This window comes from Sturnus vulgaris, chromosome 10 (genome assembly GCF_052056855.1).
Source record: "Sturnus vulgaris isolate bStuVul1 chromosome 10, bStuVul1.hap1, whole genome shotgun sequence".
In the NCBI taxonomy this organism is placed as follows: Eukaryota; Metazoa; Chordata; class Aves; order Passeriformes; family Sturnidae; genus Sturnus; species Sturnus vulgaris.
This window is the reverse complement of record NC_142252.1, coordinates 7,598,623-7,670,711: the sequence shown is the minus strand read 5'-3', so window position 1 is coordinate 7,670,711 and position 72,089 is coordinate 7,598,623. Positions and strand designations below refer to the sequence as shown.

The following is a 72,089-nucleotide window of genomic DNA, read 5'->3' as shown; positions in this document are numbered from 1 at the left end:
ACACTGGCTTTTGCCATGTCTCTTCTCCCATTACTGTCCAGCGAGTATCCCAGCAAAAAGCATTCCTTGACTCGATAACACTTCTTGCCTTCTCTGCCAACTCCAAATTTTCTCCAAGGTGTTGTGGTCTAGCACAGCTTTGGGGATGGCCAGAGGAGCAGCTGTGAGCTGGGCTCTGGATGTTTCTGTGTGTTTGTGCAGCTTCAGCCTCCCTCAGTTTCTCTGACCTGGCTTCAGTGCAAGTGAGACACATACAGTGGAGCAAAAGGTAAAGAAATGGAATTAATTGAAAAAGGGAATTAATGCAAACAGAAGAAGAATTGACAGAATTGCCTGCTTGCAATTCTGAGCGAGAGGTCTCCTTCTATCAGCAGAGAGAGCATCCAGGTCAAAGTTAAAAATAGTAAGATAAATGTTTACTTTGAGTGAGTGTGAATAGCAAGGAAAAGGAATTAGTGGAGATTCTCTGCGAGAGCCTTTCAAGGTAGATCCAGTTCTGAACTTCTGTATATACTGTAGAGTTAGATGATACAGGCTCAACAGGATGTCTTTTGAATCATTAATTGAGGTATATGCTTAAAGTTGATTAGGCAGTTAAAGCTCAGTGAGAGAAAGGTGATTCTTTGCCTCTTGTTTGCTGTTTTCAGGGATTGTGTTGATTACATCATGCAGGCAGGGAAGGGTGAAGCACAGTGGTTAGATCACCTTAACGAGGGCAAATAAAATGTGTTTCTTCCAAAGAGGTGGAGAATCTTTTTAATTAGACATTTGTGGAACCCTATTATTTTTTTATATGTTATTTTTATGGTGGTTGTTTTCCCAGGAATCTCCATTTAACAGGGGGATGTTTTATGTGGTGTGTTCTGGTTTCATGCATTCAGGGAGACATTTTTATTTTTTTATTTTTCTTCCCAGGAGCAAGGAGTATATAACATATATAGTATTTGTATCTGCTCTTTTAGTCACACCATTTCTGTGACTCAAAAATAACAGAAATAGCAGCTCTTCATACACACCAGTTCCCACAAAGTACATGAAACATGACTTCTGGGGGGATCTGTTTGGTTGTGCTTTGTAGTTTCATATGTCTGCACTCTGCAGTAAAAAGGTCTATAAAAATTCCTTTATCATTATTTTAATAGATGAACCTTTCCCACAGAAAAATGTCTAAAACAAAAAGTCTCTGAGTGGCAGCCTGCTGTCTCCATGTATCCACTGTATTTTGAAAGTAAATTAGAAAATTTAGGAATTTTGTAAAGGTTTTGAAAATTTTTCACATTCTTGAATTTTCAATGTGAAACAATCTAGAATAGAGTTGGAAAGAAACCTGAAGGGGTTGAAACCTGAAGAACAAATGCTTGATCACTACAGATATCTGTCCATTTTCTGCAAGGAGCAGCTTCCCAAAGAGGCTCCCTGAGGGATGTACATGGATGTTTGAAAAGAGAGGAATTAAAACAAAACAAGCAAGAAGGCAGCTACCTCTGCATTTGATGATTTAACAAGAGCAAATGTGTGTGTTAAATGTTCTGCTTCATCAGGGCTTCATGTTCAGATGCTCTGAGGGCATCTGGAGGAGGCAGTTGGAGTTTCCATTCCAGTTTCTGGAGCTGGTTTTCTAAACCTTTTCTTTCAAAGCAGAACTGCCATGGAGGAGCTAATGCCCTTATTCAATATAATAACGCTGTGATTAATATATCCTGTCAGTGTGTGGGAAACCTGAATTCAATTTCCTCATCTGCCTGAGGGATTTGAACTCCAGACCACACAAAGTGACCTGATCAGCAAGCTACGTTATTTTTGTGGGTGAAGAAGACTCTTTTCATATTTTCTAAGTCACCCAAGCAACATGCTAAGCCAAGTCTGGAGGAGGCTGATTGCTTGATATCTGTAGCTGGTGTTCAGGAAACACAGGGCTTTGAACACAGCTTCTGTTCTGAGCAATGCCTCTATCAGGAGCTGGATATCCAGGCTGCCTGTTCTAGCCCTGTGCTCATGGACTGTGGATATTGGCTGAGGATTTGTGTCTGGGCTCTGCAGATCCAGCATATGAATGTGCTCCCAGTCACTAATCCCACACAAGTGTGTCAGAAAATGGCCAGAAGCTTTAGGGAACAAGACATCCCAAAAATCCAAAAGGATGAGGCAACCATGGGCTGCAAATTTGGTGTAGGCACAGGAATCCACCCAGAGCTTTTTGTAGGTTCAAGGCAGGAGCCTCACTCAGCCAAAGGAAAGGCTGGAATCTCTTGACCAGGTTAGTGAGTTTGCAGGGCAATACCATGCTTGGCTGATTGCATTGGGTATGGTTGCCTACTATTCCAACTCACAGTTATAACTGTTACATTTTATTGGCTTCTTAGTTATTTTCATTCCCAGTGCCACTACAGCTCTGAAACCAATTGTGGACGTGTGTAGGTCAAGGGGAAGGAAAATTAAGGGTCATCTTAAGTTTATACAGTGGTGCTTTTTCATTTTCTCTAAAACTAACTACATTTAGGCTCCCTGTCGGGTAAGCCTTTTTTCCCTTGTCTGTTATTTTCAAAGAAGAGAGTGCATATGACAGTCTGAGAATAGCACCAGCCTGAACACAGATGGTAGGGATTACACCACACTGAGCCTTGACCTTCAAAAGCTCGCCGTTCCTTTTCAAGGTTTCTCTTCTTTGACAGGTGTACTGGCTTTTGTCAATTACTTTCATTAATGCGTTTTTTTCATTATGATCAATTACCTGTGGTTTAGGCCGTGTCTCAAAATTACAGCAAAACAGGTTCCAAACTTAAAAGCTGAAATTGTTTTCCATACTTTTCCCCTTTCTGTTGCCCCAAAGTATTCTGAAGCTCCAAAGATTTAACTCATAATGGAGAAATATCACCCGGTTTCTGCTCATTTCCATTAAGCACTTGGTCTGTGAGATTCTGGCTGGAGCACAAGGCTAAGCCTCACAGATCAGGTTTGCAGGGGACTGTGTTTAAAAGATACTATTTTCTGAGATGTTGAAAATTATTTAAAAAGTAAATATGGGAACAGAAGTTAAGCATAGACTTTATAATAATAATAATAATATAATATTATAATAATAATGTGGAAGGAAACTTTTCACAGGCCAGATAGAGCCATTCCTGTAATATATTGATACAAGAGTGTAAATATCAAATGGAAATCGGCTCTTTCAGGCCAAAGCAATTGAAGCAAATGGTATGCTCTGATAGAGATGAAACAGGATTCAGCCTTTTCTTCCTCAGAGATACTGGCAAGCAGGTCAGAAATCCAAATGCTTCTTGCCAGCCTCATGCCTTGAACAGCCAAACCCAGGCAGGACTCTGCAGGACTGGGCTGCTGATGTAAGAACAGATGCTCTAGGGAGTTTGGTTTTCCTCTGCTCTTCTGGGGCTAGCTGAAAATGCCATAAATGGTTCTCCTTGACATCACAAAGTGATTTATCTGACTGTAAGAATGGTGGGAGCCAATGAGCAGTCAGTAGGACAGTGCAAGTTTCTCCCACTGTTCAGCATCTCATAAGAAGTGTGGGGGTTTTTGTTTATATCCGACAGATGTTCAAATTTCTCTGATAATCTATTTGTTCCAAACCTCAAGCTATCTTTTCAGGATGTAGATAATGAGAAATCAGACCTTACCTGCCAGTTTATGACATTAAAGCAAAATGAGTCTCCATCCCCTCAGGTGCCTCAGGTGGTCTCCTGGCTCTGCAGCTGGAACGAGGGGCAGAAAGGTTGGGCTGGGTTTCACCTGCTCTGCATTTTGTCCTTTATTCCCCCAGGAGAGCATCAGAGCTGCTAAAAGATTGCTCATGGCTTGGCCTGGCCTCTCACCCAAATGCCTGCCAGTGGATGTGTTCTCAAGGGCAGGAGAGATGAAGGGAAGAAGGGTTGAAATATTTTTCTGGCTCAGTGCCTCCTTTCACACAGTGCTGAAACTGGAGGGACGATCCAGTCCCAAATCAAACCTTAAAAGGTGCTAACATACAGGACAGCCAGAGGGATAGAAACTCCTCATGGTACCCAGGGGAGAGAAGCAATTAATGCTCATTAATGTTAATAAGAGTTAGTGTGTGAATCCTCTGTTTCCTGGACCAAGAAAGTCTAAAACCATAATAAATCTGTCTCAAATTTAGTAATATTTATTCCAACTACAGTATAATCACTAGAATAACATTGTGGTGCTGTAAAACATGTTGAAATATAGTGTTACATCATCGCTGCTATTTGTTACTATAATTTTATCCAATAAATTATGGTGCAATCCATGGTTTGGGATTAAAATGACAGATTTAATATAGCATTTTTAGTCTGCATAATGCTTGTGGTTCAGGACAATAAGAGTTTTGATCTAAAGTAAATAGGTGATAAAAAAAGCCACATGAGATTGGCTTTCATTTTAAAACTTCATTAAAAAGGGATTTGTCATCATCACTAAATATGAGAGGAAAAAATCAAAATCTGAAATGCTCCATAAATTGACTCCATTTTTACCATGACTTCTAATTTGAAAGTTACTTAACAAACAAATGGTACTAATTTCCTGTAAAAATCTCAATCACATTCAAAATGAGCTATTCACTTTGAAAGCCATGAGCTACCTAAAAGCTAAAGACAATTACAGAGTAGGGGTTTGTTTTTGTTTCAACACTGAAATGGAAATGATTTTCAGACTCCTCAGATTCTAGTAAATGTAACTTAGATCTCTCATGAGTACTCTGCAGTGAAAAATGGAGGAACTAAGCCAAATATGTGCAGGATTTTGGGGTTGGTTGGTTAATTGATTTTTTTTTTGTATTGTTTTTTGTTTTGTTTGGGTTTTTGTTTGTTTGTTTGTTTTTTGTTTTTTGTTTTTTTTTTAATAATAATACACGAGTAGGAACATATAATGCATTCCAGAAATTGAGGTATCTAGAAATAATTTGCTCAGGTGGAATCTTCCTAAAATTGAAAACAGCACCTACACTTATGTGTCTTATCTTCAGGCTTAGCAGATGCTTTAGCAGTAACAAAAAATATTTATTTTAAATAAAATGTTTTGGAAAAGAGGGGATTACATTAATTTCTTCAATATATACCTCCCCTTTTAATAGATGCTGGAACATTTTACAGAGTAAAACCCTGGAAATTATTTCACCACTGAAGTGATGCATCTGAGGATGCACAAACCCTAAATTTGTATCTTTCCTTTGCCTGACAATGACTCATGAAAGAGCCAGCCTTTATTTGTATGAGGTGCTTGCAGACACTCAGGAAAACCTGACCAATAGGCAGAGAATACAACAAAATATTCTCATCCACAGGGTCTCTGAGGAATGGTCAGGGAATAGCCAGTGAGAGTTCCTGCCATGGATTCTGGGTTTTTCTGGGTTATTGTTCCATTCCTCAGCAGAAGAGCCTCTGTTAAAATACTCTAGCAAGAAATTGCAATAATATGAGGATACAAATGAAAGTAGTTCCTTAATAATAATTTAGGGTATATTTTCACACTTCTTATCAGTGAATTCTCATAAAGCTAGTGCTATTATAGGTGATAAACAATTATCTGAGATAGCTAATCTTTCTGTTGTTGTTACTCTTTCTGTTTCGCTTATCAGAAATATTAATATTCACTGCTGAAAGTGTACCTAATTTGAAAATGTGTATCAAAAACTGCCCCACTCAAAAAAAGTTCATGAAAAGCTTTCAGCAAAATATTTTTCCTTTGTGATATGTAGTTTAATTTTCTTAAAAACCTGTGGCTTTTTTTTTGTTTGTTTGGTTTTTTTTTCCCAAAGAGGAACATTCTTTATCACTAGTTAATATTTTATGATTATAGTCTGAAATCACCTTTTTTCCTTGCTGATTTGAACTGAAATTTGGAATATCCCTTCCTCATTTATTTATTGTCACCATGAAAAATATGGGAAAAAGAGGAAGACAGAACAGACACCAGTGGACTTCACCAAATGTTTGGTTATTAATAAGTTTGTGCTTATGCTGAAATCTTAAGAAATTAATTTCAGCAGAAAACTAAAAAAACACCAATTACAAATGTGAATAAATTTTGTTGTTCATCAGGTCACTCTTACTGAGATGAGCACGAGTGTCTCTGAAAGGTACATTCCACAAGAATTTGTAGGAGTAAAATTGGTACAAGAGTTTAGAACTACTCTACTTAATTGGAGAGCAATTAATTCAGGTCCGAAGAGGAAGTTTATTGAAAACTTAGATTCAGGTCATATTTATAAGCACTCAACAAAAATGTAAATGTACAGATCTTAAGATCTGTCCAAACATGCTATTGCTGAGAAATTCTCCCAAAACTTGGTGCACACTTTGTTCTTTAACTCAATTCTTTGTTCTTTAATTGGAAAGCTCTTAAACACATAATATGTCAAATTAAAACTAAATAATCTGTTATTTTTCATATTAATGACATAATTACATTGCACCACTGTAAGATTGCTTCCAGTCTAATTATGTCTATGCAGAGATTATAGGTAATTAATATAACAAATAATTTTGACTACAACTACCAATAATTGCTTTCTTGAAGACTTTCCTAAAACCTTTGAGTAATTTTGTTACTTCTACATACAGTACTGCAACAATTCTTTAGCACTTAGCAATTAATCACTTAAAGAAATAAGTAATTAATTGATACATGGAATTGCATGTTTGAAACAGAGTAAGAACAGTGGATACATTTGTTTTTAGAAGTGTTGGTCAATGGCTCCACACTGGTGGGTGTGAGGCTCAGGGCAAACAAGCACTGACAGTGGGAGCAGGAATGTCATCCAAAGGGAAAGTGGCCCAAGAAATTTCTGTTTCACTTAAAAGATGATCAGTGCTGTGAAATAATCTGGGGACCTCTGATATAATGTATTATCTGAGGGCATGGCACATTAAAATACAAGCCTGTGAGTGTCTGTCATTTAAAAGCCCATCTACTACCATGTTTTATACCCATCTTATCAGTAAATCTCTTTTTAAAAAGATACATGATCTAAAATTTAAAAGTAAAATTTAATTTCCTCTCCTTACCAAGTACTATGCCTCAGTACCAGGCTCATGTTTCAAGATCCATTTCACTAAGGAATCATTTTCATCTTCAGTACTCTGTGAGGCCTCTTTATGTCAGATATTTATCCATGCTTTATGTTTTTGCCTGACCTTACCTTCCCACTAAGGCTGAGATACCAATTGCTGCTACTGCTGCCACTCATGTCTATCCATTCCCTAAAGTCTTTGTGACCTATTAATCAAGATGGGAGAAATTTCACAACACTGGGAAAGAAGAAACCCTTAAAGTAAGGGAAAACAAGGTAAAATAAATTAATTTTAGAAATCATTAATTTCTCTCTGAAATGAAATTTCTGGTGCTCTGTAATAGATGTATCATACAGTAGCATGAGTTAATACATCTATAACAAAGCACCACAAGCTTCTTTCTCCAGCATGTCATCTGAGAATCATCCAGAGATGTTTATACAGTGAACTAAAACTTTTTTTTTTTCTTTTTCTCTAAAATTTAAGTTCTGTAGTTTTGTAACACCACTGACTTTATTGGACATGGGAATATTTCAAAAAAGCTTTATTTTGGAACCTTTGGATCTTGGTCTCCTAAACTTAAGCCATTACATTGATTGCTATTGTTAATATTATTACTAAGCTAAACAAAATCTAAAATGGACCCCAAGTTTCTCCACAAGCACTAGAATCAGAAAATCAAAATGTTCTTTTCCAAACATCCTACAAATTTTGAGCAAAATACCCAGGATTTACAAGAGTAAAACTCATAATCATCTTTCACTATGTTGTCTTAATGCAATAAGCCAAAAATATCTTCTACATACTAAAAAGAATAAGCATATTCTGAATCCCAGCCTAAAGGTTTAGTGTGGAGATACTCTCTCAGATCTTATTCCTGTGGAAACTGGGTCCAAGTTATAATGAGTATGATTCCAGAAAGCATTCCTCAAGCTGTTACTTGCAGACTTGGCTTTAAGAAAAAACCTTCTTTGGGAATTTATTATTGCATTGCTCATAAAACAACATCCTATAGTTTTATTTCACTGGCTTGTGACATACAAAAATCAGACAAGGATTAGCTGACTGTAATTCCAAATATATGAGAACAATCCCTTTGTACCTGACAGCAAATTGCAAACAGCAGCTCTGATTCCATGAGTTCATATTTCACAAGTGTTGAAATATTCAGCAGCTTATTAAGGCTTGATACTTATTGTTTCCTCTGATAGAAAATGCAGTGCTCCTCCAAATATTTGAAGCAGCATCAAGAGGCCTGTGTCCTGAAAAGAGAAATCTTGGGAATTTCAAAGTAGCCTGGTTAAATTAATAAGCATCAGTAATGAACTAATGAAAGCCCTACAGTTCTGAAAGACATGCACATACTGAAATTCATCCACCCACCACCTTCGTGTAATCTATATTTCAGCACTCAGTACATGAATATTTGGTGTTTGGAACTCACAGCAATGTTTGAAAGAGGCTTTTAAAAACTTTACAGCATCTTTTACATTGTGACTTGTGCAAAAGTGTTTTGCACAGGGTGAAAAATACTATACAGTTTAAGAAAAGGTAATACAATTAAATCAGTTGCAATGATTTACAGGATAATCTAATAATCTAGAGGTCATATATCTTATATGTAAAGGTAATGAATGGTAAAATTGTGATGAGAAGCAGCTTCAATTCTAGCATTAGCTCATACTCAGAGCTGAAGAAAAGTAATGTCTTTTCCCCCATAAAGGAAAGATTTCAGAAAGAGAGAAATTATTAATTTTGATTTTTCTTCTTCTTTCATTTTTAAGAAAATGAGTGCTCCTGTAGTGGACAAAGAACAGGAAAGAGGGGGCTCTTTTGTGAATACCAGCACAAGGTATGTAAAAAATGTATCAAATATGCAAGATTTGACAGAGAATTATGCAAGGATTCTACTCCTTTTTTGGAGACTTCATTTGGCTGCCCATGCTGCAGGCCCACAGGGAGCCCTTGCAGAAAACATGCAGAGGCAGAAACACTTTATTTCTGCTCACACTATCAGAATTTAGTGTTGAACCCCCAGGACAGAGCCCTACAGCTTCCAGGAGCACAGTCCAAGCAGGGCAGTACTGTGGGCACAGCTGATAAGCCACATCAGAAACCTCCCTGGCAATATTGCTGCTCGGTGGAGATTCTCTTCGTGTGCATTTGCTATCTTACAACACCTGCACCTCGTGCTGCGATGCTGCCATTTGTGCTCAGGTGAACAGAGGGAATTTGTTTTCCAGGGAGAAAAGATGTACACTGTGTTTTCAGTCAGAGACTGGGCTATAAATCTTTCCACGAGTACAGATGCTTTTTGCCTCAGAGTGAATATAAAAAGCTATGAAATGCTCATGTAATGGGATGCACAAACAATGTAATATGGGATTTTTTCTTAATTGGGCATCCATTTACTCATAAATTCAACTGAACAGGACTGCAGAAACATTTGAACGATTTTTTAATGAAGCAATGTATTATTAAAGTACTTTTTTTTTTCTTCATGTAGTTTAAGCTAAAAACTGTATGACTGCTCTAGAAAGAGAAATTTAAAGTGCTTACAGAACCCACTGTCACAGGAAGAGTACGACACACCTGTTGCCACGAGCTGTTTGTATTCATTGTGTTTATTTTGGTTTTAATACCAGAGCCAAAAGTGCTGCTTCGTTTTATACTAAATCAGAAAATTTGTTCACACAGTTTAAATGTGGGTATTGCAACTGCTGTGTTCTTCCCAACTGCCAGATGCTTACTTTCATGGATAGGTGGGTATTTCTTCCTCCTATGATGGAAGAGGAGAATTACATAAGAAATCCATCCCCCATTTTAAGGAGTTGGTTAAGGTTCCTAACTTTCAGGAGAGGAAGGAGCTCTCCCTGCCCCCTCCCCAAAATAACACTGGAGAGAATATTGTGTTCTTCTCATCCTGCTAGATCCATTATCATTAGTTAGAGCAGGTAAGCAGATGTGCAGGTTGCATAAATTCAGGATAACATTTGTAAAGGGAAATGCAGACCAGAATATCCCATTCTTATTAATTTGCACACATGTTAGCCTTGTCCAAACACATTAGATGTAATTGTCTCCCTTCCCAAAGACCTCTGAAGCATGGTGGGGTACACCATAAGGTCAGGAGAAGAGGGAATTGCCACAGCAGCTGCCATGGAGCAAAGGACTCGGCTGAAAAGTTTGCAAAGGTCTCCTGCCCTCCCTAAGAACCCTCTGCAAAGAGCAGTCCCCACTCCAAGCTAAGGCTGCTGGTCCTGGCTGAGCTACAAACATTGCTGGGGTGTGACTGAATCTGCATCGAGCAGTGCCTGAACACAAGGCCAGGCTCCTTGGCTGCTGCATTTCTGTTCAGCAGGTCCATATTTTGAAAGGCTGCTGAGCTGACAGCAGGCAGTGCACAGCACAGTGCAAAGAATCATTCTTTGGGGCAAATCCAGAACAGTTATAATGCAGCTTTTGGGCTCAATCTGACTGTGGACTTGTGTCAAAGCAATTAAATTTAGGCCAGTTGTGGTGTTTAGAAAAGGATCACATCTGGGTAACCACAATAAATTAAATAGGAAGGCAATTTGCAATCAAGCCTCAGGTATAGAGAAAAGGTTCTTATGTTCCTTTAGGTACTAATTTGAAAATGGAGCAATCAATATAAATCTTGAGAATGGATTGTCAGAAACACCATGTAACTATACAATAAGGGAATTATTTAGCCAGATGAGACTGGTTTGACATTAGAAATTTGACTGATTTCTTGAATTCCAGTTTTTCCACATTCAGGACGACCTGTTTCTGCTGATCTATAAGCATTTCCTTTGGGTATCCTGGCACTGTTGTCCCTTGATCCATATTAGTCATTTGGATTAGATCTATTTCAGCTGTTTTATAGGCCATCATTTCAGTGTTCTAAAGGTCTTGAAATGAACTTGTGGACAAGTGAAGCCCTCTAGTCTACAGAGAGGCTGGAGAATGCCTGGGAATGAAAATCTCTGAGGTCAATAATCACAGACCAGGGAGGGTAGGTTCAGTTCACCAAACAACTGGGAAAAGGGATTGCTTAAGGAAATCAGAAAATCTCAGCACAAAGCAGCAACATTGGCTCTCATTAATTTGTATTAACGTTACCAACTTCAGCAGCAGCAATCGTTATCTAAGATGATAAGTAATTAAGAGAGGAGTCCTGAATACATGTAATTACTAGACAGGATTATTTTTTCAGCAAGATGCACTAAGCCTGGGTGGTTAGATGTTGACAGCACCATAGTTAGATTTGTAATTTTTTCATTTAAATTTTCCCTACCAGTCCCCAGTCTTTGCTTGCTTTGCTTCTGTTTCCCTTTCTTTTGGAAATCTAGAGGTTGAGTAATGTCCATTTGTTTTCTCTCTGAGGACTAACAAGACACAGATGATTCCTTCTACTTGTTTGTTTCTCATCAAAACTCCCCACAATTATCTCTCTGATCACAGACTAATTGTTTCTTGTAACATCTCTGTATTAGGAGTATCTGAAACTTTTTAGACATGGCACCTGTTTGATTTCATAAACATAGAGCTGGGAAAAGGCTTGTTTTCAGTCTGGCGACCTTCTGTTGTCCCAAAATCAGCAAGGACTTCTGTTTTAAAACACACTTAGCTTACTACTATTTTGTAGTTTCTTGCTTCCATGCTTTTATCAAATGTTTCACAATGTTTGGTATTTCTCCTCAAGTCCCATTTCCTAGGGTAATGTGATTATGTGAGACTCTTGGGTGTCATTAAAGAAAAATTAATTTCTTTTTCTTTTAGCTTAACGGAAAAGTGTAAAAACATGACCCAAGTGCATTCTAAAAGCTGTAAAACCAAAAGCAATTAAAAAGAACACACCGTTTATTATTTAAAAAATAAGACTCTTTAAAAGCAATATTCATGATTTTGGGAAGGACAAGGCCATTTTTTTTTTAGCACCTGGGACAATCAGTTTGACGAGGCTGCTACATGATCTTGGCTATGGAGTCTTGCAAGTGTATAAAAGTAGAAATAGATTTTGAATTAACAGATGGTGGCCTTTCATGTTTGTCTGTTTTCTTAGCTTCCTGTATGAGAAATCAGTTGTTTCTGTTTGTTGAGGGAAGTGATGCAATTTCTTTGCAACTGTAAAATTAAAATCCCTAAAAGCAATGCTAAGCTTTTTACACTAGTAGCAAATTCTTTCTAAATCCTGAGATACTAAGCTGGCAGGCAATAAATCAAAATTAGCAATTAAATTAACATAATTTTTTAAAGTTTCTTTAAATTCATTGGGGAAATAATAATGAGTATTCACTAATAACTTTTCATATTCCTGCTTTATCTGTCCTTGAAAGGACATCTGCCTTTTCAAGGCAGATAAGGCTTACCTACAGACTTTCTCTATGCATAATAAATATGATGAAAGTAGGATGAAAATAGCCCTCTCCTGAGTCCTCTGGACTACTTTAGTAACAGATATTTTGGATTGAATCTGGAGGCAGTGTCCTCCACTAAGTACAGATATCAGATTGAGATAACCAGAATGTAATAATTAATTTCTAAAAAAAAAAAAAAACAAGCTCATCTCAATTCCTTTGTAAGGTGCCAAAGCATCAACTCAAATTCTCAAATTATTTGTGGTTAAGGTTGTTATCTTTATTTCAGTAATATATGAAGGTAGCCAAATATTGAATTTCATAAGCATGTCAAAGTGCAGACTTCAGTCCTAACTTAAACCATCATGGCCATCTGCAATAAAAATCATTCTCGCTTTGCTTTGCAGAACCATTGTTAGGCTTGTAGACTAAACATTCAACCACTGCAAGCATTCAGCAGCTTTATTACTTCTCCTGCCCCTGCAGAGGCATCCTGGATTCAATTTGCCTAAATGCATCAAAGTATTTTAATTTTGAAGTACCCCAAGCATTTTGAAAAGTTTAAAGGCTATTTGTCTTCTGAAACGTTTGAATGTAAACTCAAATGAAAATCGTCTTGATGATTTTTTTCCAGCTTAAATGACTGTCACATTCCTGTTCTGAAAAGCCCCTCAAGCTCCAATATACAGTTTCCCCTGCCTTTTTTTTTCCCCTCCAAGTAATTATGAATGAGCCAGTTTTAAGTTACGTGGTCAGATTGGCTTCCTTCATTCTGAAACTCCTCTATTTCTGTAGACTTCAATGAATTAAACACTTACTAAGCCATCAATTTGTCTCAACTTCTCTTCAAGCTTTTTTTTTCCCCCCTTTTCTTTAACACTAGATTGCAAATAAATACATGGTCAAATAATCTATCAGGATAAGACTGCATGTTCTGAGCTAAAAATGACAGGAACGTCTGAACTGGCTAAACAGTATTCAGCAAGCACAAAACTAGATGACATATGGGTATCTGGCAAAAATAGTACCAAAATAATTTTGTTTGAAAATACATTTAGTACTTTGAAACATTTGAAAAATCATACCAATTTGGTAAAATATTTGGTATTATGGCTGTTAATTCACTGACATTTTTACTTGCTTTTTTTTTTTTAATTTCAAAACTTATGTGAAATACATACATATACATAACCAAAAGTTTGATTTGGTCATTATATGGAGTATTAAGTCAATGTCTGGACAGACTTCCTGATAGCACCTTTATCCATTCAAAACTCTTCTAGAGCCATAGAACTGTCACGATTACAGCCATAAGTTTTTGCAACCAAGTGTGCTGTCTGGATATTAGAAATATGTATGCATTCATCTTGTAAAATCATCAGGCTGAAAAGGCATTGTGAGTTCAGCTCAGTCCATTCCTCGTGCCCAGGACAAAATCACCTGAGCCCATGTCATTCCTACCAACGTCACCCCTACCAGATATTTGTCAAAAAAGAGACATTGGCAGGATCTAGACATCCCCACTAAAATTGTCTGTCCCAGTGAGTCCCTCTAGCTAAACTGAAATTTTTTTCTCCTAACCTTTCTTCTAAAATGTAAGCTCTGTTATTTTTAGTTCTATTAATTAACAATACAAATAACAAGTTATAAGCTCCTTTTTTTCAATCTCTTTCTTTGTACCTAAACCCCACTGCTGCATTCCCTGTCATCTCTTTGCCACATATTGCCCTGCTTGAGCAGTCATTATTTGCAGATCACAGGTAAGAGTGCTTGGTTTGAAGTCACTGCTCTCCTCTGGATGCCAGTTTTTAGGCTCTCTCTACCCTGTCTCTCTTGGATGTATCACCCAGAGCTGAAGCTGCAGGGGAAGGACAGATATCTCCGCAGATTGCACAGACTGACTTGTCCTTGGTGCTCTTTGTATTATAGGGATGCCAGAGCAGTTTGGATAATTCTGCAGCCTACAGTCATTTAAACAAATGGAAATTCTTAAATATATCAATCCTAATTAGAGACAAAGGACCAGATTCATTGGGAAATCCACACTTCTGTCCCGTGTGCCCTAGAATGGAAACTTCTATAAACACGAAGTCCCACTTAGGTAAATTTTGTTATTATTATTGTTGTTTTTTAAGAAGAAAAGAACAGGCTATTTTAAATTGCTGTGCCATTTTCCCTCCCAGGCTGGTAACCTGTATGGCTGCATACTCTTTCAGTCCCACAGTATTAGTTACCACAAAATTACAGAGTTGTGAGAAGAAAAATGTAGCAGAATAAGTTAAAGGATATTTAAATATAGTCCTTATTTTACAACTTGGGCACTATATTCCCATTTTCAAACTACCAATGAACCACTGGGAATTTTCTTTTTCTTGCTGATTCTCCTTAAGACCTCTATGAATAGCAGAGAAAACAACTTCACTGTAATAAAACCAGGGGGTTGTTTTCCTTTTTTAAAATTGAGGCATTGGGTAAAATAAAGGTCATTGCAGCAACCTTTGAAAGAACAGAAAGAGTAATTTCCCGCCCCCTTTGCTTCTTTACTGGTTTTCAATGCAATGTGAAAAATCATTTTTAAGTTTCCCCATCTGTTTTACATAAAACCTTAGCTGACCTTACACAAAGTGAAACAAATGCACAAAAAGCTTTGCTGTTGGGCTCTTGCCAGTAGGACGGAGCAAAAAGAAAAGAATATGCAAAGTTAGATCCTGCTCTGGTGTAAATTAGCCCAGTTCCAGTGGGGACTTAGGTTGATTTATACCAGCAGAGGCCGAGGCTTGTATTTCTTATAAAAGCCAGACTTGTTAGACCCAGCCCTGCTACCACTGGAATCACTGGAGCTTTGGAATTGATTTTTGGGAGGAGGACTCCCAGTGAAGGAGACACATTTGGTGCAGATAAACAGGACACATCCAGCCATGCAGGGGATGTGGCATTTGGAAACTTGAAGAGAAAGGTTTCAGTGTGAGAAACTGAGATTGTGGAAGGTGTGAAGTGCAGCTTGAGCTGCACCCTGGCTTTGTACAGCTGCTGTACCTGAGCTCAAGCACATCTCCAAGCCAGGGAGATGCTCTGACTCCAGACTTGAGGCAAAAAGGTGCTCACACACCGTGGTGGGGCTCCTGTCCTGCTGCTTTTCTCCTGCTAGCCTGACCTGGCTCACGCAGTGCCATCACATGGAACAAAAGGGGGTCCTGAGGCAGGCAGAGTGGGACATACAGGAATTAGGGAAAGCATGCAGAAGCAGAGCACACCAGGAGAAAAGAACCATCTTTAGATCTTCACTCATCTTACCCTGCACTTCCATAACACTTGTGTTAATGTGTCTGAGGGGGCACTATGCCCATTATATCAACACTCCAATCTAATATGATTAATGAGTATAAAGTAAGGTTCAAGCTTTTAATTAAAAAGCCCTGAACAGTGAAGGTCTAGCTAAGTTTCTCACAAGTTGGTTATTTTATATAATGAGATGCCCCAAAGAGGCAATGGGCCAAAAGTCTCTCCTCAGTCATATTTTGTATTCAGGTACTGACTTTGATTTATAGCAGAGAGCAGAACTAGGTCTATACAGAAATGAGCACATATATATGTGTATTACAGTGTGCACATATGGTGATGCCTAAATTTAAAGATTGCCTAAACTTTCCATTAATAGCCATTTTATCCTGTTGCTTGTTAAATTGCCATACTTCTCAGAATGAGAATGCTTTGTAGGATAACTGCCACACTTCAAACAGTTTCTTGTGTGTAAAAAAACCCCTAAGAAATGTTTTTTGACAAGGCCAAGAAAAGACTTTAGTATAAACTCTCTATAGGCTCTAGACTTCTGAGTTTCAACATTTGGATTGAAAGTGGTTGCTGTGTACTTATCAGACACCTGCCTCTTTTTCCTTTCTTATTGAAAATAGTCCAAATTTGACCATGTCATGGATTTCAGTTCACTCATGTCCAATAAAGAGTTGACAGAGGTTGACATATTCCGTAATTTTATCATTTTATGTTTCAATTAACTTAAAATGAAATTTACGGTATAGCTTATTTCACACGTTTTTCTCTGGCCTTTGAACAGAATATCCTCTATCTACCTTTGCAAGGATGAAATAAAATGGAATATTTGCAATGAATAGCCAGGGTTTTTTTTAGGAAAAAAAATTACTTACATTCTCAAACACAAATAATATACTATAAGGCATATGAGCACAATTATTTTACCTGAATGAATAGTCCATCAAATACTATGTCTAATTGACCAAGAGTGTCAAGAAAAGTGATCAAAATGCCCAAACAATAATTGAATTTTAGAGAAGCTCAGTTTTGGGGGTAATTAGCAGTTGTCTTCTCAGTGAACCTGAAGGTTTTGTATTCTTCTCCATTTCTGTTCTATCCAAAATAACTATATTAATCACAAAAAGGGAAAACAACTGTCATCAAATGCCTTCCACATTGTTTAGAATGATAAAACTAATCTGTAAATGAACACTGAGTGGATTGGCCAGCTTTCTTTTTTTTTTTTTTTGGTGTGTTTTATGGTGCTATTTAAAGTAGGTGAAAGTCACAAATTTCCATACTGAAAGCACTGAAGTAATCACAAAACAGTGTGATGGAGGAGGAGAATACATGGCAAGAGTTAAGAGTCGAAATCATTTACATTTAGGGCCATTTTTCATGCATGAACACACTTTCCCAGAAATGTTTATGCCGAGCAAAGAAATTATTCACCTGGAAAAAAGTCACATATGGTTGAAGCAATGAGAACAGGAATATATCTATATATATATATCTATCTATGATCTATATCTGTGTATATTCTATCATTTATATCTATCTATATAATCTATATCTATGTCTATTCTAGCTATATAATTTATATCTATCTTTATCTCTCTATATATATATATCATCTATATAACCTATAAACCTATATCTAATATATCTATATCTAAATCTATCTATCATCTATATCTATATCATCTATCTATATATTTTCTTCCTATAAGGAAGGAGAAAATGCAGCAGGTTTTTGTCACCTACCAGACTTTGGGAGCCTTTTCTGACCATTTCACATCTGCTCACCTAATTCAGCCAGAGGCTTTTGGTTCTCTCAGCTAAAGGAGTAAACATTTGAGGCAAGAAATGGTTTCTAGATGGCCAGAATGGTCAGCCTGTCCTTTCCAGCTGCCTGAGGCAGGTAACCTGCAGAGCTGGGGCTTTTTCAGCCACATCTAATGCCGTGTGCCAGCAGCTTCCAGAGGCATTCCAGCTCCTCTCCCAAAGCAGAGGGGAGCCTGGAAAGGCTGCCTGCAGCAGGGCTGGAACAGCACTCTGCTGACAGCTGAGGAAGCTGCTCCTCCAAAGGACAAGGCAGGTCTGGGGCACCTGCTGCCCCACTCAGGGCACGGATTGTCCCTCCTGCCAAACCTGTCCCTGGGGTGAGCTGGGATTTACAGCTTGCTCCAGCCTGGTGTGAGCTGATGCAGCTCTGACCAGATGATTCCCTAGGAAAGGATTCCTGCCTGGCTGCTCTGGCTGGCAGCCAAGCCCTGCTCCTCTGGGTGTCTGTCTGTCTGTCTGAAGTCTTTGGGAACTGCTCTTGCAACTCAGCCTCAGCAGCTTGTCCCAGATATTCCTCTTGTGCTCCAGAGTGGTTTTGTGGTTTGCTGTGAGAGGAGGCAGAAAACATAAAAAGCCAGCAGCTCTGGAACTGCTCACTAACAGCATTTAGATATTTGATAGTACTTACTTGAACCATTCTTTGCTATCTATTCTTTTTTTTCCCCATAAAAATAATAAGTAACCAGAGTGGTAAATTGTATTCCTGAACTATTACATAGGACTTCCAGGTAAGCTTAGGTTTTGGTTATAGTTCAAAAAGCATCTCAAAAAATATAATTTGCATGATGTTTGTTGTCTTCTTAGACCAATCCAGGTTTCTTCAAGAAGCATTTGACAATCCTTTTTGACAGCATTTTGATACTCTCTTTTTTTCAATTTTTTTTTCTTGAGGAAAGTTAAAGATCTAATCAAATATTTTTCATTTAACTTCGATGATGCATAAGCCACTCAATCTCTGCAACGATAAAGGGGAAACACCATACCCGGAGAAAATTTGTTGTATAACTTCTCTGTATCTCAACACCTCCATACTCTTTTTATTTGTTCCCAATTTACTAATGGGGTACAAGAACAACAACATGTTGCAATTTCACAGCCAATCTCAGCTTATTCAGCTGTGGTAGGTAGAGTTCTTTTTTTTTTTTCGTATTCAATTCTTATCCACCTGCTTGGAAAAACATCGTTTAATATACTTTTAGCAGAATACCTCTAGGCTGTGTCAGTAGGATTCATGGCCAAGTCACCCTGAGTGACTCCTCTCTCAAAGTATTTGGGCTATGTTCTATTATCTGTTGCATTAGTGCTGCCCTGGTTTTTCTGGACAATTTAATTTGCTACAATAACTGAATTATCCTATAAATATGCGAGTAATCAAATTCTTAAGGAAGGCTTGTTCTAAGTATAGCAGACCTTGCAGCAGATACCAAAATGCAGACATATTTCACAGAAATTGCAAATACTGCACTAAATCAGACTCTTGTGCACATATTTGGTCACTGAATGAAACATTATGTATTGACAAAAATTCTCTGGCAGTTCTCAGGTAAAGGTAATTCATTGATTGCATCACTGGCTGAACTCGAAAGGTCTTAAAGTGTCATATGAATATACAAAAAAGATAAATAATGGCAATAATTTTCCTGCTACTTTTGCATCTTTCTGACGGGGAGTTGAGAATTCTCCCTGAGTAGCTTTGATCGTAGCTACAAAATTTGGGTTTCTGGAGTACAGACTGCTGAACTATGCAGATGAGTTGAATCCCTGTGGTCTCTACAGGTGTCCCTATGAGGCAGATGAATCTGACTAAAGGTAAAATAACAGAAAAATCAAAAACTTAGTGTAAATGAAAGAGATTTCTATTTGTTGAGCCAAGATTTGCTTAGACTGCAAGTTGCAGTGCTTTAAAAGCATGCTGAGATGGAACAAGGTGCTATTTTTTAAGAGCTGTAGGGCATTCTTCCAGACATTTGAGGAGAATGCACTACATATTCTAAAAAAGAATATTGTATCCATTCTTGTAATGCAGGCTCATTAAGCATGAGATTGATTTATTGTATTGTTTCCTTTATAAATTATTTTCATTATGTTTTATCACAGTACATGACTACTGCCCTAAGGGAATATGCAGGAATGAGCTGAATGGCAAGTGTAATAGACTGTTTTAATTAAAATAGTGTAATGCATATTTCAGCATTATTAACAAAAACAAAACTGATTTTGTTTTCTGGGTAATTGAATATATTAAAGCCCAGGTGCTCTTTTTCTATTGTTTAACCCACTAAGCTCAATTTCATTTGATGCTTTGAGCAGGAATTGCTGGGGAAGAGGAAAGCATAAACAGGAATTTCACCAGTGAAACCTCCTTGATAGTTTCCAGTGCCTTTGAGTGAGCTCCAGACAGGGAGGAGAAAACCACGACAGAGAAAAACCCATTATTCCTCTGCACTTTTTAACCTGATGTTCTGTGGAGACAGCAGTCACTTGCCACCATAATTCCATTAGTTAATGAACATCTCAGGAATTTGTCAATCATAAGAAAGACCCTTTAAAATTACAGTCAGTCAATGACACCTACTTTTCTAAGTGGCTTTCTTTTCCCTCTTTTCTCCTGATTTATATTGGCTATGAGTATTTTTTCTTTCCTGTTCCCTCCAGGTACCAAAAGTTTACCTTTTAGCAAGAAGATGCATTGGCCCAGACAGTGACAGTCACAGACAAAATCAGGTTAATGACTTCTCACCAGAGAAGTCAGATGAAAACAACCAACCAACCTAGAAAATGAACTGAGAGCTGGGTTATGTGACCCATCTGTCCTTGAAAAGAACCATTTTGCCTCATGATTTTTGTCTAGCATACCCTAAATACCAGAACCTCTCTCCTTTCCATCAATGGAATTTTCACCAGAAATTGCTACTTTGCAATAAATATTCTAAAGGGTGTTTCTGATTCAGCTGTTATGGTCTCCTGGATTTTTATCACGTCAGGATGGAATGTTGTATCAGTTCTGAGGGGTCTCTTCTTACAGCAGAGACACAGTGAATATGGAAGATCTAATCTCCCATTTTATGGGATGAAAAATGGTGGTTTTCCAAATAAATAGTAAAATTCTCAGGAGGTGGTTCACCATTTGTAAAGACTGGCTTATTTCCCAGGGGCATGCAACTTGCTAAAAAAGAATAGCATTGTGAAATTAAGAAATAGTAACTGTAATTTTAGCTATGTCTTTTTAAAGGAAAAACCAAACCATACCCACTCCAACCATCCTGAAGCTGTAAGAACTATGGTAATGTCTGTCTGGGATATATATATATATAATTTATAAATAAATCAAACAGCTGAACTGAAAGATAAGTCAGAAATTCAAAATAAAGCAAAGCCAGACAGCAAAAAAAGAGTTACTGCTGCTCCATTCAGTTACTCTGGGGATACCCAGACAACACTAATCATTGTAGTAGTCTGAAGATGTTCCCTATAAATCTTATACCCTTTAAAATAAAATATGGGTATCTTCTTTTCCCTATCAAAGATTTTCTGCTGGAACTCATTTACTCAACAAGAGCCTTCTACAAATGATGGTCCTGCTTTTACAACAGAAGAAGGCCATAATTAAACTGGTGAGTCATCACTCCACTGGGTTTCACAGGAAATCCCTTATTACTTTAAAGCACCTGCTGTAGCTCTTCGACTCATTTCCCAGAGAAGAGCTGCAGATACAGATTGGTTCCAAATAGTTCCCATAAAAGAATAGACCAGTGAACTGGTTTTACATAAATTTCAGTCTTTATAGTTTCTCTTCCTCTGCAATTAATGAGATCTGGCTGAATCCCCAGTTACTTCTGGGTCGTGATTTATAAAGCATAAGTTGAGATTCAGACTTTTCAAAAATGATTGCCCACATTTTCATGTTATTAACTCATTTCTTACAGTGCATCTCTCCATGCTTCTTCTTCTTCTTGGAACTGGTCACCTTTAATCTGTTACAAGATTGTTTTAATTATTAACAGGAACATGTTAAACTGTACTGAAAAGTATTTAAATACTACAACATGACAAAATTACATGTACACTGGCTATTTCTCTATTTTGCTAAATGGCTATTAACTATTTAACTTTTCAATAGTCAATTCTGAATTCAATCAATGCATTAAAACAATCTAAGCCACAACATTCTAAGATCAACATATTATATACTGCTGATGCTAACATTAGATGGACAAAAAATATTGTGTGCTCATTTGCTGTATAAAATTTTAAAGTGAAAATATCTGTATAAACAAGAAAATCAAAGCAATTAATTTAGATTCATTAAATCGATTGCATCAGAAGAAACTGGGAAATTTCATTCTGAAATATGCCCAAATATGTCAGAGATTTTGGAAACTATTTTTAAGTTCTGCTCTAAATGAACTATAATGCTCAAATAATCCTAAACAAGCTGTGATAATTTAGGCAGATAAAAATATTTCAGAATAAAGAAACTAATATTTTCATAGATAAGAATAATATAGGATCAGGATGTAGACAGTTTAGTTTTGGAAGAAGAAATAAGTCTTCATTATTCATGAGCAACACAGTTTGTATCCTTATTTCAATTGTGGTACTTTGCTCAATACAAATCTTCTGTAATAAAAGGATAAGGCCCAAACTTTGAAGCAATTGCTTAGAAAATAGCATGTTCTTGCTGTGCCAATAAATGCAAGTAGAAGAGGAATCAAAAGAGTTCCATGAAAAGAGGTAGGTTTAGAATTAATAAAAATCTAAACAGCAAGTAACTGCCCCGCCTAATGCACTACATTTACAAAAAGCAGGGTTAAAGTCAGTTTTTATTTAGAGGATAACATTTCACTGCAGTTTGGAAGTAAAGTAGAAGGGCTGTTCTTTAAAGGAATAACATTAAATAGTTTCACTCAAACATGTGGTCTGGGAGCTAAACTTTTGCACTTTTTTTAGGTGACCCATGTTTGCAAAACACAAAAGATAATTCAGTTTGTTCAGAAACTCACTCAAACCTTTCTGGGTCAAATCTTCACCTTCGTCAGGGAATATTCCCATTGAAGTCAACCTTTGGCACTTTCTCTTCTCAGGCATCCAGCTCTGGTGTATTCTGTGAGTAAAAAAGATCCTCAGATGTCTGTCTGCAGTGTGTTCTATGGAGAGCTGCTGCAAGGAATAAAAATGGAAGCAAATACACTGAGCATCCCGGGCTTAGCAAGCTCACAGCTTTTATCACCACTGAAAAGGAATTAGAATTTTTTCAGAAATACCCAGCCTTTAGTGTCGTGCTTCACCAGAAGTGACATAGCAAAAATGAATATTTACCTTTGACTTTTATCTCACTCTTGTCATTTATCTTTTGTTTGCATTTTTACATGTCAGTCTTGAAAATAGTTGTCCATTTGCAAAGTTCATGTAGGAGTAACCCCACTAGTCACTGTCACCAAGGGAGAATGTGCCCAGCAGACTGTGGATGCTATCAGGTATCTCCTCAAGGCTCCTTAAAGGGTAAAGTCTTCAAGATTCAGGTAATAATTTTTTATTCAAACTTGTATTTGCACTAGTTGTTCAGGGCTCAGCATAGTGGGTGTCATTCCTTTTGGAATCCCTGCTATCATGACACACTTCATTTCTAACACAAAGACCTGCAATCAAGGGTTAATAATGTAACCATTACAGTTTCTCCTCCTAGATGAGACATTCTCTACTAATCTATGCCTGAACCTTGTCCTGCCTTTCTTTCTGTCCTTAAAAGTCAGCCAGCCTTGCTTCTCTCAAGTCAAATGTTTGTCAAACAGAAACTCTGCTGCTCTCAGATGAGCTACTCATGTAACTTAATTTTCCAAAAATAGCTTCTGCATTATCTAAGTTCAGCTATTCTTGTCTGCTAATACTGTCTGCACACACTGACTTGCTCATATAGAGCTTCTCTGAAGTCCAATCCACTCCAGCTAAATATGATTTTTCAGGCTGAGCTTTATGTAGCAGCTTTGGCTCTGAACCAGAGCTGGAACTGGACAGCTGGAACAAGAACTGATCTGGCAGCAGATTCAAATATAACTGCTGTGGAAACCTGTAAGATTTTTCTATATCAAATGCACACAGAACTGCAAAATAATCACAATAAACCATCTTTCCTAGAACTGAGTGAAAAAATACTGATTTCTTTAAACAGACTTCTCAGTCAGTCAAGGGTGAAAATTATTTTCCTCCGCCTCTCTTTTTTTAAGGAGAATGAATTCCAATCTTGTCTATACCATTATGGAGCAGACCCTCATGAAATTAAAGCATTAAAATTAATTTACCCAATGTTTTGGTAATTCAGTATACCTCTGACCCTTAATGTAGTGGTACTTATGAAGGAAATTAGGTCATAAGGAGATCCTAAGTCCTTGTATTTTATTTTATCCGTAAGATCAATTTTAAATCTTACACAATGAGTCTAGAAAAGACCTGGAGGATTCATCTCTAGGCTACAATCAGGCCAACCCTATGGATGTGTGATAGTCATTCTCAGTATTTCAGACACATTTGTCTTAAAGCACTGGTGGTCTCATGATCACCTTTCTGTTGCAGTAGAATATCAATTAGCCTTTCAGATGAAACAATTTCTCAGGCTGGCCTGTATCTTATATATTGAACTGTTAATATTTTAATCTCATTTCCAGTACAGAGAAAAACATATTCTCCATTGAGGCAAACTGCTGTGCATGTACATGAATTGTTCTGACTGTCCCTTCTTTTAGACAAACCCAAATCTTTCACTCTTGCATCTCTTTATATTTCTCACTTTGCATTGCAATCTCTTCACTTTCTTCACATTTCCTCTTAATACTCCCACAAGACAGCTTGTTCTCCTGCTCAAGGAGTCTGAATCAGGTCAGAACCTGGATCAAAATACTTTTGCACAATACATTTAATGTCTGGAACATTTTGAAACAACAACAGTTTGAAGGCTTAATGAAGAGAAAAAGTAATAAGAAATAAAATATTTCACTCCTTTCTTCCTCAAACAAAGCATATTTCTTTTTAACTGGGGAAAGATAATTTGATTATCTCTTAATCACTTTTTTCAATGTCTTTAGATCTTTCACCATTGTTGTGATACTTTTACCCTATTTAGGATGTTTATCCCTATAACCACATCAAGAATGTGGAAGGTTCAGGGCACTTTCTGAGTGGTTGGGATGGTGCTGTGACAAATATGGCCCTGAAGAGCAGAAGCAGGGAAGAAATTCTGTGCAAATCTGTCTACTCTGCATCATCCTGGCTATTGGTTATCTCACTGCTTTCAAGAAATACAGTCCAACAATTCTCCCAGGTTATTCTCATACATAGTCAAAAAAATAAATTATGCAGTTTCAGGAATATGAACCAGAAGGCTGATTTCTCATCCATTTTAGAAATTCATATGCAAATACATAATTGATTTAACTAATATTTAGTTAATTAAATAAATTCTTGGTAGCGTAAGGTACAGAATGAATAGTTTGTTTGTCCATATATTTAGAACAAAACTGTTTTGTCTGACTGAGTTCTCAGAAAAAGCAGTTTGTGTTGTCCTTAATGCCCTAATATAATTTCTAAAAAAACCATTTTTCCTTTTTTTTTTTTAAAGTTGGTTGTAGTTTTTGTTTTACATATTCTACAATTTATACACCTATAATAATTTGTATATTTTTTGGACTGCGGTGGAGCAAGTAACTATTTCACAACTGAAGAAAAAGTAGGAGATATTTAATAATGGAAAGGTGTGTTTTAGCAATGTGTTATCTAGAAGTTTAGAAAAGGGATTCCATTTAAGTGAAATGAAAGAAAGCAATTCTGTCAACATATCTGTGCTCTGGTGCTTCTCTGAGTTATGAAACTCCCAAGTTACAAAGAAGAGCTAGAAATGAGACACTGAGAAAGAAACCCAAACAGTTCTTTAAAAGACACAAACTCAAAATTTACTCCTTGATAAAATGTGATTAATTGCACACAGACTACTACCCACTATAATAAAAGACAATTATCTCGATAGTGCCAATCCCAGGGAAGCAGCTCAGGGAGAGAATTGTGCTTCAGATTACACCCACTCCTTCTGTATTTAATGTAAAGATATATGGAAACAACTGCATTCCAATATCTTATTAAATATTACACTGAGTGCAACAATACATAAGATACCAGGCCTGTGAAAGAATGTGATGAAGTGGCAAGCACCTGTATCTGCATTAATGCCATTTGTTTGGGAGCCCAACGTGACGTGACGTGATTCCTAACAGCCCTTGCTTTGTCTCCTGCATCTTCTCAGCTTGACCTTCAGCAGATTAACGTGGCATTACTCTAAGAAAGCCAAAGGAATGTAAAGAGGGGTTGGATGTGTACATTAGAGTAAAATAATGTATTGTGAAGGGATTAAAAGTAATTGATTGTGCTCAAGGGTATTTACATGATGTTTTATCACTCTTTGCAAGGCTGGAATATTCACAGATTTTAATTCTTTTGTTTTGGACCATAAGATTACAAAGAATATGAATTTCATCTGAGATTAACCAGGTTTGTGCTAATTCACCTTCAGTAATAGGGTAGTTAACCAGAAGACAAAATTAGAAGACAAAAGTCCCAGTCTTAGACCACCTTACCTGTGGACAGAGACCTCTGAAAAGAGAAAAACACAGTGGAAATTACTTTCTGGATGTTCCTCCTGGTTGTGGCTGGACATTGTTTTGTACTCATACAAATGAACACATTATTTCATTCCCATCTTACCCATGTCTTTCTATGACTTCTGGCAGGAAACGTGTCTTGTGTTTATGTACCAGATTCTTATAAATATACACATATATCATATAAAATAGAGCATTCATAGGGTTGGCACTAAACCAGAGAGGATCTGCTTTCCCTTCACTGCTGTGATGTGCTTTATAACAAAATATTACCGTGCATCCATTTTATCTCATTTGATATAAGCCATTTGAGTACACACAGCTGCTTTACACGTACAGCTTTGCAAAGTGCATTGCTTTGGTTAGGATAGATGTGTAAACATGTGATCAAAGCCAATGGAACCTGCTCTGTACCCTATCAATATGTGCTACACCCTATCCTTTAGAGAGGGGTGGTTTTCTCCAGCATCTCACTGACATCTGCACAGGGCAGGTAAGTCTAGTACTGTCTACCTCAGAGCTCAGATGGAAAAGTGTCATGGTTCTACACAAATAGAAGCAAGCTTGCCAGGACTGGGCACAGAAGAAGTGGATTTTCACCCTCTGGAAAAAAAAAAAAAAGCCAAAATTTTGTTCAGAGCACAGAAAAAAAACATTGATAACATGTATCTTTCCTGCACTCCCAGAGACAGGGAGAGTCTCAATTTGAACAGTTTTGGAGGTGATAGCTTATATTTCTTAATAAGTGATTGTAGAACTATTTTGTCATGGCAGAAGTTTATCTTTTTAAAGTTCATTTACATAAGGCCCAAATTAAGAGACATCTTAATTCTTCAAGAACAGAATAACAAGCACTGCACTGTTTTAAAGACATAGAAATCATGCAGCTGGATGGGAGTCTACCTTCCCCACTCTTCTGTGTATTTGAAAATAAGAGTATGGAAATCACCCCTAAACCCTTGAGCTTGAAGACTGAGTCTTCAGTTTCTTGCTTGAATGACAATTGAATTACCATACAGGCTCATGGTAATATTATAAACAGAGCATTTATTCTAAGCTGTAAAATAACTACTGAATCATTCTATGCAATGGTAGAAATAAAAGCTGGTAAACTGTATTTGAAGCATATAAAACACAATTAGAGATGCAGATTAGCCTTAAGGAACGAGCTCAACAAGAAACCAGATGAATCAACTTCAGGCAAGTTTCACTAAGAGCTTTATAATATTCAGACTTCAGCAGTGTTGCTCTCCAGAACAGATAATTAAAGAATTAAGTCATGGTATCTATTTGCCAGCTCTGGCACTTCTTGGTCTGGTTCATCTTACTCCCATACTTCATTTCTGTCCCAATACACCAGCCAACTTGGCTTTCACTTCTCCAAATAAAATGAGGTAAATTAGTAATCAGGGAGTAGGGAAAATTGTAGCAAATTCATCCTACAGAAATGGTTTCTATGAGTTGTTACAAGTACTCATATCCTAAACTGGTATCTACCATCTGTGGTTGAACTACAATGATTTATGCCAGAGAAGCATTCTGCTCTTTGCCTGTAAATATCTCTCTTGCTCATGGGCTCAGGCTGAGCTGCTGTGCAGGCTCAGACACTGCTAAAAGGGGGCAAGGGGATAGGAGATTACTGTGTTCACTTTTAAAATTGTGCAAAATAGAACTGGAAGGAACCAACAAGCTTTTCAGCAGTACCTAACGTTTAGTTTGCATGCAAATTCCGTTTCAGGATAAGGAGTACCTGAATGAGCCAGGTCATCCCTCTGTCTGATCTTTCTTGATACTGTACTGTGGACAAATACAAGTGATCAGAATGAGTGAAATTCAAAACAGGCAGGATGGAAGTTACATCATTTTCCCCCACAAAAAACCAGCCCATAACAAAGAAAAAACAACCCCAACAAACCACAGTAAGAGAGACGTCACAAACCAAAACTTTATATTCAGTTTAACAATGCATTAAAGTGGCAGTTCAAGAACATATAGAGCATAGTGATTCAGCAGAGCTGTTACTGTAAATAACTATTCCCACTGTGCTATCACCTCCTTTCAAGCTCCCAAGATGCTACTGAACAAATGTACAAGCAGTTTTATTGGTAATAACCTTACTGAAAATTGAGTAGAAACATTATTTTTAAGCAGTGCTCAGCAAGTGGGCATCAGTACTGAATTAAAGGTAGTTGGCTCAGGTCTTTGTATCTTTTCTGATAAGTTCAGAAATAATATTCCTGGAAAACTGATCTCAGGCATTCCCTCACTGGCGCTTCAACCTTTTCACTGGGTCAAGGCTGTGATGTGTAAAAGAAAGAAGGATGAACATGAGCAGCAGCTTTCACTCTTGCTCTGAACCTCAGTGGGTGGGATGGGCAATTTATTGGAACTGGACAATAGGAGAGCAAGGTCATGAAGCTTAACACCATCTTCTTGGTTTTGACTCCTTGTGAATGATAAGAATGTTAGGACTCAGGAACAAAAATTGTTTGTTGTTTAAAACAGAGGGAATAACTGGAATTTCCTTCTATGGAACTGTGTATATGTAATCTTAAAAACAAACAAAGAAACAAACAAAAAACCACACACACAAAAAAAATCCCCAAAAAACGAAAAACATTAATAAGTACATGGCATGCTCTAAGCCTTTCCTCACTGCTTTCTCGTAATGATTTCTGTCAGGTACTTGTGATATTTTTTGGAATTAAAACAAAGACATTCAAAGAAACCCAGAACAGGATTTTTTACTCAGCAATAGCTTTGTCAGGAACAGTTTCATTCCCCAATATTTCTGAGATAATTGCTTACTAAATGAGTCACCATACCCCCAGGTGTCTCAGGTTACTGCGCATTGCTTAAGACAGTCTGTGTCTGTTTACAAATGTAATATAAATTACATAAGTGAAAATAAAAATATATTTTGTGCAACGAATAAATATAATAACATTTTTTCTCCTTCAAGACCAAGGGGAAAATATGAAGTGTACAGACAGACTAGATTATGAATAGAAAATAGGTTATGTGACCATATTTCATTCTTTGAACTTCTGATATTTTGGTCCAGAAGAAGAAGAATTTTCTGCCTCCTCTCCACATTATACTGATGCCTTTTCCTGGTCTTAAAAAGTTGAGAGCCAGACACAGTTAATGGGTAAGGGGTTTTTACCTCGGTATTTTAATAAGGATCCTTATGGTGCACCGTTTCACCAAGGGGGGATTTATAGACCTTACAAATTAGTATCTCTAACAAGGATGCCCCAGTGGGAGGCCTGATGAATGGTGTGATATTCCCTCATCTGAGGGATTCCCTGGATGGGTTTACAGGATATGTTCTAGAGAGGACCTTGGTTTCCCAAGATAGCCTAGGGTTTTCCAGCCTCCTACTATGAGGCTTTTAGGATGTTTGGTTTCCTGGTCTAATAAAACACTAGGACTGTGCTAAGTTACCAGACTCAAAGAATTACAAGTATGCATGCTAAAAATACTAAGGATACTTAAAAGTTCTATAAAAGGTATATAAAAGGCAAATTGATGCCATCTTGGCATCAATATTGTAGCTGTTTTCTTCTTCATTCCACATGGAAAACCCACCGTTAAAACTACTAAACAACTTAAGTTTAAAGCTAAGCAAAATTGAGGTGTTTGTGACATAGGAAAATATCAAACTTTCATGTTTTAAATTAAGATATACAGTTGAAACCTGAAAATATTCTAAGGAAAAAAACAGATAAAAATATTGCAATAATAAACAAGAATAGGAAAAAATCTAGGTGTTTTCATATTAGTCTGAAACGGCTGGTATCACACACACAGACACACTCCCATCATTTCAGTTAAATATTAAATTTTTTTCTAGTTATTTTCAGACAGCTTCCTGGAATTTAGGGTAAAGCTCAGATATCTTTCTTTTTGTTTGGTGTTTTGTTGGTTTTTGTTGTTGTTATTGTTGTTACTTTGTTTGGTTGGTTGGTTTTTTATTAACAGTGCCTAAAATATGTTTGGGAAAATTGAAAATATTTGTAGAAAACTCAATTTTGTGCCTATTAAGGAAAAAAAAAAGACCAAAACAACACAAAACTGCAGTACTCGAAAAAATTACTGCCTTGTGTTCAAATTATAACAACACTTGTGTTCACTGCACAGATTCTGTTCCTGGGCATCCCAAAACAAAGCAAAGGTTTGCCCAGTCTGCCAGATGTACCCAGGACAATAACGACAGCAAATTTATACAGTTCCCATGTGTACAAATTTGCTCAGGCACATAATCAATAAACAACAAAAACAGTTGTGAATGAGAAATTATTTTTTGTAAAACAGATAAATCGTCTCCAAATTTTCAGTCCTGGTCCTCATGGACTTCATGTCCTCCTCCTGTATTTTCCACTCTTAGAAAATATCTTCAGAAGAAAACTTAGGAAATAAAAATACATCTTTTTACTGGATCTAGAGGAATGTGTTCCATAGATTGAGTAAAGGGATTGAGTTTATGGGACATTTTAATGCTCTCCTCTTTCATTTTAACTAGCTCCCCGTGGTTCTTGGCTGACTTTCTTTGTTCCCCACCCTGCTGCAAAGGCTAAGGACTTGATATAAAACCCTGTACTCTGAAGGAAGGAGAAGAAATGACTAAATCTCATGTAACCACTTCTCTTGTTTATACTGAACTTGGACCAATTGTTTCTAATCTTTACATAGCCAGAGGTTTGCTGATCCTTTTCAGATTTGAAAAGGTATTTGCCAGGTATTTTGCCAACTCAAACTGATGAAAGATACTCTCCATCCTGCTTCTCCTATATCCTTAGAGCATGGCTACAGCAATCCTACTGCAACACATGGAGGAAATTTCATGGTCCCTGTGTAACCAGCTGAGGGAAACCAGTAGCTCAGTAAACTTTATCCTTGTTTACTCACTCTTCTTAAAATCATGAAGATGTATTGATAATGCTCCTGTAGGTCTAATAGGCCTAAAGCCCTTGGGAGGTCTTTGTAATGAGAAGGGATAAACTCCACTTCTGATCTTGTTTACTGCAAGACAGATTAGAGGTCTCACACATGAGATCTCAGATAGCGTCCTGACTCAGGCAGAGTGAAAATCAAGTGCAGTGCTTGTGTTCAGCTGTCTGTCTGCAAATGGAGATGATGCATGACGGTTTTTCACAAGTGATGTTCAAAATCACTGGTACAGAGAAAGGCTTTCCATTGATTTCAGCAGCCTTTGAACCATGTTATCAATGGGAAAAGAAAGAAAAACCAAAAAAAAATTAAATTAACTAGCCTATGCTTAAGACACAGAGGGCACAGAGAGGTATTTTTTAGACGACTGAAAAACCTGCCTGACCTTTGTGCATCTTTTGCTTTCTTTCAGAAAATCTTGGCCTTTCTAGCCTAAATGTCATGGGGTTTTCTTAAGATTTAAATACCTAAGGAGTGCTGAAATGGGATCTAATCTCATAAATCACCCAGGCAGTTCTGCAAACATTCACATCTTTTTCCTTTCACTGAGGTGGGGTTTAAGCCTGGTTAGACACCACCAGTGTTCTGCATCCCACAGTGTTCTGTCAGCACCTGCCTCTTGCTGCCCATCAGGGCCCACTGGTTCCGAGCTGAACAATTCCTTAGGGACAATTTTACCTGTTCAGCTCAACACCATTTCCTGACTTCTTAGCCTAGGCCCCTGCCTTCTGTTTATGCTTGAGTTTTGAAATCTAATTTGCTGTATAGCACAAGCCTCATTGACTAGAGTAGCACAAGCCTGGTATTTAAGAAAATTAGTTGATAATTACTTCTAATGTGCAGCAAAGTATTTATAGGAAATTTGGATTGTTTTCTTTATTCTTGCTAAAATGCTATTCAAGGAATCTAGATGGCATTAATTTTAATTAGGAGGATATTATTCAGAACTAATAAAATACATGAATAATAATATTTTTCTGTTGTTAATTAAACACATGTACTTTTGCATTTGTTCTTTTTCCTTTAAAATGTGCTCTTAAGCTGCAGTCAAGTAGGTGCCACCTATTTGATTAATAACTGAGTATGTTCATTTTATTTAATTTCACCATTTTTGGACAGAATAGTCAGCTCTCTTATTCAGAAAAATGAGCTAATTTGAAAAAGCAAGAACTAATTTCAGACAAGTGCTTCCACAAGATGATTTCCCCAACTTGTGCATACCCTGTTTCCAATGACTTAACAATCACATTAACTTTTCAATGGCTCCATTGCATTGCTGGACAGGCTGATGGAGTGATATAGAGATGTTGTTCATCCAAATTATAACCCAGCAAAGCAGTTAAGTGTATGAATACCTTAAACATATCTGTACTTCACTAAAATCCATTCAACTACTCACAGGTTCACCTCTGTGTGTGCTTTCTTGGATGGAAGCCACAGTTACCAATCTGCTGAAGTGGAGCTTAGTAAAATATATTGAGAGGAACCATCTCTGTGAATAAAAATAACACTTTGGGAATGCGCTAACTATAAAATTACTAGAATTTAATTTTCTCTATCGTTATAGAAAAAGGTATTAAAACATCTCTCCACATTGGTCAATGTAGTAATTCTGAGCTGACTCTTGAGACTTAATACATAACTCACCCCCTTGGCCTTTCCAGCGATGCCTCTTCTCAGTCTTTTGGTCTTTCTTCATTTTAACACAATTGTCTCTGTCTTAACATAACTCTAGATCCACAATGTTGTGAGGTCTTCTTCTGAGACCTCTTGAAAGGTCTGTTGCTGTTCAGTCTCTCTGAAATGGGGCACAAATATTGACACTTTCATTCATGAGAGTCATCCAAGTGATAACACAGCTTTTTTACTTGCTTTCCTTGAGGAGGGACATGGTAAGTCAGCATCTGCTGGTGCCTTATGGGCTTTTAAATACAGTATCTCTTCTTTTCCTTAATTTTACAAAGTCTCCTTACTCCTGATGATATCCCATACCTAGCATGCATGGAGCCAATGCAGGGGAACAAGGAGCAGCCTTAGCAGCAGCCACCCAACGTGCCACTACTTCACATGAACTGAAGGGAAAGGAGGAGCTCTGTGAAGAAGAGTGACATCATTATTGGTTTGGAAAGTACTTATTCAAAACTGTTATAATCTAGATAAAATTCCAGTATGCTGGCTGAAATGAATTTTATATATTTTAAAGTAATCTGATGATTCTATACTTGGTTTGCACTGAACATGTACTATGTTTTTCTTTTCCTATGGTTCTGTTCCTCTCTGAGCTGACTTGTAACTTAAACAAAACTCTTGTATTTCAAGCATACAGTAACATAAGTATTCAGGTCAAGCAACTTTAAAATAAATGGGAAAATAGAAATTATTTTCATTACATGGGACTTGGGTGGAGTCTTCAGTCGTGCTCCTTCAGTGGACCCATGATTTTATTGCTGTTCTCCAGCACACAAACTGTAATGAAATTATTTTGCTTAACAGAAGTTAGGTTAAGGTACATATTATAAACGAGATCATTACATTCTCCAACCAACTGTACCTGTACTTCAGAACGCATCATAATGACTCCAAGACTGATAGGATTGTTCTACTAAATTTTTGAACTAATTTAGACCTCAATTTTACTTTGTTTTAGGTGGCTGGGTGAGTTTTAGAAATTTACTGAGCTAGTAAGACTCATTTATAAATAAGTATGTAGTTTGTTTTGTCAGAAACAGACAGCAGGGTTGCCTTGCCTCTGGAGTCAGTGCTTTGTGTCCCATCTGGGGATGTTCATTCCCATTGAATTCCACTGGAGCTGGAATAACTCCAGAGGTGCTGGTCACCTTTTGTGCCTGGGCAAGGGCAGGAAGTCGTGCTCCTTCACGAGCTCCTGCTGTAGCTCCATGCTGCAGCAGTCAGAGAGATGCTGGCACAGTCAGGAGCCTGGGTGGCTCTCAGGCTGTGGCTCCTGTGTTCTGCTTGCTTGGGCAGGCTGAGCCTCTGGAGCTCTGACTGCAGAGCCACACCAGGGCTTTGCTCCACAGAGCCACAAAGGATCTAACTCTGTCAAGAAGATGTTATTTACAGACAGGGCAAATATGTAGAAATGAAAGGGCCTCGAATGAACTGTAATCAACTTCTTTTCACTACTTGTACTGGCTTTATAATAAAATTGCCGGGTTTACAGATAAATTTTTCCTTTGTAGAGAAGCCTGGAAAATTCTGTTAGCAGAAGAGTGACCTCCTTTAGAGTTTATGAGATTGAAAAACCTTACATAAACTATACTTCACTCCACAATAGCTCATTATATTTCAATTTTATTTAATTTAAAGCAGTGTGGTTTATAATCAATGAAGTTCCTTCGCTGAAGAGAAGGAGGTTTTAGCTTCAGAACAAATACACAGCATTTTTTCATTTCCTTAATCTTGTTCTGTAGGTGGTCAGTTCCAACTGCTGCATTTGGCACTGGAAATCTGTCTAGTTTAAAGCCAAGTAAAACAGGCAGAGAATAGCTAAATTGAAAAATTGAATTTAATATGCTAAGTATTATGCTGCAGTTTACATAATATCAGTGTTCCCTAGAGTTATATATTATTGTTGTAGTGTTCTTTGACACAGATTGCTATGAACCAGAAGCGATTAAAGGCCAGGTAGAAACATTAGGTTTGCTCTTGGGGAAAACATTATTGGAACATGGTATAAAATTAATGTGGCTGAGGAAGATGCTACTACAGAGTGATGCAGTGACAGAGGCTCCATGTGGTTGGGCAGAATTGTGGCTAGTGGGGCCATAACTCAAAATTTGAGACAATAATACGGGGATTGCAAGAGCTCCCTGCTCTTTCCTTACTACTGACACTTACTTTACTACTGATTGAACTCTTTAATGTCCTTTGGAGGAGAAAGAGAGAAGTGTTTGGATAAGGTCCACCATTTTTAATGTTGTCACTTCTGAGGAATTTGAGAATGCAGTGACAGAGCTGTATTCCCTAGCCTCTGGTCCAACACACATTTTGGGGTGATGTCCCCAACAAAGCAGGCAGGCAGAGCAGCACAACACTCAGCTGCTCCCGTGGCAAAGTCACCATCACCCTTCCCTGCAGTGCTGCACTTGCTGCTCTTCAGGACCTGAACATTTCTCAGTCCGGTGCTGGTGGCAGCCTGAGGACTTCCTTGCCCTTATGAGTTCTGCAGAACATGGCACAGAGAGAGCTGCAAAGCGCCTTTGGCAGAGCAAGCCCTGGGACACATTTCAATGCCTTTGGGCGGCCAAGCCCTTGCATGGAGAAACCCACACTGACTCCAATACAACCAACAATGGTGCCTCCAGGAGCTGAGAACCCAGCCTAGACCTTCCACCTTTTTCATCTCTCTTTAGCATTCAGCAGTCTTTCCATGGACAAGCTGTTTGGTTTGTGTGCTCTAGCAGGTGAGCTCTCACTGACTAATTCTCATCAAAAGATGTGAATTTTGAAACTGTGTTTTTTGTGCTACTTTGTTGCTTAGCAGTGACCCTGTATCTAAAGCATTAGCATCCATCTAGGGAAACTCCCATTTTCAAGAAACTGTCCCAACTCACTGCAAAGGTTGCAGCTTTGAGGGAATTTTCTCCCCCTGAGCCTAGGCAACAATAAGCCTAACATGGGTTTAATGGGAAAATGGGACCCTGGCCCCATTTTTAAGGAGAGTTTTGTGTGGTTCATTCCTGGAGTCTGGATGTCTGCCTTACAGATCATAGTCACAAAGTCTGGATGTCTGCCTTACAGATCATAGTCACAAACTGTTTAGAAAGTTCATAAACTGGAAGAAAGCACAAGATGAATGCAAATAAACAATTTTATCCATATTTATTATGACTAACAAGTGTTACTTTTAACTCCAAATTTATGCCACCAGAACTGTAGCATTATATTCTATATTTATGTTATCTACTTGTCAAATATGAATTTCCTTTCAAACCAAAGGTCTGAGTCCACTTTGACTTCAAACACAGGTTCAAGAAGCATTTGAACAATGCTCCCAGGCACATGGGAATTTCTGGGGTGTCCTGCACAGGGTCAGGAGTTGAACTTGGTGGTCCTGATGGGTCCCTTCCAACCCATCATGTTCCCAGATTCTAGAAAAAATTCTCTCCATGAGAATTCAATGAGAGGAAAATGGGGCCTAAGTTTGCTATTTCACCAGAACCACTAAAATGTTAAATGCTATAAAGCTTTTATATTTTTGACATCTAAGCAGAATAAGTAGATGAGCAAATAATTTTTTCAGTTAGCTTAGAAAAATGCTTGTCTTTTTAATTCCTGAAATGACAGCTATGCAGTTCTATTTTCATTTTACCCATCACTTCTAATTTCAGAGTTGAGTACTACTTTCTCAACTGCCTGTAACTTCTGTGGTCACTTATTCCACTGCAAAAAGGGTAGAAAAGACATTACTCAATGCTGTTTAATCCTTAAACTGCCTATATTGAATTCTTGCCTTTTGAAAGCTGATATTTATTTTACTCTATCTGTGCAGTCACAGATATTTTCTAATTTTATATATATATATTTATATATTTTCTATATTTTCTAATGAATATAGTCACAGAGAAGAGGAAAATTATGGCTCTATTTAAGAATAAAAAATTATGAAAATTCATCATTATTTATTATTCAGTAGTCCCCATGTTGAACAAAAAGTGTTGTCCACATTCAGTAAAATTCTAACAAGAAGCCTGCATCAGAGACTGGGAAAATTATCATCCTAAAAAGTAACTTATATCTCCAGAAATCAGCAGACTCTTGAAATAGAAGCACCAGCAGTAGCAGCACCTGCAGAGCAGTATTTATCTGGGCTCTCTTCCCTGCCCCGAATCAAATGATTTTGGAATTAAAGCTTGAAAAATGATAAGTTGCCATGTTTAGGAAAAGATAAATCACTGCAGAACAGGTATTGACCTGCAATAATGAGAACACAGAAAGATATTCAGAATAGTTTTACTGCACCAAATTCACATGAGCCGATTGGCCATTCATAAATATTTATGACAGAAATTGTACAGATATGTAATGCAGGGGTGGGGCTGGAGAGAAAGAGATGATGAGATTTATGTGTGGGACAGGACAGGTTTGCTCCTGCTATTCTGTCTGTGAACCTTTCCAAAAGGGGGAACCCTCTTACTGATGGCAGTAATTGAATGTAGTGAGAGCTGTCCCTGGCCCATGCAGGGTTCATTTCATGCAAAGCTGAACAGGCTGGGGCAGGGTTTGAAAGGGTCATTACAGAGGGTGCATTAACTTCTGAGTTTCCCACCATGGATAGGTCGTGGAGCACATGGGACAAGAGAAGGAGCAGATAAAAGCAAGTAGATGCACTCCAGCTCATAAATTCAGTACATTTGTATACCAAAGTGGGCATGGAAGAAGCTATGAAACACTATTTCACTAAAATTAATAAATATTTGAAATTTATTTTTATAACTATCATGATCATTATTAATAATTAATTAATACATTTATTCCCTTTGCAGTCACATTTCTGGTGCTCTTACAGTAAGTTAATTCACCTTTTGTGGATTTGATCACAAAGAACATTGATTTTTTGGAATGACTGTTCCTATTGTCAAGGCCAACTGTATAAATTTGAAATTGCTCAACCACTACATTATAAAAAATGGATTGGTGTCATTCTTTGTTTCATTTTATGTTTCAAATTAGGGTTTTCTGCATCAGATTTAGGTAAATATTTTCTTCTTCTGTTTCATGAAAACTGAGCTCATATGGAGCTCACCATTAACCAAAAGCCCCACAGCCCCTTCAGGGCTGCACTCAGCCTCTTGTCCCCCATCCCATGAGTACAGCCAGGGTTACACCAGCCCAGGTGCAGACTCCAGCATAACTCTCAGCAGAAATCGCTTTCCATAGAAATAAGCAAAGAGTTATATCAAATATATATATCTTCATTATTTTACACTGAACAAATCATGGCGAAAACATCTTCCCAAGCTGTGGGAGAAGAGAGAATGAAACTTACTGTGAGAATTTAGGATCCCAGCTCCCTGCAAGCTGAGCATACCTGTTAGCTGCTGCTTCCAGATAGTTGATGAACTGGTGTTGTCTCCTCCTTATCCTGACATTTGTAATTCCTTTCTGCCAGGATAAACCATCTCTTTCTTTGTTCAGCTTTTCTAAAAAAATATACAAAGCAAAGCTATTCTTCTAAGTTAGTCAATGGATATGCTATGATAATGTGTTTAAAATTCACTGTAAGCCATTTTGTTGATGTCAGTATTATGAGATACCCTATAAATTGCATTGTATTGTAAATCTGTCCAGTGGATCAATACATGCTATGAAGTACCAAACTAATTTATTTCCCTTTCTTCTTAAATTAAAACCTAAGTGGTCTGAGACTAGATTATTTATTGAAAACAATTTTTAAAGAGAATATTTCTTTTTTGCATGAAATAAATAAAAAAAAGGAATCAAGAATGACAGACAGAGATCAGAGATATCTGAAAGATTAACAATAATTTACTCTTTCTCTAACCATATCAGATGACGATTTTACAGTAACAGAAGGAATATGTGAGGGAAGAAGGGAGATTGATGCTATGGCACTTTGTACAGATATTCTGGGTGTCAGGTACTTGATCTCCCCGTGTGTTAATGCTGAGACACTGCTGGCAGGCCAGGCCAGGAGCTGATGCCATAATGGAAGGGTTGCACTGTTCTATCCCAGTCACCATCTCTGTGCATTTCTACACATGCTATCCTGCCTGAATTGCAGTGCAGGCTGAGCTCACCCAGCTGGCCAGCCCTGTTCTCACAGCAGTGCCTGTAAGATGCTCCTACTGATTGTTCAGCTGCTTTAAAAAGACATTAATTTAACATTTGGTAAATTAATCAAGTAGTATGGACATGTGTTGCTTCTCTTTGTACCTTCTTAGTCTGAGAGAATTCACTAAGACCAAGAATGTTTAAACATTTAAAAATTTGATATCCTATTAACTTCAAGGTGGGGGCTGAGGTGTCTCCTGGTGGAATGCAAGTGAACTCTTTTGCTGCTTAAATGTTGAATGCATTTGTCAGGTCAATTTAGGGATAGTGACAATTCCATAGTCAAATATCTGCCTGCAATCTTTTAACTGCCACAAGTACAACCTCCTGTGCTGTGAGCACAGTCACTTAGACTTACCAGACAAAATATTTGTAAACATTTGAACTATAGTCACTGTATTAGACCTGCTACTAGATTGGACCTTGGATTGGCATGCTACTGCTACAGCTTGCTGAAAGGAAAAAAATTATCTTTGGGAGCTCTCTTTTTAAACAGCTGTTTTCAGATCTCTCAAATTGGGTGCTTGCCCCAGAAGTAATTTGAAATTACCTAAACCATTTGCAATTTCTCTGGCAGAACTGTGATAAACGTATGATTCTTGCTAAGTCATAGGATACAATGTTTATCCTGAGATGCCTTGCACTTTCCATTTCAGAAAATCAGATCATTGTTTGCTGGCATTTGAACCGAACATGGAGTACTAATTTATGCCAGGAAAGTACTGAATTTGGTTATTAAATGAGAGGGTGCCTGGATGGTTCTTACTTACACATATATGCACATATTCAAAGCAAAGTGCACTTAAAAAAATAAATCACATTTAATCTTTTTTCCTGGAGTTGCAGGTGGGTGGGAAAATGATTATAGTCTTCACAGTCCTTCCTTAAGTGCACAAGCAACAGCAAATAATTGTGAAGAGTCAAGTATTCAGGTTACTGTGTCCTATTCTTTCAGCTTATTTTTATTTCCATGGTTATGAGCTAGGAATTATCTTTTCCTGTTCCTTCTCTTACACAACTATGTTGTTTCTCCAGGTTGTGCTTAATCTATTATTTTTCTGCTGAAACATCTATGCTCACATCTGTCATACTCTGTCATATCTCCCTTCTTCCATTGCTGCAAGATTTCCATCTCTGGTTTCCCTAAATTTCAAAGTCCTCTATCCAAATCATTTAATTAAACTTGTATTTAAAACATGTCCGTCAGCAATTTTGGCTTGATCAACTTGACCACTCTGAACCATCAATCACTCTTATTTTATCAAACCAGGTTCAAGCTTTCAACCTTTATCTTAAGACATCTTAATTCTTTCTTTCTGCAATGTGTCTGTCTCAGTCCCCCAGACCGAGATTTATTAAAAGTACTTGGGCATTTTAAGATGAAAGAATGCATCTGAGCGAATATTCAAAAGCAGCAAGTCCCCAGTTGGCACTGGGAGTCACAGCCACTCATTCTCCTTGTCAGGATGATCCACAGCCCAGCCGTGCAGGCTCCTTCCACACCCTCATCCTGCCTCCCTTTCCCTCCTGACAGAGCCAACTTCCTTCCCCTTTCTCCTAAACAAAATTCAGGGCCATCCAGTCTGTGGAGAAGGTTTGCAGCAATTTGGAACACTGCTCCACCAAACAGTCTCTTCCATTGCAAACGCAAGGTTTTTTAGGTTTTTCCAATTAACCATAGCTGAAGAGGTATAAATGATGAGCAGGTTATAAATCCAGAGAGATTGTTACAGACTGATAATGGCACTTAATTCCAACAAGGGCCTAGGGCTAAGTGGGGGAGCCTCTTATTTTACCTGTTTTTCTTTAAAAATCTTTTTGTGTCAATCTGGAATGAAACTGTGCCAAAATTTTTGGCAAAAATGGGACTTTGGCCGAATGTTCAAGCTTGGCTCAAGAAATTCAGGTTTTTCATCTTTTACTCTCATCTTCCAGGAAGGCTATTTTAAAGTTTAGAAATAATCTTGTGAACCTTCATCAAAGTTAATATTGTTCCCAAAATATTCCATTTTTGGCACAATTTCAGTTAGAGCAGAAAATTTTCATTGAAAAAATGACTTGTTCCATAAATGTCATTCCATTCATTAAGTACATATGTAACAGTAGCTGAATTAGGTCTCTGTTTGCATACATCAAGTAATCTGAAATATTATGTCATCTAAAATATTATTAATATATTAAATAGAGCTTAAGGGTTGGTTGTGTAACAGTGTCATAAATTTTACTAACCATTGAACTTGATGCTCATTATAACACATCTGTGAAAAAAACCGAATTGAGACATCAGTAAATGGTCAGAACTCAAATTAAAAACATTAGCAAACAAAAAAAAAAAAAAAAGAAAGCATTTTAATTAACATAGAATAATGCATTAGTATGAGTGGCAAATGAAATTGCTCTCCAAGTCCTAACACACTTTTTAAATTTGAACCCATAACAGCATTATTTATCAAATTAATTAATTTTCTGTTCATAGAAACATCAACTATTGAGTAACACATGAAGACCCAAAAATAGTTTAACACAAGGGTTTAGGTCACCAGCATCCTGTAAACAGGAACAGTTTCAATTAATATAAATACACTATATTTATGGTAAAAATATATATAACCTTTTTGAGGTTTTGTACTTATCTGATTTTTTTGCTAGCTCATATAAAAGTAGTCAAGTCTTCTCCCTCTTTGTCTGGCCATGTGAAGAAATAATGGATGTTTTCCAGACAGTTACCAAAATAAAATATATTTATGAGCCCATTTCTTCCCTGTGGTCTCTCTGGATGGCAGTTTGGCCTTCCCCTGGCACCAGTCATGCCCCTGTCCTAAGCAAATTCTGGATCATTTTGTATTTCTCTTTTTGCAGAAACTTAAACACTAATATTATTTTTAGAACTTTTTCAAACCATAACCTAAATTTTGAGATCTGAAGTACAGTTCAGAATGTCACTTTAGGCTATGGAAACCTGTATCTGATATGCTGGTAAAGGAAAGATATAAAAGAGGTGTTCAAGAGCTTGTACTTGTCATAATTTTTACCACTACACATATACCTTTATAAATATTGAAAAAATCAAGTCACTTTTATATCACTCAGCCACTTAACTATGAGCACTCAACAGTTTCAGCTTGGATAGTTATCCAAAATAGATGAATTACCTTCTTGGTTATGCAAAGTAGGCTCAGGTTATACAAAATAGGTGCAAAGGTCTCCGAAAAACATTTTCTTTAGTAAGCATTAGGATTTTGTACTTCGGTTCTGGCTCAGGAGAGAAACAAAAAGTGAAGGAAACACTTTAAAATAAATGTGAAGGATTTGTTTAACAACACACAATTTCTGTTTGGGTTTCAGTTTTGGTGAAACACTGGACTGACTAATTTTCATTGCTTGGGCATACACACACTGTATACATAAATATACCAAACCTCAGATGAACACACAATGTGTCTGCCAGCACTGAGATCTTAACACACCTGCCAAGTCTTAAGCAATTTGCATCAAACCTGAGGGACCTGGCATGACTTTGCCCTGCTCCTGATGCCTTCAAGTCACAGTGCTGGGAGGACCCTGCCTTTCTGCTGCTCTGAGACCGTGCTGGGCACAGCTCCTCACATCAGCTCCTGTGGCTGCATCACCTGCTGAGCTCTGGGGAACCTCCTGTGCTGGGGTAAAAGGGGCACAGAGATAGAGATGTGTGTCACTGACACCACACCCGTGTCCCTGAGATGCTGCACCAACAGCCCACAAGGACTCTGCAGAATCAAACTCCTCAGAGAGGTAATGATCAGCTAGAAAAACTGAAAACGCTTTGTGAAGTATATTGTAAAGTGTAATATAACCCTCTGTTCCCCCAGTCAGTCTAACTTGATCATGTGCTATTTCAGTTCTAATGTGACTGGAGCTAGAGTCCACATCATTTTGCAGAACACAGTCTGTGGCTGATGTAAACAATGAGATTAACACACAGAAAAGACCAACAAAAGTCTTCAGAAATCTGGCATAAATAAAAGAGAATGTTTGTCCTTTTGACCATTGCTGATATGGTTTCAATTCCAACAGCTTCTTTATATATGAGGAACATGCCATTCTATGTAGCATGGTGAGTAATCAAGTGTGTTTGTTATGGAGTCCTTATTATCAGTGGAACTCCAGTAGGTGCAAGGCTCAGGTCTTTGCTTTGGGTCTGTCACAGTGTAAAGTGTAGCTGAATAAGAATCATGAGTTTTAATTTCTGTTTTCCATTCATTTTGCATAAGCTTAAGAGAATCCTAAGGTGAATCAGGCCCTTTGTGCAATGGATAACTTACATGATGTCCAGGAAAGATATTTTCATGTAGGAACTTAGGTCAGCTGAAAACTTATTAATGCAATTCCTGTTGACACATGGTAGAATTCCAGCTGTCAAGCTGAAAAAACATAATTTTACGATTTCTACAGTTGCTGTACTGCAAGAGGTTTATATCTATTAGTGAAAGTGCAGATACATGGGTGTATATAATAAACTGAAAATAGGCTACCTACTCCACCATTTTCAAAAGAACTAATCAAGCAGTACAAAGAAAATAAATGTAAATAAAATATTGATTAAGAACTAAAAGGATTCTAATTATATTACTTCCAGAAATAATTTAATTTAACCTGAACAGACAACTGGGAGCAGATACTTTTCCTTAGCATTTTTTAAATTGCTAATTAAAATTTCTAGGAGGATATTCAAGTTTAGTGCCTGAATTTTAAAGATAAATAATTTTTGCTTCATTTCATTATGAATTTATCAAGGTTTATGTTGTGCCAGAATGTAAAATTGTATGTACATTCTTTTAAAAATAATCAGATAACATGGATGCCGTACATAATATACTGTGGGTACAGAGTAGTTTTTAATTAAGAAAATTTTAACATTGGAATGTGATTCTGGTTATGTCTATTACATGTTCTCTTATAGATTTAAATCTGAATTGTTTATGGAATTGTTGGGAGATAAATGGTGTTTTGGTAGGATAGAAGCTCTTATCAAAGAGCACCCTTTGTATGCCCATTCCCACTGAGTGGCAACTTTATTATTTATTAGAAGAGAGATGTTCTTTATTCTCTGCCATAGACTTTGATCTAAAGTTGAGGGAAGTAAGTGAGAATTACTCATCTCTATAATTTTGTATAGAGTTTGACTTTCAATGTTGTTTCCTGCTTTGCATTGCATTTTTTATTAGATTTCTGATTACTTACATACACTGCCAAATGGAATGGGACTGCAATAATAAAGATGCACAATATTTCAAAGATTTCTCTGAAAAAAGTTCAGCGTATGAAATTCTTCTTCACACTATTGAATTGAACTTCTTTCACCCTCTGCAGATGTAGAGTGGAAGAAAACTGTCAAATTAAAGCAGAAAGGATGCTATAGAGCTTCCTGACCAAACCCTCAAGAGAAAATAGGAGAATAATAAACCTCTATGCTATCTCCTAACACCAGATTTCAGAGCAGTAGCAGGGTGTCCTCTTCATGCTAAAGTTAGGGAGGGGAAAAGATGCAGAACTGCCCTGAAAAAACAATCTGTGGCACAGAGGACTCGTGCACCCTTGGCCAGTGCTTCCACTGGCTGCTCTGACCAGGCAGTCACAGAGCCCCTGACCCACCATCTATGTGCATTCTGAAACTGTTTCCATAAAAATTGCAGATCCATGTGTATGCTGCAAGGGGCAGTTTCCCTGGGCAGTCCCTGTAAATTCTGACAGAGCTTCCAGCAATTTTTCAAATAACCTGAAGAGTAGATTAGTGTGTAACTTAAAGTAGGAAATTCAGAAAAACAGAGAGAAATCCTGTCAGAGCCCCCAGTAACTTGCAGCACAGTTCTGTGTATTGTTAGACACAAAGCAAAGCAGTGCTGTGAGTCCTGCAGTCTAGGAAAAGCTTTGGTCTGGGCTCACTTCCCAAGACACCAGGAACAGACATCTGAGGTAACCAGACTTCACAACAGAGCTGCTTCTGCACCCCATACAATCCTGCACACAGTACCTCTGTGAGAGCAAGCCTTTGAAAACGAAACTCCTTTGCTCTGTGTGGGCACCAAAGATGCAAATCTGGTGGGTCAGGATCTGAAGGCCATCTCCTCAGCTGCCCTCCCTACACCTTAATGCTTCCTTGGCACTTTGAAGTGGCTGCACTGCAGATGCTCTGAAAGCTCTCTCAGGATGAAAGGCAACAGGAAACTAAAGATGGCAATGGTAATCCTAATGCTGGGACAAACAAGGGACTAAGAGGAGATGCAGCAATATTCCCCATTAATCATTCCACTGGTTACACCCCCTGAGAAAGGCATGTCTATGCATTTGCACAAATGCACGAGTGTCCAAGGGCTGTGGAGGCAGGCAGAGCTCACTACAGCTGCTGTGTATCCAGTGCTGCCACACCAGCAAAGGAGGAAGACATTGAAGCATAAAGTGTAAGCTAAAGGGAGTGTCTGAGCTGCTCTGTGTCCCTTGATGTATGGAGAGGCAGAGCTGACATTCACAAATGCAAGTTATATTTCTGCTGTTTTCATTTCTTGACCCTGTCTCTAAAGCCATCCTTTCCCTGTCCAGCACACAGGAAGAAGACACAGGACACAGACAGGTAACTGCTCTGGCCTTTCTTTGGTGAGCCTCAGTTAGCCTTCTCTATTAGCATTTGCCTCCTCCATCCAAGCTTTAAATGCATAAAACCAGGATTGATAAAAACATAGGAGATATTTCTCATGCTTCATTGTGTGGAATTTCATTAAGAAAAAATTGTATTCCTGCAAGTCGCGTTTATCAATGCAAAATGAATATTGCTCTAAACTGATCTTAGCCTAATTCAGTATCTTGCTTTCAATTAAAACCAAAGTCAGTTGGGCACTTAAACGTTTCCTTGGATCTGAACAACAGTGGTATAGTTTCCACTCTAACATTACAAGTTACTTGGTCATTTACAACATTTTTCCCCCCACGTATTTCACTTTCTCCACTGTTAGAGAAGGAAAATTATGCTCTATCAGGTGTTGTGAGGATGAATAAATCTGAAATGTGAGATGTTTGGATCCCTCAGTTAACCAGGCCACATGAGTAGGTGAGACAGATGGTGACTGCAATAAATGAGGACTGTAGTACTTCAAGGAGTGTTCAGCAGTAAAGGATAAAATGCCATTTCCTTTTTGCCCTTTGAACCTGATCAACTACAGCATGAAGAACATTCAGAGGGGCTTGAAACATATACTCCTACTTAAACAAAAGAACTTCAAACATGACTGTCATACCCCTAGGGACAATCTACAACTAATACAATCACACTTAAATTTTTATCTGTCTGAATGGAAAATAAAAGTGATCTAAATATTGGTATATTTTACTCGAAAGCAAGTGTGTTCAGGATCAAAAATGTGCCTCCAAGGGATAACGAAATAAACCCCCACAGTTTTATCAGAGTGCAAAGTTCATGGAACATAATTTATAAAAATATCCCAGTGTATTTATCAGTCTATTCCATTTGTTTTGTAATTTTGAATAAAGATAATTTCTTATTTAGTTCCTGATTCTGTACCTCCATTAAGAGAGGATGATGAATATGTATGTTTGCAATTTCCTTTGAAATCTGCACAGAAAGCAGGAGTGAACCCTAAATCCAGATAAATCACTGCAAAGACTCAGTGGCTGACAAGTATGTCTTGCCTGAATGTGCCCAGTTGCTTGCACATGTGTGTGCTCATTCCTGTGCTTGACAAGGAATCATCTTAACAGCACAGAGATGACAGCCTTTAAACTGTGACCCAGATGTGAGCTTTCCATAGAGGCATTTAATTTCAAGAGCTTCTTTTTAAGGTGAAGAGAGCATGGCTGCTAAAAGAAAAAAGAGGAAAAAATGATATGGACAACATCAGTGGGGGAATATATATCCTATATTTCCTGACATTTGTCATAAGGTTTCAGTGCTTTACTGTGAGCTGGATGGATTCCACAAAGAAAGCTGGATGAATCCTACAGACAGACCTTTTTGTTAAAACCATTTCTCTCCACCATATCAGCTGTTTGGCTGTTTTCTGTCTAAAAGTAGCTTAATGACAGATTTAGTTTTGTCAAAGCGACGAAAGCGAATCAGACTCATGAGGGGCAGCACAGACACTCAGGTGAGGGTTTTATCCAAACCTCACCTTTTTCTGTGCAGCACATGCTCTGTGTTTCCTCTTGCTCAGCTCAGCCACACTGCTGAGGTGGCTCAAGCTTAGGAAGAGGCATTGCTATCCAGCAGCCACCTACACACAAGGTACCCCACCTCCATTCCCAATTCAGAGCCAAGGAGGCAAGATGTATCCAACCTTCAAATTCTTTTGACTGGGAAAAGTATAATTGCCAAGTGTGTGCCTAGAAATACTAGCAGGTGTTTCCCTATCCTCTGTAGCAAGTCTTGAGAAAATTCTCCTGTTTCCTGCTGCATGGATAAGGTGATAGGTAGGCACCCACAAGCAAGGTGTTTGCATACTATCACACTGAACAGAGGCTGGCCCTCAGAACAAAGAACCTTGTAGGAATACAAATCTGTCAATTCATTCATTAATTATGTCACCTAGTAAGTGAGCTGACTAGATTAAATAGAGGGAAAATATTAATCACGCTTTCCCTATTAGCATGAGGTAATGCTTGCCTTTTTCATGTAGCCCTTCAGAGTGAGAGGTAGGAGGAGAGGACTCTATGGTGTCATGGGATCATCTGTGAGCTGGAACGATACTGGGTTGAGGGAGTGGTTGTGGGATAGTCACTGGGAACTTGTGATGGTAAATATTTAGCCTAGCACACTCCTGCAGTGTCTGCAAAATCCTGAGGATGGGATCTGTGTGGAGATGACCTTGAATTTCAGAAAAATTGGTTGGAAGAGATGCAGTAAGATGGGCAGGGAGGATACAGATGTCACCAGACCCTCTTGCCTGAAGCAGTAATTGCTGAGGGCTTTGGAGACCAGAAAGATGCTGAAGATGCTGGGCTGAAGAGAGCAGTGGATTCAAGGGTGAGACCAGGGTGTGGTAATAAAGGAAAGTACCAGGGCACGATATTGGTGTTGATGGTGCTGGGACGATACTGGGGAGAAGAGTGGGGAAGAAAGGCAGGCAGCTCCCAGGAGATGGGATTGCAGGCATGTGAAACCTGCTGCAACCCACATGGCTGCTGATGTTCTCTCTCCTACAGCATAACAGTGATGATGAAATTATCTCTTTGGATCAGACAAAATGGGTGAAAGGAGCACAGCCCTTGCACTAGTGTTGATGCTGTCCCAGGGCAGACAGGAGGAAGACTGGACCAAGTCTGCTCCTCCTTCCAAGTAAAGAAGGTTCCAAATTCAGGATGGAATATGGATGACCAGTCTGCAGCCACAATTTAGCTGAAATATTCTTTCACATTTACTTTAGTGTCCCATTAGTCCCAGTAACATGCCCTGTGAAGCACATAGCCTAAGGTGTTTGACCTCCAGTGCCTTGGGAGTGTGATTAATATTTACTAGTAGGTCTTGGCAGGTCTTTGTAAGTTAGTAGGTAGTTAGGAGGTTATTTTGTAGATTAGTAGGTAGACATTACTTATTAGTAGATAATTATGCTGGTTAATAATAATGCATAATTATGGTTACATATTGAAAACCAGACTAATATTTTCTAATTGCTTAATGTAACAGAAACTATGTTAGGCATATTTCTTAAGATGATGGCAAACTCCAATACCAGAAGTCACAAAAAAATGCTCATGAATGAGCAGGTTATCAGAACAATGTTTGAAAAACCATACAGAGCCTAATCTGAAACAGGTTATGGATCACGGAAAACTAGAGTTTATTCAGACACTATTTCTGAATCCAAAATCCACTGACATTCTGTGAATAAATTATTCATAAATTGTCCACCTGGCAGGATGGATTTGGTCATAGTTTTGCCATTTCAACTGTTTGTGTTTTCCCTTCTGCTGGTGAATTTCAACTGCCCTTATGACATGTTCTGAGATTTTCATCTTCATGCAGCAGCTTGAGGTCTGATTTCCACCGATGGAGTTGGAGGGGCAGAGGGATTTCTCAAGCAAGAATTCTACCTGGGTGAGCAGAGTCAAACTCCTGTCTGTCAGTGCTCTTCTGCTCTGCACAGCTGTGCTGTACTCCTGCAGCAACTACAAACTCTTCCAAATGTTTCTGTAGTTATTTCTCTTGTGTCTTCCTCAAGCTGGAAGATTCATAGCTAAACAGAAAAACTCCTTGTATGTGAGCTAAGAGGATGAGATATCATCTTCAAATGCATGAAGGCCAACCTAGAGCCTTTGTTACTGAGACCTGTTTTTCTTCTATATGACATCTAAAAGTATGTCCTTCCTTTTTCCTTTAATTTTTTGGGCTTGTGACTGGACTGATTACTACCTTACAGTGTGTACAACTGCTGTTACATTTTGTCATTAAATTTCCTCTATGCTCTTATCACCTTATTCTATACTCAACAATTGTCAGCAAAATAAGTGAGATAAGAAGAAATTGATTTGAAAAAAAACAAACCAAGAGAGATACAGTATTTATGAATTAAAGGAGTATATCAGGCAGATCTAGTAATAAAAAACTTGCATAAGAATCACTTTCTGAGTATTCACACCCTCTCGGATGAGGGTCATTGAAGCAATTTTAGCTGTCACATTTCACACTAGGGCATTACAATGGAACTGAATTCCCCACTATGCCTGAATTATGAAACAATAGAATTATATTCTATGAGGATTATTTGTATGCAGCATCTGTGTGACTAAAATTCTTATTTGCCAAGAGATTTTAATGTTTTCTAATTAATCTTTGTCTTCTGTTTGTAAGAGTTGTTACAATCCAAGCTATTCAAATCACTTCACAAATCTTAAGACCGGTGAAAAACATCAAATTAATTTAATCTTTTATTCTTGTTCCTTTGACATTGCTATGATATCATAATCTAATGATGAGTCCCCCAAACATGAGTCTTGTTCTTTATCCACAACAATGAAAGATTAACTCTAGTGCTACCTTATGTACATTGAATTTAGGGTATTAATAGCCCTGCTGCCCTTAATACATAAACCATTTTCAATGTTAAACTCTGAAACTCTGGCTAGAGAAGAAAAGTAAATCTAATGTCTGGATAAGAACCTGATTCAAAGTTTGTAAAAGACCACAGACTACTTTTCAGGGATTTCAGATAGTTCAGTACTCAGTTTCAGAGTCCTGTCAGAGAAAAGTGGTGGACTGGTGTTTGTATGTGCCACTAATTGAACAGATCAGGTACAGAGAAATCATTAAATTTCTGGTTTTTACTCTTAAAATCACATTAATCATCCATTGATTTTTGTTCTCTTTCTGTTATATCAAAGCAAATCATGATGAGGAAGCCCATACACATAATATCTTCTACAACATATTAGTTGTTAATATTTTTAATTCATTGTAATCAGGTAATCTCCCCAATTTCTGTGTCTTATTGTTGTGGAACATGGAACCATGAACATCTCATTCTTGCTGAAAAAAAAGTATCCTGGCATAAAGAAGGCCAAGCTGGGTGATTTGCTTGGCAGAAGAGACTAACATTAAAAGTGAGGGTTAATTGCTGATATGAAGGTTATAGAAGCCTTTTAGAATATTTCAGAACTGCCTACTATCTGAATAATTATTGCAAGAAAGTCAGCTTGTTGGAAAACTATATCTAACTTGCATCTCTGACATAAAACCAGACAAAAAAGACAAATTAAAATATTCAAAATATCATCACAACTTAGTGTAATCTGCAGAAACAGGAATGTTATGTGGTCTTGTGGGGCTTTGACTGCAGTATAATTGAAATCTGATTAGTCTGAAATAGGACACTGCAGCCTATTTGATAGTATTAATTAAATGAAAACCTCTGGTGTAAAGGGGCAATTTTGAATTCTTTCAACACATCTGAGAAGCTCAATAATCACCACTTCAACACATTCTGGAGAGTTTAATTGTGCTGGTTGGATACAGATACATTTTTGATATATTTCTCTCTTCAGAGGGCTCAGACATTGTCTCTGAAGTCCAGACTAACCTGCACTCAGATCCAGAGTTTGTGACTTGTCCAACCTGTCTAGACTATACAAACACAGAGCTCAGAAATCAAGCCCTCAGTGCTGGGTCCTATGGAGTTTGTGGGTACTTTGTGAGAACAAATACAATACATAACATTTCTTAATATATAAGTTGCAATTATAAATATTTTCAACACAGTAAAGTGCATATGGGCTCGTGGCAAAGGTATAAAAGAAGCCCATTAATTGGCTATGATTAAAAAATAAAACCCCAAACACCTCAAATGCTTGACTCGGATGGAAGCTCCAATACACAAAGTGACCATGCCCCACTTCAGCAATGCAACCATGCAAAAGACATCTGTGCTAGCAGCTAACAGAAAAAATTGATCTATTGATTATGGCATAATGACCTGGAGAATGGAAAGGTTATTAGCCAGACTGACCTGAAAGGAGATAAATGGGTAAGTCTGCCTTTATACTTCAGCTTGGAATAGGAGTGTTCTTACAGAGGAGCTTCCATTTATGTCCACCTCCCATTGTGTGTCAAACTGGATTTCTTTCAGATTAAACAAGGATGTTCAGGAATGCACCAGGGCACTCCAGTCACTGGTGGGTACTCAGTCCACAGGCCCAGCCTATAATCACACAAAGTCAGACATAAGTGTGGTGCTGAGTCTTTAGCACCATTATCACCAGCAAAGCCCCAGCAAGGAAAGGCTTTTGAAGCTGTTAGAGCCTGGTGGAGTTTGCTGTAGCCCTAAAATAGTCCCACTAGTTTGGACCTCGAGTGCTGGGCTCAGGCCTCTCTCTGAATTTTAAATTGAATGGTCACATCCACTCCCACTTACAAAATGCCAAACATACACTTGGCTATCAAAAGCAATAGAATGAGAAGCCAGACCAGAAAAGACATTACCTAATTGACTTATTTAAGTAAGCTGGAACTAACTAGGGATGGTTTAGCTCCAGGCAGTGGGGACTAAAAATTCTAACCACTCCAGGTTTGTGACTGTGGGCACGACTTTTCTTGTTTGTTTGTTTTTGTTTTTTTTCTGGTCTCATCTTTTAAAGTAGAATGTTTCCAGATCTTTTTCCATAGTCAGCTGATTTTTCAATGACTTTGTTGTTCTGATTTTCCAATTGGGCTTCACAAGTACTTTTAGTCAATCAGATTAATTAGAAAAATTAATGAACCTGAATTGTAATAACATTTAACCAAGCTCTATGAGTACAGTGCTCCCTGGTCCTAAATGACTGTCTCATGCAAAGATCACAGTCCACTGAATGTCATTTTATTACCAACTATAGACAGTAGAAGTTTGTTAGCTTTACTAATCAAGCACACCAAGCACATATCAAAATCTCTTTTTAATGAACAAAACAAAAGAGTCTCTTGACTGAAGTCAGTCTGTAACTATCATATAGACTGAAGCATTAAACTTCAAAATACAGCGATGGGTGCAATTTAAATGTTCCATGCTATCACGCAAGAGACATCCAATTACTGTCTCTTTCAAAATGTTAAATTAATATCTATTCAAGTTTTAGAAATATTGGGGAACATGATTCATAGAAATTTGAATTCAGAGTGGAATATGTGACATACATAGAGTAGTTGAAATCCTTATATGCACAGGTATATTTATAGATGCAGGGAGAAAGAAAACAGAATCCCCTCTCTGGCAAATGAACTGCATCTTTGTGAGAAAAAACATATCTGCTGTCTTGTAGATTTTTGATACATATAAACACCTTTAGAACAACCATAAAATAAACCAAAGATTAAAATCTTTGGAAGTCTGTTTGGGATAGTTAGAAGCATTGCTACATTATTTACAGACATAGAAAAGAATTCAGTGCGGGCATAAGCAAATAATCTGCTGCTGGGCTCAGATTCCTGCACTCCTGTGCAATAGCTTCATTTGAAGGCCACAGTTTCCATAACAATGGCACTTGGAGAAGCCTAATTTACACATTGCCACTGTGACACATTGTGTTATTCCTTGGAACACCAGGGTGCACTGCTCATGTCACATTACATTTGTGACACAATTAAAGTCACTGGCTGAGTCTGACACAGTTTTATATGATTGTCACACAGTAGATTGTGTACTGAATGATCTAAAAAGGGATAAGGGGAAAAAAATAGTCCCAAAGCTGGCCTGGGCCTGGGAGTGAAATAGGTGTTAAAGGTTAACTTTGTAACTATGATATGTACATGTATATTGTCTATATACCAACATACTTAAAAAAACCAAAATATGTCTGAGCATATGGCTTGTTACAAAGAGGTTTTTTAAGTCTTCCCCATTTTCCTGTCGCACCCTCACAGCACTCTTTCCTTGGAGTCCCTTAAAGACACAAATTAACAAACAGCCAAGTGTAATCTGGCAGCATAAAGAAAGTGAATTACCATTAAATATTAGACAAAACTGCCAATCCCAGTCTGCTGTTCATGGCCTTTGTAGTCATACTGGCCACACTGTTATATTTTCACACAGTCAAATTTTAAACCTCAGCTGTACTGTAACGTATTTTAGAGGAAAGCTCCCTATTGCAATTAACATTCCCCAAGGAATAAATCAGAACATCTCTGCAGTAGCACATCCTAAACAATGATCACCCAGGGAAGCAAAGGTCCATATCTTAGGCACTTTCATGATATATCACCAGAAAATGATCTATTAAGAAAATCTCTTCTCATTTAGAATTATTTTTTTAATGTCACCTTCTGAGGTGCAAAAAAATTTTACCAAACATTAATGTAAAATTCTTTGAGGCAGTATTATGCCAAGTTCAAATAAAAAAAGGATTTTAGGAATAGTACCTAATTAACAATTACTAATACCTAATTAATTATTATGACAGTGCCAAGGATAGCTTTGATCCAGCCAGAGAGCTGAACAGTTCCTTTGACAAATCCCAGAGACCATCACAGTGCTTTATGAAACATGTGATTTAGATGGAGAAGTTGTTATCTGGCATAAAACAAACTTCTGAAATTTAATCCTTGCTCAGCTGAAACAGTTCAGAATTTGACATTGATGTCAGCACAACAGAAATTTTACTTCTAATGCATATGTGACAAAAGACTCTCTTTTTCCTTTGTATACAAAATAAAGTAGAGATTTTGCCAGTTTTTACTTTAAAGATACAATTCACACCATTTCTATCATACTTAGTTGACTGAAAGAATATACACATTTTCATAGGGGACAAACTAAAAAGTACAAGTCACTGAGTTTTTTGGATTTTTTTATTATTAGGACTACTTAGAATATTTTGTTGCTACTTCTGTAATACAGAGATTAATACATGAAGATATTATACCACTGCTTGGTCTTAAAATAGTACCAATACTTAATTTTTGATAGTGAGAAAGTCAAATTTAAAATGCTGGCTGATGAAAATTCTAAATTGATAAAGAGTAATTGATCCCTTTGGACCCAACACAAAACACTTAATTTATGCATTTCAAACTGCTGAAGAATAAAATTCTTCAAGGCAAATATAATGAAAGATTGTTGATAGAAAGTTGAGGATTTGAACAGAAGTTTCATGATACTGACGCCGAGCCTAACTTGAAATCATATGTTAGCTTCCTTTTCTGTATGAAAACTGCATTTTATAGCCATTTATTTCTACTGAAATAGATACAACTGTGTGCTTTGTGAGAATTTACTTTTCATATGTTTTGTGGCTGATCAGAAAGAGATCCATCCTAGAAGTTTAATTTATAAAGTTGATTGAAATAGGAGCAGTGACTTATGTATATCCACATTTCTTGTGCTCTGTATACCTTGAAACTGTGCCAGGCACGCCCCTGGCTGCCTTGGTTCCCCTCCCCATGAGCCCAGCGTGGCCATCCCTGAGTTAGGGCTAAGCCAGGCCAGTTTCATGCACACAGCACAGTCTCACACAGATGGGCCAGTTGGAAGCAATAAATCTCTACTCAGGAAAAAAGTATTGGAAGGAATTCAAATATTGGAGGCAATAGATCTTCTTGCACTCAGGCTGCACTTGAGCTAATAACTATGGACAGAGCTTAGTAGATTGGAGAGGGTGGTTGGAGAAAGGCAATCTGCTACAGGAAAAATATGGATGAGTGGAGCATGGATGCAAGAGTGTGTGAGAGCCTCGCATTACATTCCCCAGCACTGCCTGCTCCAGATGACACCACACAAAACCACCTGCATCTGCACACTTGATATTCAGCCACTAAAATCAATGCTCGAATTTAACTCCACAGGGAAATCATGGGTGATGCAGGAATCTTATGAGAATTGCTGAGTTGGGTGAAGTTTAGCAACTGTAACCAGTTTTACAGTGCTTCCATTTTTAGATATAACACTTGTAAAGTAATCCCAAACCATAAAACTCAAGTTGTATAACAGAGATTAAGCAATATGGAAAATAAACTAAGTACTCAGCTCATGTCTTGTCGGTGTTGCAGTTGTTGGAGGTAGCAGGTTGTAGGATCAGCTATTTGGCCTCTCCCTTTTTTAAAGTAGTAAAATATGCTGTCACATTAGAAATGATGAATCAGTTGATTATAACTGATCAAACAGTAAGCAAAATTAATAATGTTTCTTATTAAAACAGTGTGTTTCCAACACAGGCCTTTGTTTTAAAAAGGATCCGAATCAATGTTACTCCTCTGAGTTTCAAAGACCAAATGCTCTTATTGTTCTTTTTGCAATGAATAAATACATTTTGTTTGCAGGACTGGAATTAAATATCTCATTCCTAGAATGTAATAGAGCTTGTGCAGGGGGACACTTTTAACAACTTGAGTTATTTTAATATGTATGCAAATCCTTAAATCCACTGTGCTTTCTAGCTTTATAAAAGGAGATAGACTTTACAGATATTTCAACCAATTAGTGCAGATACAGGTCAAATATGTGAACCTGCAAGACAGATGTAGGAAAAATCAGGATTACATGTACTGTAAAGGCTTATCCAAGTTAATGGCTTTGTCAGAAGGAGAGCAAGTTGAAGACTGGGTTAGACATAAAACAGATCAACTCTATTAATCTAATTTAAAGGTTTTCAGAGGAAACAGAGAAACACTGATGGATTTGTTAGTAGGATACCAAATCTAAATCCCTTCCAATCCACCACTGTTATCTTAGGCTCAGTCTTTAAAAATTATTCAGCTGACTTTGGTTAAGTTTGATAATTTTGTCTTATCTTCAAAATATCTATATTTTTACAAAATTCCTGAAGTCTGCTTCCATAAATAGACAAACTGATGATGTTCCCTACAGGGAATATTCACTATGATCTATTGTTAAAAGGGTTTTTTTTTTTTTATGAAACGATATAAATTGGCATTTCTCCAGCAGCTGAGAATTCATGGGCTTGATAAAGAAAGGAGACAAAACAACTTTGCAAAGCTGTGTAGCGTGAAAAAGGAAAGTGTTTTCCCTTCTGTTATTCCACAAAATTACTTATACAAAGTATTTTAGTATCCTCACCTGCTAGCCAGGAATAAGGGCAGTACAGATACACTGCAGAAGTGGGATCCTTGGTTGCTGGGGTTTACTGAAGGGTAAAGTACTGTCACTGCTACGATGGTTGGTTCCTTTCCAAATGTGTGTTTTAATGTAGAGGTAGTGAAGGCAATCAGCCCGTGTTCCCTGCAGTTTTCAGTGGTGATTTACTGGGGTTTCCTTCAGGGTAATCTCTCTTTTCTTCACTTGTTTTAGGGACTCATAGGTGAGTATTTTCAGGCCAGTCTATATAAAGCAACCAGCCTCCCTTTGATGAAGACTGAAGCAAAGATGTGTATGAGAATTCATACACAGACAGACAGAGCAGGAGGCTGGGAGTTCCTGTCTGGTGTTTAGCCCAGACTCAGAAGCCCAAAGCCAATAATGGCTCTGCTCTGCCCCTGCCATTCCAAAGCTGGTATTTAGGTCTGCCCTGAAACGCCCCCTCCAGCCAAGCCACTTCAGCCTGGAGGTAGCTGGGTTTAACTTTGGCCAGCTTCTTCACATATTAAGGTCTCATTAAACTCTAAATTATATAAGCAATGTTTCCTGGTTCCCTGTTTTAAGGAATAGTTTTCTAAGCAAAATTAATACCTCCATTTGCAAGGGATGAGGTCAACTGATATGGTACAAAAGACTGTGCTTTCAAGAGCACTTTAGCTCCATTAAGTGAGATACAGTAATAGACTGGGAAAAGCTTATGAATGATTTTCCAGTTGCATTCCTCTCACTGTCACATTTTCTCTGCCAAATCTGTGATTCTCAGAAGAGGTCTTTACTGACAAGAATCAAGTCTCACTGCAAATGACAACTGCATTTTCTCGATTTCATTAGTGTCTCCAGCCAGCCAGCAAAACTGGCCACTTTGTAGTTTGTCATAGTCTTGGAAACTAATTTAATACTGCCCTGTGAAATGACCCCTTACTAGAATGTACTGTATAACTGGCATGGCACGTGGATTTTCCATCCCAGATATGGCAGAGATCATATAATCATAGAGGAAATAGTGAGAGTAATGTCATGTCAGTCATGGAGGAGGTTATTTTAACTCAGCCAAAAATGCATTGTGTCTCCAATAGAGAGGAGCACTTTCTCTCTCCTTAGACATAAAAGAGTCACTGGTTTAAAAAGAAATCAATTATACACACCCACTGTTCATCAGTTGTCACCTCATCACAGGGTGAAAATTAGTTTTAGCAGTTCACTCGAACCGGGTGGAGGGCAGGCTGCAAGGATTTGGAAAAGCCAGGGAAAATAAAACAGATAAAGGCATTAAAAGGCAATATATGGGGATACAATCTCACTTCAGCTGGGGAAAGATGCTGCTGTTTGAGGGAAGAATGTTTGCAGTGGCTGTAAATGCAAAGTGGGACAGGAAACAGATGCTTGGTTCATCCTTACATTTCCAGGGAAATCCTGAAGCTAGCTTGAAAGTTTTTAAAATTTCATTATATTTTCCTGAGTACAGTGCTGAAATGCAACATTCATCTAAAATGTTATACAATTATATCACTGATACAAGAAGATGGCAGGGGGATTTAACTGGAATTCTGTAGATGGACAAAAAGATAATTAGGCAGTAGTGTGAATATTTAAAAAACTCTATAAGACTTGGCATGTATGTGAAAATGAATGGAGTTTTAGATTTGCTAGAGATCGATTATTTGAATATCTAACGATACTGACAGTGTCATCAATAATATATATATTACTCAATATTATTATATAAAATAGAATAATATTAAAAATACTATTATTTAATTTTCTGGACAATAGAATCCTGAAAACCTATTAATAAAGCATCTATCTTTGCCTTGCTTGCTTTCTTTTCAATTTGTTATTATGGAGGCAGAGAGGAAATATTTCATGCCTATTACTTATTCTCTGGTGGAAAGGAAAAGCCTCATGTCCGAGTCACTGTGCTGTGCACAACAGATGGCTGTATATATCGAAGGTCCTGCAATATTAATTCTATATTGTTCCCAAATAAATCCGAGATTAAAATATCAGTATAGCTTTTCAGATGTTGTGGAACCACTGTGGGTTTGTACTCTACACAACTGATCAAGTTATTCCAGTCAAAAGGAGAACTGCTGCACTTCTTCAGTCACTGCTATTTTGTAGGTAAACAACAGGTAAAGATGTGTAAAGATATTGTAAAGATGTGCATTTTATTAAATAAGCATTTCACACAGGATGTGTTGTGCTTTCTAAAAGGCCTCAGTAAAATGCCAGTCACCATTTCTCTGAAAGCTTTGCTGATACACGTGTGTGAGTGTCCACCTACCACTGAAGGACAGAAAGATGGTATGTGGAATCAAATCTCAAAAGAGTTCAAAATTTTAAGAGGCAGGCATGTAAACCTGACCTAATGATATAATTTGTACTAGAAAAGAGAATAAAATAGGTAATAATCATAATTTCCTCTCCACTTGAAAAATGAGACGATCTTAATGAAATAAATGCAAACTGATGAGGCCAAGATTGTAAGTATCTTGACAGATTAATAATAGAAACTTTGAACCACTTTAGAATGTTTACTGTTAATGCAGATAGCAGCAAGGCAATAATAGGAGCTACTCAGCAATTCTTTCCTATAGGCATATAAAGGAGTATTGATCGCTGTCCAGGTATTATCTGTGATTTTGCATTAGCTTGTCTGATCCTATGTTTCATTACAGAAAATTTTAACCCCAGGGTACTGTGGTATTGGGAACTCCTGATACTTAATAGGGGAAGGGAGGGGGAAAAAGGAAAGCACAATATTTTTTCTGAGAGCTTTGGGAAGCAGATAATTCTGACTATAGACTACAGAGCAAAAATATAATTGCAGCTGGAAAAAAAAAAAGGCCTGAACTACATATTCTACTCTATTCAAATACAGTTACAAGGCTGATGGCATTCAATAGAGTTTGAGTCTCACTGAAAGCCAGTAAACCCACACTTTGAAATCACCCGAGTGCTTTTGAATGCCTCCACTCCTGTGAGTCCTGATTTCTCAGTGATCTGCCTGAGGCTTCACAAGAACTTCTTTAACATTTTGAGCAGAGGGCGAGCGAGGCCTCCCTTTGAGGAGAGGTGAGCTCCTTTCAGAGGAGAGGAGAGTGCTGTGCTGGCAAAGCTGCAGCGGGGAGATGCCACCCACGCCCACCTTTTGCCGTGTGCTGCTGTACCTGCCCTGGGGGCTCAGCCGGGAAGCACAACAAGTTCTGGTACTAACAGAACTGGCATTTCAGGCTCTGTCCTGCTGCTTACCACACTGGCTTGGAATTTGGTAAAGCAGAGATTTTTACTGATTGAACAAGATAATGGAAACTATTCACACTCACAGTAATCGGGAGTCCAGCCGGTGTGAAACCTGACAGCTAAGTAAAAATTCACCGTGATGGTTCCCTAAAATGGAATGTAAGAATTATTCTATGTGGGAATAAAGGAGACTGTAGGACAGAACCCTTGAGACTATCTGAGAAGTGTTAGAAATATCTACCTGATGAATTTCTGGAGAGAACTGCTTTACCACTGAATTCGGTCTCTCTTGTACTTCTAACTAGAAGCAGATGCTGGGGAAGACAACACAGGGAAGGCATAAAGAGAGCTGGAGTGAGACTTGCCAAAGGTTCATAAAGGTTGAGATAATTTATATAAAAGTTACATTTTTTGACACACCCATGAAATACTCAGAATCTTTGTATTTGTCCAGGTCTGATCATCTCATCTCCTCTGTTGTTACAACAAAAGAGCTGACATGATGCAGAACACACACACTAGCAATTTATGTGAGCAAGAGGATCATTGAAAGCAAGACATTAAGGGGTTATTTTCTTTGGTTTTGCTAAAACCACAAATGGGCTCAGTAAAATAATTCATTTTATGGGTACATATCACAGATGCTTCATATGGCTATAGATTAAAGAGCCTCTTACAAACAATATGGGGAAATGGGCATTTTCTTCTTTTTTTTATTTTTCCCAAGGAAATATCAACCCAGACATTGATTAAGGCCTAGACATCCTTACCTTCTTCCTGGGAAAGCCCCTTCTGACACTGGCAGCTATTGCCTTTCAAGTCTCAAGACTCAAACATTATTATGTGTGCTGTGCTTTAAAAAACTTCTTAAAACCGAGTACACATATTTGAGCCTTTAAAAAAAGGTTATTCTAAAAGTATAAATATAATAATGATTGCTAGACTACACTGAATTTTTTTCATGGCATTTGCTATACCTTGTGCAGTTTAGTTAACCTTTCCTTTATTCAGAGAAAAGCTTTTGTTTGGACTTAGCATCGTTTAACTAGCTTTTACTAATAATTCTCTATTACAAACATTTTTTCTTCTTTTTAATCCACAGAGAATGCAAAAGTAAATGTTATCAGAATCAGAATATGTGGTGAGTAGTCTATAATACTATAAAGCCCAAGAAATATGCAGTTTACTCCTTTCAGACTCTTTATTCCTTTACCTCTAGGTTGGGGAGCTGAATTTTTTGCCTTCCCTAATCCACACTAATTCTGCTGAGGACTGAACCTTCTTATGGACACCCAGTAAGGCAGGGTGGTGTTCACTCTCCAGCTGCTCTTTGCTCCTTAAATCTGCTTACTGACAATTTGGTAGGTTGTTTCTTTTCTTTTCTTAAAGCTTTAATAAATTATCAAATCAGGTTCAGCAAGAGTAAAAATGTTTTTGTGCACCAGATATTTCTGTGACATCTTGACCACAAGCCCCTTTCACAGTTAGGTGTCCTTCAAGATTGGACAGAATCTCAGCAGCGTTCTGGAACTGTGAGGAATTTCCCTATAAACTCAGTTTCCCAGAACTAATGCATTGAGTTCTTCATCACATTTAGGAAAATTTAGGGGGGAAGTGAGTACATCAGTTTTTGTAACCACACTTTCACATGAGTAGCTAGGACTCAAATAGGAATTTACTGCAACTTCAGAGTGAAGTGACAGGAGTTATTTACACAGTGTTCAGATATACAGAAAAAAAATCTGGAAGAGAAGAAATATTAATTCCAGGGCTTCATTATAAATATTGAGCAAATATGGAAAAGGATAAGTAATTGATTTAAGAGGTGAAATGAACATTTTTTCCTCACACAACAGCCTTAAAACTGTCAAAAGAATGGCACTGAGGCCTTGAATTCATGTTCTTGGCTTCTCACAGCAGAGGGTAGATGATTATTGGGGTTTGGAACATAGACTTAGGCAGGGTGGAAACTAGGTCAGAGGTGTTATAATTCAGAGGTCTGGCTATGGCCAGCTGTCTAATTGCTGCCAGGCTGGGTGTCCATGTCCCAGGCAGCCTTTCCCCACTGTGGTGCAGTCCCTGCCTTCACTGCCACAGCCCGAGCTGCCCTCAGAAGTGCAAAACACAGGGCTTAGGCCAAGCACCAAGCTGGGCTTAGAGCACTTTTAGGGAGCAAGGCTTCTCTCCCCTGCCTACCCACTGCTGTCACCTGGAGTTCAGGAACCCTGCTTATCTCCTCAAGGCCTGACTCAGCAGCCCTGGTGTGTCTTCATGCACTGGAATTCCGAACACAGAAAGCACACAAGTCAGCAGAGTTTCATTCTAAAATGCTAACTGAGGAATTGCAAGTACACTTCCATGGCATAACCAGCCAGCAGAGTGGTGGATATGTCTGTGAGCCTCTTGCAGGCCTCCTAGAGCTTAACCCAGGGTTTCCATTGCTCAAGGGTGTCCTAACCTGAACTTTAGGGACAGCTCAGGGACCTGGGGATTTGTGGGCTGCCTTTTGGTAGCAGAAAAGGTGTCTATTTCTGTTCAACTTGAAGAACAACCTCTGCAAGGACCAGACTCTGGTCTTTCCATGGAGATGGAATTCAGACTGTGACAACACCTAGCCCTTACCTCACCCCACTGATGGGAGAATCACGGGCACAATTTATCCTGAGTGACCTGACTGGTGAGGCACAGTTTGTGGGACTGTGACTACACCATTGTCGAGGCCTCACTTGGTATTTCTGCAATGTTTTGATGCACCTGCTGAGGCTGGCACAGGCTGCTGCACTGGGCTCTAATTAGCTTAAATGAGAAGCTAATTTGATGATAATTATCAAAGCATTGTCTTCTCAACTCTAAGAGCAGGACACACTCATGGCTTCCACATGAACTTCCAGAGCTGATAATTCCCTACCCACCTGGGGGCTTCACTTTAACAGTGTACCAGGAAATGAAGTAAAGTAGTTAATAGTGCATAAATGGAATATCCAGCTCTTTAAAAATGCTCAGGTCTCTCTTCAGAAGAGTCCACACAAATGCATTTCCAAAGCTGTAACCTCTACTCCCTGCGAGTGCCTCAAGGTGAAGGTGGCATTTCAGTTTTACTGGGAATATGCCTTTTTCCCTGAGGCCTAATGTGTGTACCAAAATCTGTGGGTGCAGAACCAGAACTGAGCACCAAACCCCAACAAGATGATTCTCGGATCCCAAACAATTTTCAGAGCCACAGATTGGATACAGTCCCAAGTTACTCACAGGTCTCATAGGTGACCCTGCTGCAAGGCAGAGGTTGATGGGGATCTCCTGAGAGGTCCTCTCCCACCTGAATTATTCTTGTGAATCTAAATAGGTTTGCCATGGTATCTCTGAGAATTGGGAAATATTTACTTGTCAGAAACAGTTTCAGATTTACTTTTCAGAGTAAAATTGCACCTCAAAGAGGTGCTGTCCTTTTCCTAAATATAATTTCCCCATATCAGCAGATCATTGGGCAACTGAAATCTTTTACTTTCCATTAAACTGTAATCTCTTCAGTGCTCTTCTCTGGAATGCAACTCAGACACAAACTGAAACAAAAACAAAATATGGGGAAACATCATACAGAAGAGCAATATACTGAGCCTCCCAATCTCCCCCCTCCTTCTCCAGAGTGCTGTTAAAAGATCAAGACATAGAACCACTACAAAATAAACAAGCACTACAGATTTTGCAGTAGGTGGGACCATCTGGACCCAGATAATGTCACCCTAAACAATCTGCCATCCAGTTGCAACTGGGAAGGAGATAGAAGTCTTTTGTGACTCAGAGCTAAAAGGCTGAAATGACCATGTGGCTTGACTCCCTGATCCCAGTATAGAAAATAATTCTTATTTATTATTTCATTATTCCAGATAAGGCCAGTGGAGATGGCCAAGCACCTTCCCCTCTGCTCACATTGTCTGAATTGTGCCATGTACTTGAAAAATGTCAGCTGAGCTAATAGTTGTGTGCTGGCTTTCTCTGCTATGTCTGCAGACCACAGTCCAGCTTTCTCCTTGGCTTTCATGTGGACCACTAGGATGATCAGCATGCAGTGTTCTGTGCCTCATGATCTGTTCAAGAGACAGAACCTGGATGGACCTGCTGTGCCCTGTAAAAATCCCTTTCTGCTTCTGGCAGAGCTAAACACACAACCCTGAATAACCCTGAGTTGTAAATGTACAGTGAAGCAGAACAGTTCTCAGCACCCAACTATGGGCATGATCCAGTCCTATACAGCTGGTAGTATCTCCTGATTTTCCATTATTAAAATGCTCTTTTAAAGTGCTGCAGTCAGAAGGGCTTCTTTGAAGGGCAGATAAAGTCACTGTTGAAACATTTAAGCAGGAAGCCATAGGAGGATTACCAGGAGAGAGGTTTGCTCACACCCTGAAGTTTTAACAGCAATTTTGAAAATGTTCTGAGCAACATTAGGAAATAATACTTAACTTTCTGTGCAAGAACTGTCTTGTTGGTGCCATTAAGTTTTACCACACATAAATTACTACCAATTAGGGACTAAAGCTGCTTCAAACCCCCCAGAATCCTGACTGACTAGTGGGAAGGCAGGCAATTCATTTGCAGCAACAATAGAAATACTGTAGGATTTATGTGGTACCTTGCTGCACTAGTCTTTCAATTGTGTGATTCATAGTCAGAATTAGAAATCATTAAAGAACACAGAAAGACAGAGAACAATGCCAGATATTCATCTGCTGTCAGCTGATGTCAGTGCACTGTGCTTCCTGCTATGAGGTAGTGCTACATGAAAACAGGAATGTTTGCAGCAGACCCACAAAATCAATATATTATGTGAACCTGGACTATTTCAGGTTGCAGGTCATTTGTTTCTCAGATTCTGTGTGGGTGTTTTTGGGCACAAATTAGAGATTCCAAGGCTTACTTGTATTCTGAAAGGAATGGGGAAGCATGAATGCCTTTGCAAGATCTTCCTGGTTGCTGCTTAGATTATATTGCTTTGATAAAAAATACTTAGGCCATAATGGGGAAAGCAATTCCAAAAGTATTATAATAAAAAGATAATACTTTTACCCTGAGAGAAATGGTGATATTAGTTGAAGACAGGAGGTAAAAACAGCAGGTGTCAAATCTATTGCAAACACAAAAGATAAAACAGTGAATGAAAGAATTGAAATAAGGGCTTCATTATATTCAGATTGCAAGGGTAAAAATTTCCTTTTCTCATACAGTCTCAAGAAAAAGTCCAGTCTGATAATCTTTCCAGCTAATCACCAAAGCACATTTCACTGCTTCTACCTACTCCTTTTACTTTTTCCAGCCCAATGGTTGTTGAAAATGTACACAATAACCCACCTGGTTATCTGCTCTAAGACACTGGATCCAGTCAGTAAGTTTGGACCACATTCACTGTTAGAAAGTTACAGATGCCTCTGTGCTCTCTGTTTGTGTGCTGGCACACAGAGAGTGCAAATAAGAAAAAGCCAAGTGATGCTTTGAAATAAAACAGAGATATCACAGCACAGTTGTGTGAGTGTCCTGTCTCCTCTATACTGCCCACTTCCTCTCTGCATTCATTCATATTCCCCTGGATTCTTATTTCAAGATGATAAATATATAATTGGGAAAGTTTTTGTTTTAACCACAACCTGTTATTTTTACAGTGCCCCCTGCATTTATAAACTCATTATTGTTTTTACTTTAATGGTATCTAATTTATTTTTCACAAATAAAAAAGGTAAAGAGAAAAATACTGTTTCATCAGAGACTAGTTAGAACTTGCACTGTATGTCCCTGCAAGGATGTTCCCTCATTGCACATATCACAGGCACTAGAGGATGTCTCTATTTTCAGTTCTCCAGTTGTCACTGGGAGATAGTGACAGCTTTCTATCTCCAGGTTCCTCTGGTAGGTGCACTAATTCCAAGGTTACTGGAGATCTTTCCCCTTGTCTTTTTTTCTCTGAGAATACTAATGGCTTCAGAAGAAGGAGGAGACACAGACTGTTCAAGATCCTGCAGCAATTCAGTGGGAGTGGTGCCTAGGGAAGTGGGAGAACAGGTTTATGTGCTTATCTGCAATCAAAGAGATACAATATTGTGTATCTATTTCATAAATTGGTTATCAGGTTAGGACAGGGGCTGTAATTCTGGCATCTTCTTGCAGTGTAATCTTCTTTATGAAGTTCCAGAGGGGCAGTCTGTAATCAAGACTGCTTAGGGTTTAATGGCTGAATGTTTGAGCCCAGAAAATATATGTTGTTTGTACATGCATCTCTATAATTATAAAATTTCCACTTTCCTGGTGGGATCTTTTGTGGGAATCAGTCTCAGTTGGCAGCAGAGCATCAACTGGACAGGCTTTTGCCTGAAAGTTTTAGGAACTTTTATGTACCTAAGTGCCTTGAAAGATCTATGTTTTAAGAAAAGCTCATTATTAACTTATTTGATTCTTTAAGCTCCTAAGTATGTCAGGAAAATATTTTTGTGCTTAATCTGAACCTTTCTTCAGTTGTCTGCAGCTCTTGCTGGCAAGGGCTAGTCCAGACCGTAATGGTTATTTCTTCTTCTCATCACAGATATTCCCTCTTATTAATTAACCTTATGTTAAAGGATAACTACCAAGTGGACTTGTAGTTTAATAATTTATGGTTTGCTTTCTGCTCCTGTCACATTAACACTTACTTTTTGCATTCTGATGCATTTCTCAGAAATACCAACACATTTTTATTTGAAACTTGAAAGACCAAACTTTTTCCCTTTGATTTTGGAGCACCAGGGAAGTCGAGTATCTAAATACCTGCTAAGTTTACCTGACAGGACCACAGCAAGCACTAATAAATAAGGAACCTGCATTATCTTACTGCCCCATCTCTGAGATACTGATACAGTCAAAACCACACTGTTTGTGCAAGATCAAGGTCCAAGACATGCAACACGGTCTGTGTAATACTTGACAACTTGTGAACAGCCACTGGAGCCTGCACATCCAGGCTTGCCTATTTGTTGTCTTTCCACTGCTGTTCCTCAGACACAACTCACCTCTAAGAAAAAATCTAGAATATTGCATAATGTTTTATATAAATAATTGATATAAACAATCCTTTTATTTTTCCAAATATAAGATATGATTAAAAATGGAAATATATAGGCTGTTGTGCTGCTGTTTTGGTGAGGTGTTTCCTCAATTCTTCTTAAAGTCAAGTACAAGAAAGATAATACAACTGTATCCAGCCCTTCAAGGGTTGGATTTAGTCCAAACTTATGAAAGATGCAGACCATCATCTTAGCCAAAACACTGCCTAAATTTGTCCTTTTTTTGCTAAAATGAGGCCACCTAGAAGATTAAAAGCTTTCTTCTTTTTTTCTGGCCTTAAAAAACATAATTACACCCTAATTTAAAACTCTAATTGAGTGCACTTGTATTGGTGAGATGTTCTTTTTCCCTTTAGGGACAATATTCCTATTAGTCACACAAGCTGTCTAATCATTTCATGGTCTGTCCATTTCCCCACCCTACACCTCCCATTATAAATGAGAAAATTAAAGCTTTTTTTTTTTTTTTAAGAGTATCTCAATTATATCCCCATAAATTCAGCAACTGAACATTTGAGTTGAAATAGTAAGCCACATCTTTAGCCAGTGTAAGTTATCATTACTGATTTCAATGAACAAAAAATGACTTGCATCAGCTGAGACTCTGACCCGTGAAGACAAGCTCACTGAAAAAGTCTAAAAGTAAGTTATTTTTTCAAACTTGAGAATTTGTGTCCTGGCTATAAATGCACACCAGCTGTACTATTATCTTGAATTTATTAATGTTACAAGTTTTTTTTTTACTTTAAAGAACGATTGATGAAGTTGCACAAAATAACACTACACAAAATACTATAACTGCATCTTTCTGATCAAGGAGAGCATAATTTTTCTTTAACTAGTAAATCATAAAGACATTACCTTTCCTTTGGTTGTGTAAGTGATGCTGTTTGAACTTTGATTTTGCAATCAGATCAAGGTGAACACTTGATAGTCACTTTGCCCATAAGCCCATCTTTGTTGTCTTTTAGCCTAGATTTATAGATCTGCCATTTAACCAACTGGTGATAGTGGGATTTTAGGACAATATGTCTTTACAATCAGATCTTAGATTTTACCAAGTGCTTTGAGATGGCCATTTTCACTTTGAGTCACAGGACCATTTTAATGCTGGGTTATTAGGAAACTACATACTTTTTTCTTTCACCAAAGCAACCGTAATACTGGTAAGGCTTGCAGAAAACAAATATGTGAACTTTTAACTGTTTTTCTAAATTTTCTAAGAATTACTTCTGCCTTCTACAGCCATTGCATAGTCTTTGTAAAACAAGAGACATTTTAGCATCTAAGAATTAGCTTTTATTATTTTCCATGCTATGCCTTCAGACTTTAATTCATAAGCATTAACTTTGTTCTAGGTTTAAAACTTTTAAGGAGAAATAAACTTAATTACATATAGTGAATGGAAAATTTGGAGTTTAACCACTAATCTGTGGCTTTTCAGTGAATTTGGATGGAAGGAATTCAAGGCTCTGAAGTGTCACATTTCTCATGCTTGTATTGACTACAAGAGTTCTTGGACTTCTCAGTGAAAATCGTCATTTGCTTAGATAAAAGGCAATGGGGTGAATCTTTAAAAAAGTCTTTTTGAAATCTCTGCCTTTCTTTTGCAAAAATGTATCTATGCATACTTCAAAGCAATAACTACTAATGAAACATTTATTGAAATTCATTGCTGATAAACAATCATTTCTCAATATTTTCTGCACTGGATGAATTAAAAAAAAACAAACCGCAGATCATTGTTACTTCTAATAATCCCACTTTCATTGGTTTCTAGGTACAGAAACAAAAGACAGATAGAAATACACTGAAGTGTAGAGGACCATATTATGTTGGTAAACATGTTCATAACTCAGGTAACATCAGACTTCTTCCTCGGTTTCCAATAACTGAGGTTCTAATTCAGGAAACGTTACTTTTCCAGAACCAGTAATTATTATTCCTCTTTCTGCTCTGTCAGATTTGGAAATATTTGGTCTTATCTTAAACAAACACATCTGGTGGTGAATCTGAAAGGATGGTTTATTTCAGACCCTGAACTTCCCTTCCTCGCATACATGGACTCTGAGGATGTTTAATACAATTAAGGAAAAACTCCAAGGCTGCAAGAAAGGCTCCAAATGAATATTATTTTAGAACTCTAGCCCAAGGCTGCAGTATTTAATTGAATTCGTTGAATTTCAGCTAAGTAGGCAACTACCTTTCTGACCTGAGGGAGGTCTGTATGTATTAATAACAGCACTGTTATTAAGAAAAGCACTAACAAAGCACTGGAGACACCACAGAAAGTTTTATATGTGTAGATGAAAAAAACACCTCTGATTGCCTTCTGATCGGTCATTTTCAGCTCACTGTTGTGACCCCCCTGACCCTCACAGTTCTGCTGCAATAAATTAATTGTCACAGTGTGTAATTGCTCTGTGCCAATCGTCACCATACCCACAGTACAGGGGCTGTTTGTCATCTGACTGTCATTAATTAACAATACAAAATCCTAACTCTACATCCAGCCCTGATTGCCTGAGTTCATGAGGAATTATTTGCTTTTTAGTTATTATGATGCTGTGCTAGTGACTGGCTGGCTCTCACATTAGAAGAATTGGCTAAAGCACTTTGGATGTTTGCATTATGCCCCATGAACCGAGTTAGCAGAATGGGTCGTAATTAAAAATGTTGAAATGCCACCAATTAAATATCATCTGGGCATCCAATGGTTCCATAAAAGCCATTTAGAGGAGCAGTTTAATTTTCATGTGTGAACACGCTCCTCTTAGAATTCCCTTGAAATCCACAGGAAGTATTTTTTAGATTAAGTTTGATAGAGGATGAAATACCAGCTGAGCTTGTGTCAGAAGCAGCACAGGCTGGGGAATTTATAGGGAAAAGATGACACATCCTAATATTCTGGAATATTGTATTTTTTTTCCTGTAGTTATCCACAGAAAATAAAGTTCAGTAAAGAGCACAAAAGATGAAGTCCGGGTCTCCTTTCAAATATAACTTGAAAACTTACAGTTACATTCTCCCTGTCAGTCCCCATGCTCTTTCCAAACAAACTACAGTGTAAATGTGGGGTTTTGAAAAACTGCTGTAAAAAAACCACTCAAAAAACTCACCACCAAAATTCTGAATTGATAGTAAAGGAGAACAAGAAAGAATAGAGGGGAAGCGGACACTTGTCTGCTCATGTCTCAAGCACATGAAACTTGCTCAGTGTTGGACTCTCAGCCACATGGAAGCAACATCTGTCCCTGCAGGTTTTTTGAGAGCTCCAGATGAGCAAAGCTCACAGCTAAAAGTGAAAGCCATTGCACCCATGCCCACAGTGCAGCCATCCCAGAGAGTGCTTCTCGACTGCAGTGTTTCTACTGAAAACTAGATCCTTAATAATGACTATATATGTCTTCCCAGGCACACTTATTATACAGAAAGAGATTATGCTTTCCAATATCTCCTTGGATACAACAATGAAAACTTGGCTTGGATTCCATGTGTGGGAATGTGTAAGTGAGAACAATTTGGAAACAGAAGAAGCAGCTTCAAGAGGGGTTTTGACACTGCCTGTTCCTATGTTGTTCCTGTGACATTAGCAACCCTTTAAAATTACCACAAATAGATTTTCAGGCTTGAGCTCCTGGCAAAGAGGTGGCAGTTCTGTTGTTTTTTCAGCGTGAACTGGAATTCTTAAGGCAAGTAAAGTTCCTGTAAGCCTGGTAATGGCAGTGGCAGAGCATGGAGGGGCACTCCTCCCTGTGCCAGCTTCAACAACACATCACAAATCATTGGTGCTGGGGTGTGCTTTTCTGGCATCACCTCTCTTCTCACTTAGGCAGCTCCCAGAAGGATTCAATGCACCTGGTTAATATCCATTTATCACTGTTGTGATGGTACAGAAACACACTATCTAGTTTGGCACTGGCAATCTTCCTCAGAACACAGTATTTGTTAAAGCCTTAAAATCTGTCAAAGGACCTAAGCTGTTATAGATTTGCCACAGAATGCAGTTAAATGTATACTGTGTGTTTCTTCTGCAAAGCAGGCAATGGTTTCATAGAGCAGAATGCAACTTTTCATTTCTTTAAAATACACGAGATTTCATTGGCAGACATCATACAACTGAGATCCTAAAGGTTTGTGCTGCATGTGCCAAGCTGCATTCCTACATATCTGAAACATGACACAGCCTTAAGTTTTGTAATTTATAATATCAGAATACTGTAACAGCAATGAAAAATAGGAAAACTGTGGCATTGCCTTCATCATGCAACTTCTGTGTGTAGAAATTGAACCAAAGAACAAGGGATTATTTTGTCAAGCTTGTCAGGCAGATACAAATTTCCACCCCACAGGTGTAACATTCAGTGGAAGTACTGCAGTGTGACTATGTCTGCTCAAATAAACTGTGCTGTGAGGGCATTCAACTGATGGGCAAAAGGAATGGCTCTGGAAAACTGGGAAAAAGGGTGGCTTCTGCCACAGTCCACTCCATTCTACTTCTGTTTATCCTGCAAAGGCCAGCCGCTCTTTTGAACAATATCACTAATGCAAAGGAGGAAGACACTGTAATTTTGGTGTGGTTTTGGTGTGGTTTTTGTTGTTATTATTATTAATGATCCAGTCAAACTTTTTAGATAATTATCAGTGAGGCTAACATTTAATATTTTATAGCAAAAAAATTTAAGTCTCTAATTGGATTCGTTTGACTGTTCCTCATGATATCCAGCTAAATCCCTCCATGGCTTCACTGTCACTCTGCTGGCCTGGGACATGAAATGGGTGCAAGTGACACACACTGTGACACACACTGTGACACACACTGTGACACACACTGGACTTTCCAGACGGATTTCAGCCAGAATGATTCACAGCTTTGGTTAAGATGCTTTGGAGAATCAAAGCACTTTCATAAACACACAGCAGTCATTCATCTACCTAACAACAAATAAGTAAACATATAACCACAAAGGCAGGGTTTGGATATCAATCCTGAAAGTACTCGTGAATTTTCTTTGCCTTAATTTGCCAGTCTTCTCTGCATGATGTTTCTTTACAGATATTGCTTCTCTAAAAATTAAGGACCAGCAGTTAGTCACAACTATTCATGTTTTTATTAGCTTTAGAGCTTTGACTGATGCTTACATATTTGTGTAGAGCATTCTTCCCTGCACAGAAATATTTCCTGTGATTCATCACTGCAGAGCAATCTGCCTCCTTGGATAATTGAAATTACTAATTCAGTGTTTCTGACTCAGTTGATAAGCTATTTTTGTTTTGTTTATTGATATTTTCATATCTT

The 72,089-nt window shown here is 38.0% G+C and overlaps 1 long non-coding RNA gene across 1 annotated transcript; it reads right to left on the bottom strand.

Moving 5' to 3' along the window:
• Positions 1–21,402: 21,402 nt before the first annotated feature.
• On the bottom strand, positions 21,403–42,180 carry LOC148222626 (uncharacterized). Its single transcript, XR_015805609.1, has 7 exons — positions 42,075–42,180; positions 41,152–41,180; positions 38,159–38,270; positions 33,100–33,199; positions 32,755–32,901; positions 22,519–22,669; positions 21,403–21,483 (listed from the first exon to the last, which is right to left on the bottom strand). It is a non-coding gene; the product is annotated as an uncharacterized LOC148222626 (long non-coding RNA).
• Between the last annotated feature and the right edge of the window lie 29,909 nt (positions 42,181–72,089).